The sequence below is a fragment of the Megalops cyprinoides genome, chromosome 5 (genome assembly GCF_013368585.1).
Source record: "Megalops cyprinoides isolate fMegCyp1 chromosome 5, fMegCyp1.pri, whole genome shotgun sequence".
Lineage (NCBI taxonomy): Eukaryota > Metazoa > Chordata > Actinopteri > Elopiformes > Megalopidae > Megalops > Megalops cyprinoides.
In genome coordinates, this window is record NC_050587.1 from 33,744,609 (window position 1) to 33,798,055 (window position 53,447).

General features: G+C 43.5%; 1 protein-coding gene across 2 annotated transcripts; it reads right to left on the minus strand.

Moving 5' to 3' along the window:
- Nucleotides 1-4,676: 4,676 nt before the first annotated feature.
- On the minus strand, nt 4,677-17,399 carry cdc42se2 (CDC42 small effector 2). 2 transcript variants are annotated; one of them, XM_036529857.1, is made up of 4 exons: nt 17,202-17,399; nt 5,814-5,915; nt 5,460-5,582; nt 4,677-5,008 (listed from the first exon to the last, which is right to left on the minus strand). In XM_036529857.1, exons 1-3 carry the CDS (start codon nt 17,253-17,255, stop codon nt 5,481-5,483), a joined length of 258 nt encoding a protein of 85 aa, XP_036385750.1. In that variant the 5' UTR covers nt 17,256-17,399; the 3' UTR covers nt 4,677-5,008; nt 5,460-5,480. The 2 variants fall into 2 exon arrangements, with proteins under 2 accessions (XP_036385750.1, XP_036385749.1); XM_036529856.1 differs by lacking the exon at nt 4,677-5,008 and adding an exon at nt 5,039-5,168.
- Between the last annotated feature and the right edge of the window lie 36,048 nt (nt 17,400-53,447).

Genomic DNA, 53,447 nt, shown 5'->3' on the forward strand with positions numbered 1-53,447 from the left:
TTAAGAGAAACCGTCTCTAGTAGACAAAATATGGCACAAAAAATTTCTTCATGTAAATATTTAATTCAATATGGTGCTTTTGTAGTTAACAACATCCATCTGGGGCTGGTCATTATGTAACTCTTTAGGTAAGCTTGTTCATATTGCATCATTTTGCAATTAATAATAAACAGGTGAAAGTAAATCAGTAGGGTCAATGAGCTTAGCATGTAATCTGAATATTGCTGTAACATATCCCAGGTGAGGCTGTCCTACTAAATAAAAAGGTAGAAGATTACAATGTAAAACTTCCTTTACTTTTCGTTTTTGTTTAAAGTTGCATGAGCTGACCCTGTGGTGTACCATGAAAAAACTTCAGGAATCAGTTGTGTATGAATCTGTCCAGATGAAAAAATAAAAAAACGTCAGCTATGTTAGAAGCTGAACAAAAAATAACACCAATGACAAAAATAAACGGCTAAAATGACTGTGACAAACTCATGAGAACATCTGAACTAGGGGCAGGAAGACACATGACGGCATAACTACACTGCGCTGACAGGAAGCCGTTCTTTATGATCGCATTTGAACCCTTTTCAGTATGAGGGACATTGCTTTCCATGAGCGACGCCAGCTCCTTCCACGCAAGCCTCTTCCGCTGTCTCACACATGCTAGCCAAGCCTCGCGGCGTTCTCAGCGCCTCTGGGTCGGCTTCCGTCAGCGGCGCTCAGTGGCGATGAAACACACCATTCAGGGTCCAGCTGGGGTCTAGGGTACACCTGCATGACTCAGTCTCTGGTTTTCCCCTCTCTGTCCTCTGACCAATCTTATAAACAGGCATGACTGCTTTAAAAATCCCAGGCCCTTACCCCAACCCCTGTCACACACCCACACACCCACACATACTTTTACATTTATTCCCTCTGTGATGGTGTGAGCTAACAGCAGAGCGACTTACCAGCTTCTGAAGACTTTGCTCTCTGGAAGGCAGCTTGGTTAGCTTCTACCTCAGACCCGTCCTAGAATTTCCATTTGCAAATGAACCACCTCCATAATAACCTCACTGGGCTTCCCCTCTCTCTCCAAGTGTACAAGGGCGAGAAACAGGAACAGGCCATCATCAGCCACTCAGGGCAGGCCTATCGGCAACAACACCTGCGTCACTGTCCATCCTGTTGCCTGGCAACACAAGCATTCTTTCACTGTGGAGGGCAAATGGCAGGTGTCCTTTGCAAACTGTGACGCTGTTATATAGAGACACTGCTGGCAGATCTCTCCATGGAATCTTTGGCTGGTGACATGAATGAAAGAACACCTCTCTCTGTCCAACTGTGGAGAGCAGTTTTCTATCTACAGGGATCACCCTGAGTTTGACTAAAGTGTCACTGTCCCTAGCTGTGTAATTGTTGCCCTGACTCAAGCCTGTCTCGTCACGCCTACCACGCCCATGTTTCAGTTGGGTCACTTTTCTTGTGTCTTGCGTTCATGAAAGCAGTGTTTGTTTGTGGTTAGCGTGTCTTATGCACAGTAATATCTGGGCCTTCGGTTTGCTGGGTCAGTGTGTCATCTGTCCATTACCTAACCCCTGGCTTCAAGCCTGTAATCTGCAGCTCACAGAGGGGGCCATTCAGTAGGATTACACCCTCTGGTTCCTGGACCATGTGTTGCAAAGCACTCTGGACGAATGTGGGAAACCGAGACCCAGTGAGCAGCTAATGGACGCAAGCTCATTGTGCACCATATAGCAATGCAAACGTCATTCTCTCAAAACCCCCTTTAGCCTTCAGTTAGCAGATGGACATACATGGAAAAAAGAGGAAAAAAAGTTTAAAAGGAGGTTAAGCCTCATTTATGTTTGTTCAGCTTTTGATTGTCCCTAAGGGTAAATTACTGATGGAAACATTAAATCATTATGCACGCTGTACATATGATTACTTTCACTCTGAGACCACAATGGAAAAAAATCAAGACAAGGGACTTTTTTGAGATGGTTAAGACTATATGAAGGAAATTCCTCCATTGGTTTCCTGTATGGTTTCACGTAGACTTTGATTGAAATCACATCTGTCATTTTTCTCTCTGTAGTTGACCTGTCAGACATTCACATTCATCTCCGGATTTGTCATCTTCTGTGTTTATTAACTATATAACTATAACTCAGCAGATATGAAGTCGCTGAATATATTACATTGATATACATTGACGTAGCATATAGGGCCATGAGCTGATCATGTAAAATAATGCTAGTTAATGTAAGTCTGCACAAAGTGGGGCACCCCATCTGTGTGCATGTGTGCATATGTGTCTGCCTTTGTCTGTGTTTGGACAGATAAAGACAACAGACAGCACCCTTATCTCCAGCAGGACCAAGGGAGCCCCAGTGGAAATGTTCTTTGAAGCGGTGCATTTGTCTGGGAGAGGAATCGTCACAACTGAGCTGTTAAACTTGCGACTCGACTTCCCAGTTGCAGTCGGCCACTGAAAGAAACGCAGGGTGGAACTGCTTAAAAGCCCTACGAGAGCTTACTTGCAATTACAGTTCAGTTCAATTACAAAAGACTTGTATTATTCTTATTATTCGTAAATAATACAAAATCTTGTATTATTTAAGAAAACGTAATGCTCAAAATACACTGTTTATCCAGTCACTTCTTCAATTTCCATGTCATATCCAATCAACTCGAAGCTTCCCCATGCACTAGCCTCTGTTCAGGCTGAGGCAATGTTCACAGGTCAAACACTGGACTGGACGCCAATCAGAAGCTGTAATTTTCCTTGGCTTTCCCTATCGTGTGGCGAGAGAATTCAGACCACAGTTGCAGCTATCACTGCAGTACAGATGACACAGCCAGGACCATGTAACATGGAAAAAATATTTATTTCAACAGAGGACATTTGGGAATCTACAAGCCAACACTGGATGTGAATCAATGAAGGATGAAAGTGTAAAAAACTCAGATATGCAAAAATAACAACAGTTAACTAAAATATCTTTATCGAGTCGGGTGATTTCCCTGATGTTGAAATTCATTAGTGGCGAGATATGGCTGAGAGCTCATTCATTCTTATACAGACAGTATAAATGTTACAAAGCTTTGGCCAATATCTTCTTCATATTGCAAACTCAATATCAATCATCATCTAACTTGTGCTTTTTTTCTGTATTATCACTGAACATCACCTGACGCATTTCCACTGAAGGACCCCAAATGCTTGTCTTCAGTCCAGGACATATTTAATATTGGTAAATAATAAATATTGCCACAATTATTCCTCCTGACAAACCTCAAGATATGATTTTCTTTTGTCCTTCGGGAAATCCAATCCATGCGAAACAAACAGTAATACAAAAGAGAAAGAAAATAAATTAAAATATCTCAGGTTGTGGCACACAAGGAATACAGTATTTACAAACATAAAGCACTTGAGATCGAGGACGACACGACGAAGGGTCAGTGAGGACTAACACGGATGTGTTTTAGCTGTGGCTTTGGCCAGATTCAGCTATGGTCTTCAGCTCTCCTCTCTCTCAAATATTAGTCATTGCTTTCTCACAGAACAGCTGGCAGAACAGGTACCTTAATCCCCATTGTACTACTGAAAAAACTGATCAAAAAGGGTCAAGACATGACGACAGAGCAGAGAGGCAAGGGAGCACGGGAGACCGATCTGCGATAAACAGGAAACATTTGGAGGTGATCTTGCCTTTTGTAGTCTAACCTCAATTTGTTTCAAGCATTTTATTTTTCTTAATTTGCAGCTGAAATTGTTCTTCAAATAGACTGAATGTAGTACCTTGAACGGCAAAATACATTTACAATTTCTTTACAGCTTGTTAAAATTTTTTTTTTTCTTTAAAATACTCTACCCAAACCATAAACAATCTAATCGTAGAGGTTTTATTAGTTATATAACTTTTTCTCGGTACACATTTACTATAATATTAGAAAACAGTGCAATATTACATCATGTACATATTGTATTTCATAGAAGTGGAAAATACGCCTTTTAACCTGAGCAAAATGTCCTTTAGCAAAACAGTAGGAAGTCACCCTGTTTGTTGATGGTAATCATACTGGCATTTGTTCACGCAGCTGGTGGAGTTGCCGTGGCAACCCCCGTTTGGGCCCCCCAGGATACTTCATGCACAAAAGATGACATTTGCTTTGAGAGGCTTACTGTGAAAAGTTCATAAACTTGGCCACCAGGTCAAGCTGCCTTTGCAGAGGACCTGTGAGTTTGGATTTGCACCTTGGTCATTAATATCAAAACGGAGCGTTACATAAATATTGTTTGCCACACTGAGTACCGAGCACTACCACATTACTACATTAACTGCACAGCGTACATACTATAACTCAGGCTTCATCAAATCAAGTCAACAAAAAAAACATATACAGCAGGATGTGGAGTGAAATGCCAGTCATGCCATTTCAACATCAGTTGTTATCCTAATAATTATCATGAAGAAAAATAAAATTAAGGAATGAGAACTGGAATAATGTAAACAGTAACAATCACGTTTCCTATGGAGCAGTATTCACTTTTGCCAGAGTCAAAATTATCTTCTTGACCGCAAAAAAAAAAAAGAGGAAAAAAAAGTATTTGCAGCTACAAGCATTTTGGCACCACTAGGCTGTAGCAAGCCACTTTTCACGAACTTTGCAGTCGACCTCTACACTGACCGCCTAAAAAAAAAAAAAAAAAACTTTAAAATATTTTGTAAATAAAAAAAAAAACCAAGAACATTTGTACTTGCAGGTTCCAGACCTTCAGACATCGACAATAAAAAAAAAAAAGAAAAGAAAAACAACTAACACAATTGCTCACGGCAAATCACAGAATAAGCGTTACACTTGCACTTGCAGAAATGAGGGTCATGCTAGCGTCTGACAGAGCTGGACCGAGAGGAGGTGGAAGCGGGAGCTCCTGGTCTTCAGAGCCGATGGGAGGAGTGTGTCTGGCGGGCGAGGAAGCCTCATTCCGGTGGAGTGCAAAACTGTCCGCATGTTGCGTGAGGAGTGGTCGCTGGGAGGGTGGGTGGGGGGGTGGGGGGGGGTCAGGGAGGAGGAGGAGGAGGGGCAAAGATCGTCACTTCTATCTCACGAGGGAGAATGGTAAGCAGTCACTGAAGACAGGCAGAGAGGGGGGGAGGGGCCAGGATGAGGAAACACAGACCTTAAGGAACCTAAGGAAGATGAAAACGTGGGCATTTTATTTTCAGGTGAGTGAGCCCGAAACCTTAGGAATGTCTTTAGATTTACCAACCATAACATCAACAGCAGTTACATTAGTTTGGATTTTACGGAGGTGTGATCACACTAAGGAGAGCCGTTGTGAAGGATTAAAGTAAATTTGTCCTGAAACTGTCCCAACACATTTTTCATTTAAATGGTTCTGTGCTTTGCCAAAACATGTTGTGACCACAGGAAGAGGAGCACAGAATCTGGTGGAGGTGAGAGTCAGCTCGGATACTTACCACACACAATCTCTGTACAGGTTATCCAGCTTTTGTGTCCACCAGCTGCATCTGGACATTAACGGGCATGGCTTCCCCCCCGTATCCGCCCTTCGACTGCATTTGGTTCTGAATTGAGTTCACCTGCACAGGAAACACATCCTGTATTAGCTCTATGGGAGGAGAATTTTTATGCCCCACAATAGATCTCATAGTGTTCATCTCAAAATGCCTCCTTTGCTAATGGTCCAACCAGCATTAGGTAGCTAGTTAGCACCCAAAACATGCAACATGACGGTGTCTTGTGTTTTGCTGTACACATAGATCAAAGTTCACTTCAACTCCCATAATGCAATGGTTCCCCTACAGACTCACAGAGTTCATGCCACTGAAGAGGTCTCCTGATCCTACGTGAGCTGTGTGAACGAAGTTTGTCGGCTCTCCGATCATACTTCGGTCGATACGCCTCCGTCGCTTCTGTTGGAGAGAGAGAGAGAGAGAGAGAGAGAGAGAGAAGTTTAAGAATCCTCAGAAAAAATACCTGATGAAAGACTGGGGGAACATAGTTAAATCAACCCGATCTAAATTTAAACACCTTTACCTGAACGCTCGTGCACATAAAAGTAAAACAACCAAGCCGCATTCAGAGGTACCGGGAGCCGCTCTCTAAACTATGCTCAGTAGTTGCCTTCAGCATTCTACTCTTCTACATATAAGCCTGTATCTGACACAAAAAATTCATTTTAAATTTTCTGGAAAATTTGGTAAGTAACCCCGCAGAAAGCCTTTGTTTGGACGACCCAAGCACATAGATAGCACGTAGACACAACGTAAGATTTAATAATAAAAAGCCTGGCACATCCAATCTAGTTCTTTCCCTGGATTTTCTTATTACCTAGAATCCATCCCCAGGTGCCCCTCAACAGATAGGCCACTTCCTGATGTTGAACAAGCAGCTATATATTACAGGAAAATAGCTCTGGGACAACAAAGCAAGCAGTCAAAACGGCAAAACAGCAGTGGTACAAGAGCCAGCTGGGGTTAAAGAGACATTAAATACGGGGCTATGGCTGCAAGGGGTGAAGTTTGGGACGGAATGCTGGCTCAGTCGGCCCCACAGCATGATGGATGCGGAAGGAGATGAATATGAGCATAGGCCTGGCCTTTTCATCCTTTAAGGCTGAAATACTGATGAAATTAAATGTCGAAGGAAACACGTTTGGTAGGTATTTGGTAGTGTGCTGCAAGTCTGTTACTCCTTGTGCAGACTACTGCCTGAGTCTTACTGAAGTAGTGCACTGTGGTTCCATGTGCACATGTGGTTCACTTGCCTCCAGACTTTTTTCATTAAAATACCTCAAAGCCTTTATCCTGAGATAACACCTGTGTGATGTGGACTGTTCCGTATGCAGGGTATTAAAACACAATGAGTTGAAATGTATAAGGAAATATATAGCCTACAGATCTACGTTCAATTTAAGTCACAAGATCAACATCATTTTTGAGGTGCAGGCCGCTAATACAGATAAAATGAAGGGCTTATCGCTCTTAATTTTTCACCATCCTGAACATGCCAGATAAATTAAGTTCTTGAGTTTGGGATTTGAATGGAACAAGAGCTCACGAACGGTTCTTTAATCTACACAATGGAATGCGTGCGCGCATTGTTGGGGACCCTTTGTTCTATTTAATGTAAACAAGCATTTTCCACTCACTGACAGTGTAAATAAACCCGGCTCTCAGAGACGGGCGAACGGAACTCTACACAATCAAAGGGGGACGTCAGGATGATTAAGCACACGAGCATAAATTTTATTATGTACAATAAATGTGCCAGTTTAATGGCTGAACAAGGAAACACACTCAGCCAACACACTCATGAGGGGGCGGAGCATTAAGAACAATGCCCTTTTGCTGAACATAGTGCATCTAAGGAGGAGGTCATTGTTTCCTGATTGTACATTGCATAATAACCAAATACAGTTTCCAAACTGTGGTGCTGACAAAGGGGACGGCCTAAAAGCCAAGTAATTATCCCTAGCAATATTAATGAACTGCAGCTCCAGTCAGCAATATTGCATGTACTGTACTGCATGCACATTGCAGTGGATACTACATACATTACTGTATTATTGTACTGAATCAAATCTGCTGCAACAACCGATACAGCTTATGCTGTATTACTACGTTTATAGATTTATATTTATATTTATATATTGTTACATTCTGTTTTAATAAGCACACAGTACTTGTTGGACAGGATGATCTGGTTTTAAGTCTCTTAAGTCTTCACCTACCAAGATTTACTACACTAAAAGATGATGGTTATATGAGTTAACCCTGATATTGACTAACACTGTCACTGCCATTTTGCCACAGAAGCATCTATCTGGAAGTGCTTTTAACATTTCATAACAATGGGTAATATTACTGAAATACAGAGCCAGTAGCCATTATATTACTACAGTTTTTACATCATAAACCATTTGTGCCAGGTATTCTCAGCAGTGAATATTGTATTATACAGTACTTTCCACCATTAATTGGAAGGTATGCATTTCTTGTTACTGGCGGTCGGACTGGATTGACTACAACTTAATTACAGGAATGACTGAGAGGCACTCCTTCAACCAACAGCATTAAGCATTCGTGACAGTCTTAAAACGCAGTCCATTCAGGGTAATCTACACACAGCCTGAAGATGCTGAAATGTCAAAGCTCTGGTCATACATCTACTCAGGCTCTCAAAAAACAGATCATCTTCTCGCTTATAAAAAAAGAGGATTTTAGAAATATTTGTCTAAAAACAAAATTTGCTCCTGTGGGTATTGGGACGCTTAGTGTTCTGGAACCCTGCCACAGCGCATTTTGGCGGAACCGTGCGGTCTTTTCGGGGGAAAACATGCAAATCCCGCTCAGAACCGGGAGGCCCTTCCAAAGGTCGGGAGCCAGTCAAGGGCACGGCGTCTTGGCGGGATTGGGGCGTAGGGATTCTTTTCACGCCGCAGTACAGAACATGTGTACGCAGTGAAACTTAAGCCTGTAATGATGGTTTCATTGTGGGGGGGGGGGGGGTGAGGTTGGGGGGCGTCCGATGTTCTGCCAACAAAAGCAATTTCTGGTGCTCTCTGCAAATAAACGGGACACCGAGAATCCGAAGTGGCCGTACTCAGGCGGTAGGAAGAGCTCATAACATGCTAAGCCCCCGCTGCTGTCCCGCCAGACAGCGCATGAGAACTCTGAGGCTGAGTCCGCGTGACTTCCTCATCAATGACCCTCCCCACTGCAGAGGGCTGGATTAGTGGCTTTCTATGGGGGGGACGTTAGCAACAGGTATGTAAAAGCGCTAAGCAATACAGAAAGAATGTGCAAGAACACATAAAAGCCTGTGTTTGTAGAGTGCAAAGCTGCCTGCAAAAAATTCAAAACACATCACATTTACATTGTTGTCATTTAGCAGACGGTCTTATCCAGAGTGATGTCCATAGGTTACAATTTATACATTATCCATTTATACAGCTGGATATTTACAGAGGCAAGTTCCTTGTCCGAGGGTGCAGCAGCAGTGCACCCATGGGGAATCGAACCAGCAACCTTTCAGTTACGAGTCCTGCTCCTTACCCCTAAGCTACACTGCCACCCCGGTATGTGCACTACTGCGCCCGTATGCAGTATTAAGTATCACTCAAAATCAAAATCCCCTCCTCTTTCACGTTCTGCAGAGACAACGTCGAGGAAGGAAATTACATACCAGGAGGAGAGAAAACAGCTGACATTTTAAAAGCTCTTGTCATGAATGCTCAAGGATATGTTCTCATTTAGATCAAATGACAGCGTGTGTGACAGGGTGACCACAAGCTAGAATGAGGCGCTAACGATAAAACAAACACTCTCACACTGAACCTCTGGTGAGAGCTCCGGGAATGCAACCCAACGTCCACCATGTGAAACTAAAACCCGCTCTGACATTTATGAGCCTACATCAAAGTTCTGATCCAGTTTGCTGCGCTTTCACAAAAACACACTGAGCTCAAAGACCAACTTTTCCTTTTAAGCCATAAGATTTTGTCTTTTAAGCCCTGTGTTTAGGAATTCAAAATGAACTATTTAACAGATGGGCAGACAACAGAAGAGGCACCTAATGTTTTATTCCAAAATGGTTACACAAAACATTCTCTGTAGAGAGCTCCCTTAATGTGACCAAACCTGAGCAATCATCTGGAACCAGTCTTTCCCTTCTGAGCTATTTAGATGAGGATAAAACCCCCCGCATATTCAAATGAAACTTCCCTCTTGACGGAATTCAGTTCCTTTACACAAGTGAATCAGCACATCACATTCAGAAAAGGGGGGGGGGCGCATCAGTGCGATGACATCGGTACATCCCCACAGAGATAAGGCCTGGCTCCGGTCCAGAGAGGCAGAGAGGGCTGGGAATGTCACATTGGGAATGTCCCAAACGCTGGAATGTACTCCGCGGTGTTCCTGCTTGTCATTATAAATCACGGTAACAAGATTCCAATGCCTCATTAATGCAATTTCAACTGGTCCTATACGAGTAAAGGGGAGGGGGGGGGTGCTTAGACAGTGGTCTCAAGTGCCTGTCAAATCAACAATACTGCAGAGACAGGAAAAGGTCAGGCCATTAAATGCATAATTGAAACCCAGTGTCAGACTGAGCCAGACCGCTCTCCCCCCCCCTCTCCCTCCCCCTCCCTCCCTTCCCCTCTCTCTCCCTCCCTCTTTCCCCCTCTCTCTGCATCCCTCTCTCCCTCCCTCCCACCTCTGCTCGCTCTCTCTCTCCCCGTCTGACCGATGGATGTGAACTGGTACCTAGTGGCATGGAATTAGACTACATCTGTTGTTTTCTACTACAGACGATATTTGCTTTCATAAATTGCTTGGGTATTTTAAATGTGAACAAACCCACTTTCATTCTGCGTGTGAACAGCTAAATACAAAAAAAAAATCAGTGTTATACAGCAGCTGCACACCTGCTCGGAGCAAGCGGGTAATTAATGCGAAAGGAGTGATGAACGGCGGTGCAGCTCATAGCTCATACGCGCAATTAAAATAGCTACCGGACCGTTAAGGATCACAGCAGCTTCTGTGGGAGAGCAGGATAGTAACACCCAGCTCGTTTCTCCCAGCTCTTTTCTGTGCAGTTCACAGGGCAACCCGCTGCTGCGGTGGCCTGCTTTCTCCAGCTCCAGCAGCCCCATCACTGCGAGAGATCAGAAAAGCTCGTAAGCCTTCTGTGATGCAGATTACATCACAGTCAGATGCAATAACATAGAAGCAGCATCCTCCTTCCTGCTTCTCAGAATTTTAAATGTGGCATGAAAGTGCTTCTGGTTATGGAAATTTTTACAGTAACTTACACTTTAATTGAAGCGCCATAGCTAGTCCAGTGTATTCTCCAAAACAGCTGAAGATCACAGAACACCTTGGCTGTATGAGGGAAATTAATAAGTGTTTTGCATCTGTGAATGTCAAATTTATGATCAATAATAACAGTAACAACAACAGCCACCATAATAATACTTTCTGATCTCTCCATGACAAAGCAGTTCAAACACTACATACCAGGCCACACTGCACAATTCAAACACATACACTTAATATTACAGGCTTCAAGCGTATGAAAAACAATTTTACACCCAATTATTAAAAAACAGAACAATTACTGTCGTAATGGATTCTTAATTATTTTATCGTCCCAATAAATGGTGAAATGCAGCACCATATGGTGGCTTGGGGGTCACAATTAATTAAATAATGGGGTGATCTCTCTTAATCATGCCAGCAATGACACGTCACGTCAAAGGGTGGTCCACATTCTTGCCTAATTCTTGTCTGTCCTGATTGATGATGGCACTTTGAGAAAGCTCACTGGGGTTATTTTACGTGTCAGGGCTTCTGTCAGCCATTTGACCGAAGGCTTCTGAGGAAAACGGTTCATTTTCAATTCAGAGTGTAGGCTGGTTGGAAATTCAGCAGATGTCTCCAAGCTGTGCGTCATCAAACTGTGTCGTGCTGCACTATCAAATGAGATTTAGATTTTCCCTGTATCTGTCTAAGTGTCATTAAGACAAGTGCATCGGGAGTGGATTTCAAAAGACAGAAGAAAAAAGACTTCCTTTTCGCTTTGAAGTGAAATCCTTTGTTAAGCTGAAAGCTTATATTTTACATATATAGCTAATTGCCACTGTGTGCCATTCAGTGACTTTGCTTGCAGGAGCTAAGGAACGTGTCTACTGAGCTCCACTGTTGTGTCAAAAAGGGGAGGGGGGTCTTCACCCCCACAGGGAAAAAAAAAGAAACAAAAGAATCCCCACAAAAATTATGTTTTGAAAATGTTTTTTTTTCTTTGAAAGACTTTATTTTTAATTCCTTTCAATCACAGATTGAAATTGCAATTCAGATTTATGGGCCTCTTACAAAATGAAAGCACTGTTGACTCTGACTAATTTGCTCCCATTTAGTTTCACTGTTTGATTGACCTGCTGATAAAGCTCAATGGGTCTTTATATTACGGGCAGAGGAGCTGAACAGAGGCTCAGCTCACAAGCAGCTCCAACGCTGTGTCTGTATCGAAACCCATTAGCAAACAAAACTGGACCCAAAATGTTTTTTTAATAGCAGTACAGAGGATGCGAATAGCACTGCAATTTACAGGATTAAGGCAATTAAAGGTAGGCAATTATCAGGAAAATGTATGTGAAAATAACAATCCTTATGTACTGTATAAATGAGCGTTTGCTAAATGCATGTAATGTAATGTAAATGCATGCATTCTGGGGACTGAAGTTCAGCAGTCTGCTTCTGAGAGATTAAAAATGCAGATCTTTTCCCCAATTTGCTTCTGCTTAATGTGGTGCTCATTCCACACGCAACTGAGCAATTTTAGGCTGTGGCTTTTGAATTCTTAAAAAATGCTTCTGGCATTGGGAGGGGGGAAGAGGAGGCAGTCAGATCCCTCACGTGGTCTTTCCTATCATTCATGTGGGGTCTGCACAATGCTAATTCATTTAGATGCCACACTCACTGGTAATCAGGAGTGCGGCGGCAGTCTGGGTAATTTGTGCTTATCTGGGACACCGTCACACAGACTCCTAGAACTCCAGCCTGAGGGGACTGCTGACCTAATTTCCACAGTTTCTCCTCTTCCGAAATTACACACGGAGCCCCGACCAGTGAGAAATCTAGGTGCAAGAGATGTGAGCGGACGTTTTAATTTTTAATAGTGCAAGCAAAACGGGAAGAAGCCAGGAGGAAGTCAATGTAAAAAAAAAAAAAAAAGTAGTGCATAAGATCCGTTACGGGCCAATAAAAAAAACACCCAAAGAGAACTGCAACAGAAAGGCGTGGTGTGTCTCACATGCCACAGAGGTCACATGACAAAGAAAAGGAAGCATTACAGGGGACACTTGAAAAGAACACGGAAATTCAGTGATGCTTTTTAATTGTTGTTTTCCTACAGGGAAACAGCAATTTCCTTCTAGAAAGATATAAGTTCTTTGGAGCTGCGAAGGAGCGGAGTTGCTGGTTTTAAGTTAAGAGAGGTTTAATATTTGCCAGTGTGAACAAATCACTCATAACCCTTACATATAATAACCCTTATGAGCCAATGCCTTGACAAAACCATGCTACTGTTTTATGGAGAAAAAAAAAACGCAAACAAAAAATACTCTGACGTCCAATGCTGTAACTCTCACGAAACTTTCATTCTTACCTCTCCCAGCACGTTAAACAACAGACCAACAAAGACCTCCAAGATCTAAAAGTTAGCCACTGCATCCACAAACATTTTGCACTGTAGATTAGAGAAATGCTGAGAGAGCTCTGCAAGGCTGATTAACCTCTTATTTAACCTGATGTGCTGGTGAAGACAATTAGGGCTAATGTGCTCACACATGAAAGGGGGGGAGGGAGGGAGAGGGTCGTTACATAACAAATGCACAAATCTTTCATTGTTAGCGACCATCTGGGTTTATGCACTAACCCAAGTCTTAGCAACTCAAGCCTGTGAGCTGCTTACAGTATTCGCCTTGCTAAAGCCTTTTGCCATGAAGTGTACCGGCATGTCAGCCATTCATTCCTACTCCCACAGGTGAAAGGTCGACAGAACAAGATCAAACAGAAGTTTAACAACAGAAATGATTCTCCGGGTCAGTTTCGGCTGAAAGCACTGCGGCCGTTGAAGTGCAAGATCTTTTTTTTTTTCCTGTGTTAATGCCTTAGGCAAATGATCTACAATCCTCCCCATTCTTGACCTGTCTTTTTCCATTGACTGGTTACATAAGCTGGTGAATGGATGTCACGGAACAGCCACACAGTCCTCTGGCTCTCATTCCAAATCGATGCTTCTAGATCGTTTATTTGAAAAATTTAATTCGCAGACAGCTGGGAGTTTAACTAGTGTTGAAGTGACAATGCACTGTACTGTGGTACTTCAATGTATTTTTCCTCATACGTTCTGAGCTCCTTCAGTCAGCTAGGGATGATGCTGTTTAATGTGCCATTTAGAGTAATTAATACACAGCATATCTGTTCAATCAGCTTTAGTGGCAAGTAGCAGCTCTGGTCGACCCTTTCAGACTAACACATGGTATTCTTTGAACATTGCTGTGACTTTGTGCCAATGTGACAATGGCTTCTATTCTAACCGTCGAGCTTTGTCCTCAAAAAGAATTCAAGAAAGTCAAAAAAAAGAGAAGACTTAAAAACTTTAAAAGTATTTCCTTTTTTAGCTTGTTTCACAAGATTGGATTTGGCAGCTGTGAAATTACATAAAAAGAAGGCGGCAACATTTGCTTTAATTCTCCACTCGAAAATTAAGGACAAAATACAATGAGGTCAGATCGGGGCCAACAGAGGTCGACGTTGTGAGAATGTTACAGAAACGCTGTAAAAACATACTGCCGTGATGCTTCCTTTGCTCAGGCCCAGCAGAATAGGCCTGACCCCAGAGACCTCCACACCAGCTCTGAACAAAAGGGATTTTCTCATGTTGCTCCCCTCAAGCACTGACGAGAGGCCCTTCCAGGCCCCCTGCAGAGAGGCCATTGAAGTGTAACCCATAAAGACTGCAGACTGCCTTCTGTGACTCAGTACCTTCACTCGCAAGGCCAGACTCACACGTTACTGTTGACCCACAGGTTAATGCTGTGAAAATTATTTTCCCAAGTTAACTAGTCACCAGAGGCAACGTTTTTTTTTTTTTTTTCAGCAAGACGTGGGCTTTAAAGCCAGAAAGATTTTTTTCTTGATGTTGCACTTTGACTAACAGTGCTTTTGACTGTTTCTTTACATGCTTGGCCACTTCAAAAGACTACAGAGTGTAGACAGTGCATTCCTTCTGAACTGAGACACCACCATGCTTTTAAAAGTAAACCCCCCCCCCCCCACCCGAACTGGGACACTCACCGAATACACCAGTTACACTGTAAAAATGAGGAAGTGTTTGGTGGAGTGACTGCCCCATTCTACCTCAGGGGCCTGCATTCATAAAGAAGGACAGACACTGCAGACTTCATGTGCCATCAACATTTCTGCACAAAACATTAATTTTCCTGCGATTTCTTTCCTGAAATAAATCTCAATATTTATGTGCCCTTTGTGACATAAGGCATAAAGGTGGTATAAACAGTTTTGTACATTTCTGAGAAAAACATTAATTTTAGTGTGATTTCTTTCTTGAAATAAATCTCAATATTTATGTGCCCTTTGTGAGATAAGGTATAAAGGTGGTATAAACAGTACATTGTTTTGACCTGTCAAGGATCAGATATATATCACATACTGTATGTGTCTTATTTGTCTATATTACTTTCACACAATTGGTCTGACACCTAAAATTTCCAAGCAAAATACAAGTTCTTACAAAACAGAGAAGTATGGTGTTCTGTTGCATTCTTATAATACTTCCAATTATACGACACTGAAGCGTACTGATAAAGTATAACGTAATGTCTCAGGTGGGGGATGGGCAGACAGAGGGAGAAACCTCTGAAGAGCCGTCAGAGCGCCACAACAGCCAGAGCTGACAAGTGTTCCGGATTGTTCTCATGCTTTACCCATAAAAGGCTGGGGGAGACAAACTTCACCTCTTTCAGGATGCTAAATTCAGAGCCTGCTGGAGACGGGGGGGAGGCATGCATTGGCCGGGGGGGGGGGGTTGATGGTTTAGTGAGGCGGGTGGGAGGGGTGGAGGGGAGTGAGGGCTGAGGCTGTGGCTTCTCGGGGTCGGCCATCTCTCCCCGTCACGGTGACGGGGTGGGTCAGTTCGTGACGCCGCCACCAACGCCTCTGAGAGGGGTCTGCCGCAGGCGAGACCTTCGCTGTACCCTCTCACCGTTCGGAACGCCTGCTTCAGAAAACCAATTTTTTTCTTGACTGGTATTTTTAGCCGCTTGGACCGGGCTCGGCGGTGATGCTTTTCTTCCCTCCCGCCCTCGCTCCTCCGGAAGGTGCGGAGGCTGCACCAGACAAATTGAGGACGAATGTGTGGTGACAGCAGCCGCCCAACCCCCCCCCCCCCCCTCCCCGGGGACGCGCGTTGACACCGAGGCCTACGTTCTGACAGGCCTATTTGTCCGGCGCCGAGCGTAACTGAGAGTAGAGCCTGAAACAACAGAGCCACAGGAAGCCTCCTGCACGCATTCTGCTTTGTGCTGGATTTGCACACACTGTCAATATCAGGGATGAGCAGCTCATACCCTCGCGGGCCAGTGTCCTGCAGGCATTAGAGCCACTTCTCTTAGCAGCTGCTTAGAACATTATTGGCATTTAGCAGGCGCTTACAGGTTTTTTTTTTATACAGCTGGACATTTACTGAGGCAATTGTAGTTACCTTTCCCAAGGGTACAGGAGCAGTGCCCCTGGGGGGATTTGAACCAGCAGCCTTTCGGTTATGAGGTCTGCTCCTTAACCACTAAGCTACACTGCCGCCCTGCTCAGAAGCAGGACTTTCTACCTGCAAAATGACTTCGATTAAACAGTTATGAGCTGAGGCACAACGAGAATCTAGAGACTCTCCCTTTCACTGGGGCTGGAATAACCAACCTCTGGGGGACAGCCCCTGTGTCGCAGTGACGATGCTTCTGTTGAATGTTAATACTGAAAACACACCCCTCCCACAGGATGTTTCAGTGCTCTGAATTGTACTAGCTGCAGTTCAGGCATGATCAAGCTTTGAATCACACCAGGAAGCAAACTGTATGGTGTGTTCAAAACTGTGTTAATATCCTTCCACTGGACAGTAAAGACCCCCCCCCCCCAACAGTACTTCAACCCTAACAGCAGTCATACTTCAGTACAAGCAGGGACGGTTGATGTTTGTGACTCAAAGTGCCAGGGTGCATGTATGTGTTTTTCCTGAAGCCTGAATCTAAACACTCAAAGTCAGTCTTTACCAATGATATTCTATCAAACGTTACAAAATGTTTTGCCTACAGGACAAGATCAACTGTGTGAAAAATCTTTCGCTACACAATATTTACACACCTCTTGACCATATCTGACTATTTGTAGTATAGACAGGAGTGGGTGGGATTTTGAACTACAAGTCCCATGATCCACTGCAAGCCTAGACAGAAACAATCCAAGCACTCAAAGCCAGTCATTGTCATCTTATGTACACAGGATACAGCATGCCAATGTTCAGTGCTGTTGTTGAAAAATTGCTACCAAATAAATGATGGGGAGGAAGTGCGGGGAATGTGTGGGGCGGGGGTGGGGGCAAGGGCACGGGGAACTTACCGGCTGGGGCTGTTCCGCAATGCAGCAGTTGAAACACAACCAGAACTCGCTCATGGTGGATGCTCCCACGGCGTTTCCTGTGCAGGTCGTCCACAGGGCCAGAGGTGCACCGCTAAAAACTGAGAGCCTCAGATCCCTGAGGGAGCCGCTCCGGAGCACGGAGGGGGGGGGGGCGGGGCCGGTGGCAGCAGTGCTTTGGCCGAGGTGACGGGTGGCGGGCGGTGGTCACTCTCGACCTGGGGGGGGGGGGGACGGGGTAAGGGGGGGGATCAGACGGAGGTCCAGGGAGTCTCTTGGCAGGCTTCTCCAGGCGCAGTCGGTCTGACCCTACAGCGGGAGAAGGTAAACGAGGTCATTATTAACACGCAGCTGCAGTTTTAGGTCCATCACACGCGCAGTGGGTTCTAAGAATACATGCGGACAAGCGCGTTACGGATATCTGTCATCTTAATTAGGCAGCAAAACCGGCTGCAGGGATGTCAGTTCCCCCTTGGAGACACAGAGAATGAGAAGGGGGGAGAGAGAGAGAGAGAGAGAGAGAGAGAGAGAGAGAGAGAGAGAGGGAGAGAGAGAGAGAGAGAGAGAGAGAGAGAGAGAGAGAGAGAACACCTGTGTTGATATTCTTGTCATGTCTCTTTGAGGTGTCTGGTCGGGTGACAGCGACATTATTGTTTGTGACATTATTTAGCCAAAAATGTCCCATTGTAATCACTGTCTTGGAAAGAGGGGGACAGATTCTAGTACCTTCCAAAGTACAGTGACATGGTTTCTAGACTCTAGATTTCCTGTTTTATAAACTCTTATGAAGTTTTGCTCAGGACAGATTCTTAAGCAGGCATGCAAGACAAGCTTCCATTTACTCTGTATGGCTCTCATCACGGCAAGGACAATTACAACAGAAAAACAGTAACGGTGTGAAGAATGAACCCTGGGAGCACCTACCTCCCGCAGTAAACTGCTGTTTACGGTACCACGCACAGATAAGCAGTCTGTTATAATCACCGGTATAACGCCAAATTAATTACCACTAAAGCACCCTGCAATTACAACTCCTTCCTACTCCTTCAGTGGAGACTCCAGGCAGGCAGTCTCTGAAGGAAAACAAAGAGCTGCTTTAAAATTCCCAGAATGCACTGTAGCTGGCTAAGTGACTGCACACACAGAAGCCCTTATTCTCTCGTTCCTCTGCAGTGAAGGTTTCTGTTTTTTTATCGCGTTACCTCATGAAACAGCCCCACTGTTACAGGCAGCCCATCGACCACCTCCCTCCGAATTCAATTTGCGCTGAATGCAGGGCCTGTGATGGAGTCCGCGGAGTGCAAGCCGGTGTGCCACCCCCCCGTTCCCCCCCCCCATCAGGCCGCACGGCTCAGGTAAAAACGATCCGCTCAAGGACACCGCAGAAGGGCCCCGTCCGCGGGTTTGAACCAGCAAATCGTCAAATTATGCACCTGAAACCTCGATGATGACTGCTGCACAGATGGCCAAAACGACATCCCTGATGGGTCTCACTGATGCCAACATATTATACTGATGCCACAGCAGATGTCTTCCCAGGGAAAAAAATGAATAAACTGCCACTCATTTAAGTTTTTCATTTGAATTAATTAAGCATCTACTTTTAGACCGCAGAACTGGTAGGTGAACAGATTTGGTTTTGCATGCATAATTGTGTGGAAGGTTGTTGGAAAACAATTTTATACACTCATAGTGCACAAATCAAATAGCTAACAAATTTGCCAATATGAAAGCACATAGTAATTACTGGTGGTGAAAAGCTGGTGATTATTTTACAGATTGCTGTCCCGAAAATAAACCAATAAGGGCTCGTTTCAATCTTGTGACCCCGAACAACACTTTTCATTCATTTCATTTGCTGGCAGACCCTTGTGTAGGTTATGTACAAAAAGTAGGCTAACACTTCCTCTGAATTTGTTGAGTAAACATTAAAGCAGGACAACGGAGGCTGGCCCGCAGCTAACGTCACTAATGTTTCTTTACCAAACGCAGCTAATCAGCGGTTTCGCACGCGAGAAGACAAAGGCGCACTGTCACCCGAGAAGGCGCGTTGCGACTCTTTTACGACGCGCGAAAGCAAACGCCGGCGCTCAGGGCCGTCCCGCTGCCGCTCTGCGGACGGGGCCTTTGCTAATACCCAACACCTGGGAGAGCGTGTGGCCCGAGACGGGAAGTGCCGCTCTCAGACAAAACAGCGCACCGCAGGAAGTCAGGCGTGTGAGGAATGTGCGAGTCATTAATGTATGAGGAAGTGGGGCCCTCGGATTTTAACCATCGCTCCGACTCCAATCCCCACAGACTCAGTTCCTCTGTTTTGTCACAGCGATCCTCCCACCTCCGGTTGAATTCACCTAACATCTGATGCTGAGGGGTTCACCTTCGTCAAAGTATCGCCTTACCAATCAGCAACCCTCCCCCCCCCCCAAAAAAAAAAAAACACACTCCGATGCAACCCTAAAACAGGTGCAGTGGACACCTGCTCGATGTGAGTGCTGGCGGTGGACACAGCTGCGCATTCCATCACCGGCTTCCGGTATTCTATGGCAGTTTCTGTGACAGATGAGGTGTTCTGTTTGTCTACAGACGTCCACCTCTCCTACGTTTCGGGATGGCGCAGGACCTCGGGTACTCGCCCATGGCGCTGCGCTGGAACAGCGGGGTCGTAAAACCGACCTCCACACCAGCGCAGCAACATGGGTTCCCAAGAGACAAGGAACTGCAGGCCCGGCTTTTACACCTCTGGGGGCGAAAGTCAGGCCATGTTTATGAGGTTCCTATTGAACGTTCGCCTTGTTTCAAGGCCGTGGGAAAAACTGTCCGAGCCCCAGTAACACCTTTAGAGGTTAAATATCAGGAAGGGTTTCCACAGTTCCTGTCTAACAAGTGACTTCAGCAAAAATTTGTTTAAGCCCGACACCTCTGTGTTGAGACAATGACGCCTCTGTGTTGAAAAATCAGAATGTGTCTGATGCAAAATCTTGCAGCAGTCAGGTCTTTATTCTGTGGTTCTCATGTAACCATTTCACCTTCTACAGGATATTAGAAAAATGTGCCACAAAATATCAGATTGTTTTTTCTTTTTTCAAACCATATACATGACAACATTCAAAACATAGTGGTGTAGCATACCTTAAGTTTCAGGTAAACTATTACTTGTGCGCAAAAAGCTGCCTCAAAGAAACAGACTCAAACTAATGGAAAGAGAATTTTCATTACTCAGTTTAATTATGTTATGACTACGTTTTATATAAAACCTTCAAAGGATCTGCCAGCAACAATTCACCCAACATGCTGATAGCATCAGTATAGACAAGCAATAGGAAACCATAATGAGGGACTTTGTGCTTGAAAAAAATAACAAAGTAAAGCCTTCATTTCCTGAAGGGATTTCATTTTTGAAGGAGCAAATAAATACTACCCAGTTCATTTTTTTTTTCTCTACAGCAAATATGTGATTTTTCCTTCAGCGACATTTTTGGGAAATAAAAAAACATCACTGCTGAATTTTGGCAAAGCAAACCCAATGTTGCACACTATCCTTCTAATACATAAAATGCATTAATAACACACAGACAACAGAGGCAACATACTGTAGGTAATGACATCACTATCAGAGAAATTACCGATCAGCATTTAACACATACCATACCCTGACAGTAGGCTATGCATTCATCATTCTATGACTAGTACACCTGTCATATTAACTACAGAAAACAATTCATTAAACAAAAGGCAGAAAGGCGTTTCACAGTGGGGGAAAGAGTAACCCAAATCAAACCGCCTTGATACGGCTCTTGTTCCCACGCCTCTCTAACAGAATCCGGGTTCCGTGAGCAGCGTCATGGAGGCTTACATCACAGGCTCGTTAGCAGCCACCACACCCTTGTGGGTATTTAATGCTGTGTATTTTCCACTCCCAACAGCCTGTTCTGATTAATGAGGTCATCAAAGGGCCTTGTGAGGCAGTGATCGGGGAGCAGAATGCATAACCACAAGGTGTAAAGTTAAAACCCAAGGTGACACGTTGCTGTTGCAACCTGAACTGCTTCAGTAAACATACACCTATATAATTACATATGTGTGTACATAATACATATATGGATATGGATTCAATATATATGAATACAAATGGATAATATGATAAATGTCAGTAATGTAAGTAAGTCACTGTGCAGCAAGTTGTCTACTTAGGCATATAACAACAGTATAATAATGAGTAATAGTCTAGTCAGTGGTCACTGGGCCAAATGCATCAGCAACTGGAAAGGTATAAGAGTGATAAAAAAGAAAAAAAAAATAGCATCTCCCTCACTGGGGATGTGATAGCTGCCTTGGGCCACTCTTCGCTCCTGCAATGTGATAATGTGACTACATCCAGTTGACATTCAAGGATGAAGCTTTGGCTTGTTGTCCCCGCCAAAGGAGGTGGTCCCTGGAAAGCGCAGTCCTGGGGGGGGGGCACAAGCCACTCGTGACCCTGACAGCATCGGACCGAGGGCTCTTCGCAGCATGTCACACGCTGTGCTGTCCAGGGCCACGTGTCTCTGTCACTGCCCTGTGTGCTCACGCAGCTGATGTAACCGAGGGCTTCCCTAGCCAGCTGGTGCTTACTGTGGAAAAAATGTCTGTCTAATGGTTTGAATAGAGTGAACACACCTGACATGAAAATTCTCACCGTCTGAGTTAGGGCTGGGTGGTATATCAACTTTTTAAGGTATATCGATATATTTTCAAACAAGATATAGGAAGAGACAATACCGTTCATATCGATATAGTTTGATGTTGCGTTACGTAACCCGTTTCTTCCATAAAGCCATGCCAGTGTTCGCATCTCTCCTCTCTCACACTATCCGCGCAACCCCGCCCCCACTCTCCCTCTGCGTGCAAACCCCGCCCCCACTCTCCCTCTGCGTCTGCGTGCAAACCCCGCCCCCACTCTCCCTCTGCGTCTGCGTGCAAACTCCGCCCCCACTCTCCCTCTGCGTGCAAACTCCGCCCCCACTCTCCCTCTGCGTCTGCGTGCAAACCCCGCCCCCACTCTCCCTCTGCGTCTGCGTGCAAACTCCGCCCCCACTCTCCCTCTGCGTGCAAACTCCGCCCCCACTCTCCCTCTGCGTCTGCGCGCAAACCCCGCCCCCACTATCAATATGCCTTGATTGATGTCCTCTAAAACTCGGAAACGTCAGAGTGAAACGTACAGAGCATGCCTTTACGTTCTACTTTACCAATGTAGTGTGTTTTCTCTCAACCGTCCTTTCAATCAACATTTATTGCAGATAGACTGATGACAACAGTGCTGCTCTGAATTTGTTCATTGTTGTTTAGGACAGCAAGGGTTTGCAAACAGATTTCAGTATCAAATCGTATCAGATCGCAGTGCACCTATTCGTGTTTCACTGAATAATTCCTGAGAAACCGAAACCATTCACTGTATCATATTGAAGCTCGTGTATCAATGGGCTGTGCTCGGCCACAATGAAGCAAATGGTTTGCTCACCTATCACGTCTCTCTAAATCCGCAAATTTAAAACTTGAGATGAGCATTTAAATCAAAAGTACACACAGCAGGGGTGGGGGTGAGACTCGAATTCACTGCCATACTTGCACGGTACAAAGCTGCAGTTGTGACGGCCATGCTGTGTCGTTGTGAGACACAGTTTCTCAGCTGAAAACACGTCACCACGGCCTCACCAGCCCACAATACAAACCCTTCAGATCTCAATGGGAGGACCACATAACAAACAGACTTGGGCACCTTCAAGTAAACCCTAATGACGGAGACTGTCTGCATGTTCGAGCTGAGAGTGAATCATCTCCAGATATCTAAAGGTCATCGCAAATGCAGAGATTTAAATTCCTTTCTTGGGGCTTTGGTGATTCAGAGCTGTGGAGTGGGGTTGGGGGTCTACCCTTACTTAAATGTGACTTTTGCACTGTCAGTAACTTGAATTGTACCCTTGAATTTGAATCCAAGCTCAAATATGTGAGATTATCTGGTGTATCTGGGCCTAATCGTGAGACAGTGAGGTGTGGTGACACTGCCAGAGGCTTGAGATGCCTGCATCCATATGGCATTGTCAAGCCAACTCCCAAGCTGGCCAGTGATAAAGCACCAGGAGGTCAAAGGTCAGAGGAAACAATGATACAGTCTGACATAAGGAGCAACAGCACAGACATAAAGATGTGTAAAATCAATTTCAGACACCTCATGAGAGCTGGAGGCCTAAGGGTATCTCAGGAGTGAGAACAGGTCAGGCAACAAAAGGGAATCACTGAAGCTCACAGTGTGAAAAGCACCACACAAAAACAGGGGTGCACTGGGGTGACAGACCATTTAAAGGGGCACTCACTAACATCCAAAATCTCACTTTGGTATCTGTGCTGCTCTTACCAGAAAGGAGCAAGAGGCCTGTTTTAATGGTCGGGGTGATAGTTAACATCCTAGTCATGAAAGGAAGTGAAATATGGAAGTTATAAAAAAGCATTCCATAAATTGGTTTTCCCCCATTAAAATACTGGCCCTCAAAGTTAAATGCAGAAACTGCTCAGAAACTACCAGATACACCATTAAGACTGAAAGTGTAAAAGATAACTTGAACATGAAACTTGCTCTTTACACTTTCACACTGAATAAGGCATTGTTGTTCAAACAATGGACAATATCTACCACTCAGCATAATGGAATCTAAAACGTACACATTCCTGAGCTGACTCGATCAGTAAGGTTTCTTGATAAGAATGCTGGGCAACACTTTACTCTGAAGAAGCACGTTTTCCTCATATCTTAATATGAGATAGCATAGAAAAAAATCCATAAAAATTTCAAATGGAAGGGCCAAGGCTTCGGCAAACAACAGATACCAGGTGATTACAGCACGGCCTGTGACTTCAAATTCCATCCGCAGAAATCAATACTAATCAACAGATTCAGGGGAAAAATTAGGGTAAAACCTGACTGCTTGCGAAGGAACACTGGAGAGAGGGATTTTAATCAGAAAACACGATCCTCGACGCCCGCATACGTGGAAAAAAAAGACTTGCAAACATTCAAAGAGAACAGGTCCCAGTGCTTGGCCTTGCGGCGCTAAAATTAGCGGTGTATTTCCGTCTCCCTCTGATCGCTGCATCAGACGCTGTTCCATGAAGCTTCTCCGCGCTGTCATCTGCGCTGTGCCATCAAAGTATCCGCAGCGTTCTGCCTGCTGCCGAGGTGCAGCTCTGACACACTGCAGTGCGTCAGAACCCAGCCGTTCCCTCCGGCTGAAGGGAGGCCGACCCCCCCCCCCCCCCCCCCCCCCCCAACACTCGCTGATCGGCTAGACGTGCCTTGTTCGACCCCCCTGAAGGAGACCAGATCTCTGGGTTTTACAGCGTTTCATTTTGATAAGGCATGTCTGGTCTGATAAGACTCCTTAGGGACAAATTCAGTGCAGTCTGTATTTTGGCACCCTGTGACCGATCAAAAGTGACAAACTCCAGACTATTAGGCATGCATGTTTTCTATCGCAGTACTTTGCCACCGCATACAAAATTATGCAAGTTAGTAGCAGGTAGCAGGTAGCAGGTTTGTAGTTTTAAGTTTTTCGGGTTTGTGTAAGTGCAGTAGCAGGACTGTTCATGAACACAGGAATTGTATTTGTTTTAATTTAACATCCAGCTGGGTCAAATCCTTTCAGACAGAGTCTATGGTAACTGGAATCATGTTAATTTATAGATTAGCACTATTAATTGTCATTTTAAATGACTCTGCCAAAAGCAGTAATTAAATTTTAGATTCAGAGGTATCTGTAAAGAAAAATGAATCAATCAATCGTGTAACAACGCAGTAACAAGCAACAGCTTCAGCTCTGTAATAACCACTGGAGATAATGGAACTTGGTTAACAACATGTAGCACATTTTGACAGGGCATGGTAAAAATCCAAACTGCGGTCCATTTTTTAACAGAACCAGACCGATCCCAAAGAATGCGTCCATTGTCCACGAGAGAGCGAGAGAGGAGAGAGCTCTCCTTCAGTTCATCATTCATTCCTGAGCGGCCGGCCTGCAGGGCCATTAGGGGCCTGGAAGTGCGCTCCTTTTGAGAGGCCGTGAATAAAACTCCCATTACTTCTGCTGTGTGGCCCGTGAGAGAGAGAGAGGTGAGCGCGGGCCACCGCGGGGACCACCATTAGTGATGATCCGTAACAAAAAAAAAAAAAGAGAGATGGGACACTTGAAAAGGGGGGGCTTTCTGGAGCTGCAGAGTTTCCACTCGAACGAGCCCAGGCGCATTGTGTGGGGCTCCGCTGAGGGCGCGTGGGGGAGGAGAGGCACTCGGCGGTACAGTGCTCCGGCTCAGGCTTCCGCATCTCTCCTTCTTCAGGGGGAGGGAAGCGCTGAAAAGGGGAGAGCGTGGGGGCGGGGTCTCGTCTCTCTGGCATCTGGGGAGGCCCTGAATAGAAGCTGGTACCTCCGGCGCGGTGTGCGTTGCTTACGTGGTCGGCCTAGCAACGGGGTGGAGGCGCGACTCTGTGTGAACTTGTATTCATTCACATCTGGGGTGATGCGGGGTAAGGGCGAAAACATTTAGTTGGACGAAAACAGACATGTGCTCACAAACAAAGCCCCTTACCCATAACAGCAGACAGCTTAGAGTTAAGAATCAATCAGAGCTGTTGTGAGGGGAAAAAAAACACCACATATTGGTAGTTTCCCTTAGAAATGTCAATTAACAGAGGTATACAATTGAGAGCTGGAAATTAACTTTGTGTTATCTGAAAAAAAAAGTCAAGACAATTGTGAATGAAACCCAGACCAGTCTTCGGTTGAATGTTCCAACAGAAACTGAGTAAATGGCACTTACAATGGAGAATCACAACTGCACATCCCACAAAGAGCATCCCCCTGGGTTTCACTTCCTGTGAGAACTTTTAGCGCTCGATAACAGGCAAGCGGAATCAAAGGAGACGGTGAAAAGAGATATTCACCCACCTCGCGTGGCTGGATGCGGGTGGAAGCGGGTGAAAGCGGGAGCATTCAGGAGCCAGCGGGCTGGAAGAGCCCCCCTTTTTATCCCCAGGCCGAGAGGGAGTAACAGGACAGCAGAGGAGCGCGCCCCCCCCCCCCCCCCCCCCCCCCCCCCTCTCTGAGAGCTCCTCACCCTGGGGCGTCTTTGTCCCCCACTCAGTCACAGGTCACTGGACAAGCGCTATTCACTCTATTACTCCTCCAACACCGCCAATACCGCGCCCGTGGAGAGAGGCCACGGGAGGGCCCTGTGCCCGCTGGGGTGCTCGTCCCCTCAGCCCGGTCTTCTCCCTTCGGTTCGGTCCGGTCTGGTCCCCTCGGATCTGACGCGGTCTCGTTTCGCGTGGGTTTATGCAAGCTGTGTACTTCCCTGCTGTTGTTTCCAACGCAACTCCCCTCGCGCAAGTTTCTCGGTTGAAAATGAAAAGAGGCAACCCTCACAATCCCGTCTAAATTCAATTCTGAAGAGCGATTTTAGAAGAGAAAACAAGTACTAATCCTTTCCCAAAAATCCATAAGAGCATTAAGCCTTGATATTACGTTCCCGTTGCAAACAAGTCCCAGATTTACTTATCATTCGACAGTGCCACCCCTCAACAACTCCAGCGGCAGAATTAGAGAAATGCATAATTCAAGGAATGTATCAGTCGGGCAGACTACTGTGCGAGGATAGTTCACGCTGAAATTCATTAAAAGTGCAGATACAGAGAATTACAACTATAAATCTTAAAAGAATCCAGTAGGCTCACCCCCTTGCTCTTGCCAGACTCATTTTCCAAAGCGATAAACAGGACAATCGCTTGTCTTGTTTTTGGTGGGCGGCCCTCATTCCTCTGTCCTGGACCCCGTTACCACGGCAGCATCTGCTTGCCAGGCCCCTCATCACCGCCATGGCAGAGAGGGGGGGGGGGTCGCAGGACACAGGGACTCACAAAAGACCAGCTCCCTCTTTCTCCCGCACACACACACAGACACACAGAGACGTAACAGCAGGCTTTGGACTGAAACACACGGTCAGGTCCTGGCACACAACAGACAAGACATCTCCAAACTAGTGTTAGCGGACACTGTGGCAGCGATGCACATCTCCTGCCACTAGGGGCACACACGCTCATTCAGCCAAAAAATCGCTCCAAAATGAACCGAAGCCCACCTACTACAGCAGTGAAAGGATCTACAGGAAAGTTTGTTTGATTCTAGAAGATGATAATATTTTTCATTCTTTCTGAGTCACAAGTTTAGCAGGTAAACCTCAACAGATAACGACACACCAATAAAAACAGCTAACGGATAGCTCTCAGAGCATGACGAGTGCATTCACGATGTGGTGCGTCAAGACTTTAACCCTGAACCATGTTCCAAAACAAGGGTGAAAACACAGCTTTTTTTTTGGGAGACCCAGATTTGCTTTAAATGTAATGCAGTGCGGCCTTTTATGACTCCAAAATCAAGTAATCACATCTTACGCGTTCTGTGAAAAAGGGACCACACGGATCTCATCCAGTAGCCCAAGGCACGTCCTTATCGTGGGACCTTGCTTTGACAGCAGTTAGCGGTTGCACAGATTACGAATTATTCTCTTATACATCTGGCAGCGAGGTTGGAACAACAACGACAACAACATTCCTGTGCAAAATTGAATTTGAAAAATGGGAACGCGTGCTGTTTATATGAAAAATGTAATTTTATTACCGCAAAGGAAATGCAGACAGCCCACTGCTTGTCCGAGGTAAGAGACAAGGCTTTAGATTTTCAGTGCTGGGTAACAATAGCTCAGACCTTAACTCTTGCTCCAGTCATGCAGGTATATTAGTTTTTCCCACTTCCAGCAAAACTGAATACCCATTATTTAGAATTAACAGTTCACTGATATGATTTATAAATGGGTTTAAATATACTTAATTACAACCACATACCTCAAGGTATGTTCAAACTTGAATATTGCCTGGAAGGCCGATTTGTGTCATTTTATTCCATAATGACATTGCTACTGTTTACTCAGATTGTATATATGATTGATATTATTGTCAAATTGTATATCCAACTGCACTGCACTGAATCGTATAAATACTGATTATATAGTGGTGTCGACCATGGTCTTGTAGCTCATGGACCAGTGTATTTATTGAATTGCTGTTAAGCCAATGGTTCAGACCTACTACAATTACCGCACACAGCAGGAATTAAAACCCTTCATCTTGGGCAGGAAGAATGCTAATGCAGGTGTGTCTGTGTCCGTGTCTTGTGAATTTGTATTTATTTGCATTTAACCACTGTTTCTCGATGGCCTGCACAGCACCATCCAGACTGCATTCTGTGTTAGATCACATTTGCCGATGCAGCACTTTTCACAGGTCAGATGAACAAACTTGCTGCTGAGGGCTTAAAGCAGCCATATGGTGCCTGTAATCTATGGTAATCTTTCACAAGACGGCAAAAAGTTGCAACAAATCACTCTTGCATAACTGCGGGAATTACTGTCCGCATTCTCACCAATGGAAGTACATCTGAATGGAAGTTGTTTCCGATTGGAAAAGCTCACGTTGTGTGGATACACAAAGGCCTGCATGTGGCTCAAGACGTCAGGGAAGATTCGGGGTAAAAATACCTTGGATATCGCTTATCTGTGGCATGCCAGCGTTCTTGATATAAAATAAAACCAGAAGATTACAAGGGGGGCTTTATTTCCTGCTGAGAAACAGATTCTCAAGAGAAACAGTGCAAGGCCAGCAGAACCTGAGGAAAAAAAAAAAAAAAGACAAACCCTTCCTACTTCCTATGCCTCTAGGATGGGAATACCTTGGAGGTGATCCTCCACAGTTTTGCCCTTTCCACAGTTTCGCCCGAAAAACACACTAAAAATGCGACCTAAGAGAGCAAGTTCCTTTCATGACGCCAGCTGACCCCAGACGCACTCATCTATTCATGCCTCCTTCGTTTGGGATGGCCGTGCAGCTGAGGGAGCGGGGATGAGGCAGATGGATTTGTAAGCGTTCTGAATGGGTGCAGTCATTACGTTAAGAGCGACGCAACGTAGCGGTACAGTAGGGCTTGCACGGGCGCAAACAAAAGCACTCGGGCCATCTGCACCAGCCTGAATGGCACGCTTTTTGTTCCTCTCCAGTGCTGTCCCTGCAGCTTTTGTGCCAAAATAAAATCGGAACCCCCCCACCCAACCCCGCATACACCCACACACACACACACACACACAGCCCTCTCGCTGTACTACGGGGGTGGACTCTACAGGGTTGCTGTGTGATGACTTTCCCCATGCGTGTGTGCGTGTGTGTGTGTGTGCGTGTGTATTAGGGGTGTGGGGGTGGTCAGTGAACATCTGGACCGCACGTCCTTTTTAATTCCGGGATTAATCCTAATGAATTTGTCTCCACATCCTCAACAAAGGGACCCCGGCAAGCCGTTTGTGAAAACACGGACAGATTTAATTCCATTATTGGAGGGGGCTGGGGAGGGAGTGAGGCTGGGGGGCGTAGGGGCGGGGGGGGTTGGGGGGTGGGGGGCGTAGCAGCTGAAGCATAACGGCAGACCCCCTGCTGGTTTACGCGAGGTGATGAACTGAATTGTTGAGTAAGGTCGGTAAAACCCTTCCTGGATTAACTGGAACATAATGTACCAAGGGCTACGCACGCAACACTGAGGGAATACGGAATGCCTCCGATGCTGGCGTGCAAGTGAACAAAGCATGCTGCACAGTCCCGGTTTGCCTTCAGGTTTGCTCAGGGTTCACGCCCGTCACCTGACCCTTACATAAGAGCCAAAAGGTGGAGTGGACATTGTGTACAGAAAGCCCGACACCTCCTTTGATGAACAGTTTGCCTTCTCTGTGGAAGAGTTTGCTAATCGGACGTTGAGCGATGGAGGAGATCAAACGTGGCTGTTACAAAGGGTTCGGGGTGACAGATAGGTGCTCCCTCACCACAGTGGCCTGTTCTGCCGTGGGGTTAATGATCTGCATGCTGGCTTTGGCTGCGTGTCTGCAGCTGCATACCTGGGGACTCGGGCAGAACCAAGAGCTGGGATCGTCCCTCAAAGCCTGCGCAGGAAAAAGTCGAGGTGGAGCGCCATTCGCAGTTGTTGACAGAGGAAGCAGGTTTTCCCGAGTTTTCGGGTGCCCAGGCGCTGCTGGGGAACCAGGTGAGGGGGGGGATCTGGAGTCCCCAGAGGATGGCTGAGATCATCACCACCATTGGTCAGGTGCATACGTCAATGAGTGATAAATGAGTGACCTCATTTATTTTTCCAAAACTTCTCCAGGCCTGAAAACTATTTTCAAATTCCATGATTTTTCCAGGTTTTTCATGACCGTACGAACCCTGCAAAAGGCAATTCGAAAATAGGTACATCCTCCCGCTGTAATGCAGCTTATTGTCCTGACAAGTCAGTGGCCGTCATAACTCACCCAACACCATCACAACAGAACCAGTTTGAACCGTTGCCTTAACGACAGTTTTGGGGTCACTGTTGGTCGCTGTTGGCTAATGACATAGTGCAGACTCAAACTTGGCGGTCTTGCCATGCGCTTGGAATCGGCGCCTTCACCGGTTGAGCCACCCGGGAGCCCCATCACCCTACATCTCCGAGTTTCACAAGTCTCCACCATCATAAATTCAGAGCAATCGCTGAGGATTATTAAAATGTCTGTCATAAACAAAACGGAGGACGTGAACTCAAGAGACTTCCACGAGCAGGGCAAGCCCAGGACATGCCATTTCCTGCTTCGGGTTTAAATGATTCACACAAAGAGTGCAACGTGCCTACTGAAGATGTTGGTAATCCTCCAGCTGAGAGAATACTGTACATTCCAGACAGCAAGTCATAAATCAGCCCTTAAAATGCTGCTGGGTCACTTTACTGGTGATGTCAGATCTTACCTCTTGATGCGAGACTTGAGACCACGGCGGCTGTTTCTTCCCCTCGATTAGAATGGGAAAGTACTGGCGTGCTTCTTGCATAAAGGCAAGGACTGTAGTGACCTCATATTCCTCAGCACCCTTTAAACAAAACCGGCCTTTATGAGCGGCAGGATCACAAGACAGAGCAGCAGGCCTCTCTGCTTTTGGTTTTGGTTGGAGAAGCAGACTTCTAAAAACACAACCCCTCTGTGTCATTAGTGGAAAATACCTCTGACCAGGCAGTCACTTGATCCCACAGATAACTTCCCCATTGAGTCCCATATCAATCTTTCACAAGGCTCCGCTGGTGTCAATGATGCAGAAACACCTAAAATTAGCCCAGGGAGAAATCCATGGCAAACACAGTACAGAAACCAAAATGACTTTATGGCACCGTGAAGCATTTATGTCTGTTTTTGATTAGGAATCAATTGCTGCATTGTTAAACTTGGATTAGACGACAACTATCTTGCAGATAAGAACAGATCTTGGAAACACTGGCCGTTCAGATTTACAAGGGTGGATTCATAGTCATGTGGCCCTTGCATTTGACTACTTTTTCATTGTACTTTGTGTTTAAACAGACAGGGCTATTGCTCTCACCCAGGTTCATGACCCTCCATATTCTGCATTTTACGATTGTTTGTAATATATCCAGCAGAAAAGTACAAACTCACTCTGATTCCCTGATATTCCTGAAAGAGTGCATTTCTGTGAAAGTATTATTTTAAAATGTTTTAAATGTAAAAATACAGATTATCCTAAAAACAGCAGCCATCCGCTTTCTACATTTCAATATGCTTCCCAATTAAATGATGCAAATATTAGCAATTTTTATTTTTGTTAAGAAGGCCAACGCTTTGAGATGCTCCCATGCACATGGGATAGGCAACATTTAAAACTTGCAACTTATTTTTCCATAAAATATTGGGCTTCATTTCTAGAGCTTTCTCTTTTTGAAACTTATTCAAATTGCAGGATTCACAAACATTAAAATGGTACTCAAATACAATGTTTAATTTCTTCCTCCTTGCAGGCTGCCTTGAGTGAATGCTCACACTGTGTCAGATACACACTGACATTCCTAAACACATGCCACTCAATACGCCCTTGGTGTGATCTTGCTGACCGGGACAATTAGCTTTACATTTCAGCCTCAACGTCCCACGGACATGAAAGTGGCTACATGGTGAGAGGACGGGTCCTCCTGACCCGCGAAACAGAGAGGTGACCCGCGGCACAAGCTGGCACGCAAACACATTAAAGCATCCAACTACCGCCATGCCCCTGTGTTGCCATGACCCTCACCCCATTATTGCCTCCCACCCTGTCCAGCCGTCCAGGACTGGGCACGACCCTCACAGGAGAGAATTCTGCAGCCTAGTGGGATATGCAGGGAATGCCTAAGTCAGCACTCTGGCGCATGTCTAGCCCTGTCAGAGTTCATTTCTTCTACTACACGCACACAGGCATTTGGGACGTTCCCTACAAGCATCCTTTGGCCCCTAATAACGCTAGGTTTCATTCCCAGACCACCTAATTACATGCTGAGGATGTGGTCATGAAGGAGTTAATGCACAAGAGTAAGATTCTATAAAACCACACTCTCCCTGAATTTTACGCTAAGAAGGACTTTGATTTGCTAGGCATGACGTCAAACGTGAAATGAGTAGGCCAGCAGACGCCGATAAGCAGCCTACCTCTTTTGCACTTTTAAATATCCAATTATGTTCAATCTTCATACCTAGCTGCCATTGCATGGTACTTAATGCAAGACAGCTTTGCATTTTAATTTCCTTCTACACCAAACAGCAGACTATACAGGCTTGTCAACTCCTCTGCCCTGCACAACAAGAAATTTCAGCCTGCAGTATTTGATGCTGTGTCTTAAACCTGGGCAACTCGGGCAACGGAAAAAAACAACATTAAAAACTCTTTCTCTCCCACTCTAAATCAAGACTAACATGATCAAACAGTATGCATTCCTATTGGGGTCGTGTGACAATTCCACCCAAAGCAAATCTCATCTACCCATTTCACAAATGGTGTTAGTTACATGCTGAGATTCCGTTCAGTGAAGAAAAGATATTTGCAGCATTAATCTATCATTACATGTCATGACTTCTTTATCTGTTCATAAATCTATGTAACAAACATACTTAAAACCATCACCTTTCAAGTTAAAAAGACTGGGTAACCCTAAATGTCTGGACACTCCCCCATGTTACAGGTATTTTGGATCCCCACCCCTGCAGTGAATGTAAACATGTCTCTAAAGGGCCTGAAAGAAATGTTTTGGTATGCAAAAGGCATGCTGTTCATTTAGCTTTGAGGTCCAGTCACCGCGGAGGTCCATCAAACACAAGACTCAAGGTAATGTGTCACTGTCACCATCTCTCACACAAGACACAGCAATGTTCACTAATGTTACGAAACACTTTAGCCATTCAGAATGTAGAGAATGGGAGAGATTTTACAAGGCCAGTTCTTCAAGGTGTCTCCATTGCCAACCCTTCAGTGCTGTAACTGAACGCTTGCATAACCTCCACATCAGAGGACAGGTGTGGCTTACAGGAACACATGACACTCAAGGTCATGACTGTTTGGACAAGGGCCTTCTTGCACGCTGAAAAAACCCCACTAATGTCTTGATGCAGATCATTTTTTTAAAGACTTTTCAATTGTCTTTTCATCTGTTCCTTCAATAATGCACAGTTATAAGATAAGGGAAAGGACTGTACAATTGGGAGCGCAATGGTGCACAATGATACATAAATTAGGCCGATAGTTTTCCCTGGTATTATTTGCTGCCGATTCTGCTGAACAGAAATAAGGACTTGCGTTCACAAGGCCAGAGGAAGAATGCTAACTTCAAACACTAATCTCCTGATTTCCTCCATTGCATCCAATTATGATGGTGGGTCACCTCTCCGACCAGATCAATTAGCCTTGTAGCTGCACAGCAGTATCCTGCAAGTCACTACAGTGGACTTTTCCCTGATCCTGTTTCACATGCTCGTCCAGGATTCTATAAATCCCAATCACTCAAATGGAGCCAAAGTGGATAAAGGACTTCTTTTATTTTTATTGAATCTGTTTTATTGAGACAATCTGGAGGACCAGCAAACTAAGCTCTGAACTAGCCTATTACAAATTTGTGGCCTGGTTTTGAACTCTTAAGTTAATTTCTTAAGCCTGTGTTTTATAATGAAATAAAAATATTGCTTGTAAACTAGTTCGTACGCAACACTGAGACTTACACAGTGTATTTGCCTGGCCTGAGAGTTTAAGACTCCATTTACAAGATTGAATTATCAATTCACCAGTTTGTAAAGGAATTTCCTAATGACCCTCAAAGAGCTAATGGTGACCTCACCACAGGAATTTTAACTGAAATTATAGACCAGACAGGAAAGACGCAGCCGAGTATATCTGACCTGACATTTAGTTAAATCAATTTATGTTGTTCATTTTGCATGTGTGTATGAGATCCGTATATGATGCATGTATAAGAAACATAGTTGCCAGAAAACTAAAAAGAACCACCACACTAAAACAACATGAATTTTTTTTCCCAGCAATGATTCTGTCATCAGAATTCCTTTATGATAACCCAGCACTGTTATCACAAATTAAACAACTTCTGGGCAGTTACCCAAGAAAATGTCTGATAGCACTGGCAAAATCATTTGCCAGCCAGTTCAGCATACATTGAAACCTTTTACTTTATGGCACCCAGTAACTATCCTCTTGTATTAAGTTTTGATATCAGCATGAGAAACTGTGTCATTAAAATTATCTAGGCCACCTCTATTGATAGTCTATACTTCCTGGCACAATGGCATTTTGGCAAGAGCTGTCAAGCTGTTGAATCCGGTACTCAAAACGATTTATCAGAACACTTTTGTTTTGAAAGGAAATATCTTGTTCTGACACACATTTGTAGCCACAGTAATACTCCGTAAATCCCCTTGCTACAGAGCAAAACAGGAACATTTCTTTGAATGCCATTGTGCTACCACAGCAATGCTGTTTAGAGTTGCTTTAATTCTCTGTTGGGCAGCCACTGTGCATCAGGTGATCACTTGACAAGTTGGCCACTCAAGTCCACCAGGACTGAATGGCTAGAATGTTCTGGAAGAACACATTCATTCATAGTAGATGTGGACTCTTGGATGCAGATGCAGCTTCAAGAGATGTCATTACAATTCTCTCATCCCAGCTCTCACACCAATGAAGAAAAAGCTGGACGGGAATTCTAATGCACTTCTGATGCACTTCTGACTTTATACGTAGGTGTTGTGTAAAATACAAAACCTCAGCTTGTGCCTTGGAGTCAAACATTGTAATAGCAAAAATATTAATGGCATTCATAGTTCTGCATTGGAATCCATGACTGCCTTTAATCTTCACATTAGTGTTTCCTGATAAGCAACAGCATTCTTTTGCAATTGTGTACCCAATGGGGTGTGACCTCAAAAATCTGTCCTAGACTGAACTGTGTTCAATTACATCAACATGTCAAAAAAACCAGGAACGAATAACAAATCGTGGGAAAGTATTTTTACACAAATAATCATTTATCTTGAAAAGGTCCACATTTTGGGACTCCCTTCATGACAAATCTAAGGCCTTGTTCCCAGATTCCTGACACAGACCACAGAGCAAATGCCTGACATAGTCTTCCTGGAAGCTTCGAACAGCAAACCTAACAACGAGCGACACGCCAATTATCTCTGCTGATTCTGGTTGCCATGGCTGCGCATTTTTCACTTAATGAAGGTTTGCCTTTGAAGACGGGGAGAGGCTGAATCGGCAGATAGCTGGAATAGCCCTCCCTTTTTAATGAGCGTGCCCACGAGCCGCTCGGAGTGATATTAACATGTCACATGTGCGAGGACAAATCACTGGCATTCCTGTGTCTGCTTATGACTTGTCAATGACTCCAATCATTGCCAGCAGTCCTGCCCATGCCTCGCTGAGATGAGAAATACACACAATGTAGTTCCTGTATTACAATACATATAAAGAAACCTAAACAAGTATGGTGGCAACTTAGCATATTACAGCAACTAACTGGCAAGGTATAGAAGGGTTCAAACAGCATATTAGGTGCCGAGCAGCCTTCTTTTTAAGCCATTGTGAAGAAGCCTTTGAGGCAAGAGTGTCTTTGTTCGTTTCCTATTACCTTTGTGAGTTAAATATTAATGAACATTTTGTGGTGGCATTTCATATGAGAGACAAATTAACCTTTTTCTTCGTGAAGACAAAAACTATAAGCGAAAGTAGTAAAAGCAATTCACATGCAGGTTTTATAGAAGTTGTAATTTGTGTCCTGGGATGATGCTAAGCAAGTATTTTACATTAACAAAAGTAAGCATCTGACTCACACTCTTAAAACACATCTCATTTATTTCCAGCAGCTGTTACAATAAGTCAGCTATGTTTTGCTAGGTACTGCCCCGTCGTCTGATTACACTGCGAAAGCATTTTATTACAAACACCGAATGACTCAGTGCATTCTCAAACTCTGTCATCTGTTCCTTTATGAAGTGTCTACTGTCCACAGGGTAAAGCTTCCTCTCGACTCATGCTGAATGACACAGCACTGAGTGCCATCACGATTTGTTCTGTCCTGCTACAGCGGACATCTCACTGCCAGTATAAGGATGCAATGCCAGAATCAAATGCAGATGTAGGAACTGATCATTTCTTACTTGCAGCTTCATAGGGGCACAGTTAAGTGTAAATTGCCATAACAATGGTCTACTAAGAGGTAATAACAGAGAAGACATTTTTGAGAGAGGAGTCTGGCTTCTCAGAGAATGTTTAGGGGCAAATATGAGTACCTCACATTCTGTATCAATCATTCAGTCAGGAATGGACCAAAGGCTCAGTTTAATATCTTTAATCAAAATAATTTGTTCCACAAAACAAGCCATGTCATTTTGAGATTACTCTTCCATCTGGGATTTTTTTTTTTATTGTGCTGAGGGGTTGAAGGTGTAATGATGATACGGTTTCCTCGCTTGCTGAAGCACAGCACTCTGTGACCTATGGCTATGCTGAAATCAAGCGGGCACATCAGAAAGAGAATAAACATTATAGTTTAGAAGGGACAGTATTCAGATTGTGGATTTAAGGGGTATGCTTTAATACACACTGACTGCTTCATAAAGTTAATGTCAGTTCATTCGTGCCTACATTACTTGTGAAGTACTGTACTTTCCAGAGTCCTTTCCAGAGATCAATAGATTAAATCTTCAACAACTGACCAATCACTTCTCTTGCCAGTTCTGTTTGGTATGCCTTATATAAAACTTCATGGCACACAGGGAAAAAGAGAAGGTTAAGAATACAATCTGTGCTCACAGTGCTACAGAATTAAAATAACATGGTGTATCAGTTAGATAACCAGATCAATGCAGGTTCAAATCCCGGAAGTGTCAATGCATTTGTACCTTTTCAGTCTTGTGCACACTTTATCAGCAAATATAATTTATCTGCAAATGAATGTAAGAACCATGGCTATTTAACTCTCTCTGGATATCTGGCATCTGCTAAGCAACTGGATATGTGATGTGCTAAAGTTCACATATGAGGGAATCATGGTTTCAATAACCCCCCATGTAAAAGCTATTTTGATAAACTGTATGGAGACAGAAAAGGAATATCCCCAACTTCTAACAATTTACCCACTGCCATTGTAAACCTAACCTCTAAAAGATCATCTTTAGTCTCACACAAGTCAAGATTTTTTTAAAGGCTTGCTATGACAAATGAACCACCACTACCAAAGTTTAAAGGTACCACTATACGCATTTTATGTAGGTGAGCAGCATAAATCAAGTTAGGAATGAAATTCCAAAACTCCCAAGGATGAGCGCCAACATATAATTATGTTAGGAATCCCTGACTTTGTTAGCATTTTTATAGAGGAGAGAAAGGCCTTAAACATAGGCCAATCTCTTAAAAAGAAACATATGGATGGCAGATTAGATTAAAGGGTTACAGAGTGCCCTGCAGTGTTGACTACAAACACACTGCCCAGGAGAACAGTACAATATGTTATGAGCCCTAGGTTCAAAATGTGGTGAGAAATGTCTGTACAAAGACTTCGAAGTCACTTGTGAGTTTTTCAGGTACACGGTTTTTGTTTATTCACAACCTTTCTGAACATTCATTTCAAGCATTGCTATGTTTTCTTCACAGTTGTGCATCAGCTTTCAGTATGGAGGGTAAAGCATTATCAAAAACTGCTAAGAGAGGCCTTTAGCTCAAATTAGCTGGATCTGTGCCCAGGCACCAATCCTGAAGAAATCAATTTAAAGGGCATAGAGGCAACATAATTATAATGATCGTGTTTTATCTTCCAGTTATCTTTTAACTTTCACAACTAATTGTGGTTTGAACATAATACTTTCTGGCACACAAGGTTAAGTATTTAATTTCAGTATTTAAAAATGAAATCCACTGGACAGTTTATTTCCCAGACACAAACCAAATGAATGGACCGTACAAAGGATGTGGTGGATTGTGTGGACCACAACTGAATTCTTTACAGGGGTTTTATTTAACGATCATGTAATCTTAAAGTGAGTTTTCTGCACGGCACACAGAGGGATGCAGTTGTATATGCAAGGGCAGGAATTGTACCATGATGCAGATTTAGGACGCTGAGGGAAAGAGAGGTCACTTTATGCATAGATCACAAGTTCTGCTTTCTGATCAAGCACACGTAAGTACTTAAAGGTTTACCTTCTGTATTAATTACCTAAAACCAAAACAAATAGCCAAATTCACATGTATTAAAAATTCTGCTGATTACTTATTTCATTTCAAACTCTCATTAGTAACATATTGGTATTACAAATTCATTTGGAAAACCAGGGAAAGTGGACTATTTTCTGCCCTGACATGCATTGGCTGCAGAATTTGTTTGCAAATCCACCATCAATTGCCTCCAGTTCACTCAAGTTTTCTCATTAACCCTACTGTCTATGTTCTGGGTCCAGGTGGATTCACATTTGAATGTCACGGGCACACATGAAAACCTTCTGAAGGAGAGGTTTATAACAAACCTTTTTTGCATTACATTACCTTACCTTGCCCAAGGGTACTCCAGCAGTACCCCTGTAGGGAAATGAACCGGCAACCTTTTGGTTAGCAGTCCTGCTCCTTAACCACTGCGCTACACTGCTGCCCCAACACCAGCTGTCCCAAGGGCTCCACACTTCGCTCTGAGGCCAAGGTGTGACTCCAATTCCACTGAAACTATGCAGCCATGCTGGTCATCTCGCAAAACCAGCCATACCAACTCTCTGGACTTACTCGCTTGCACTTCCCAGGGAGGGAGGTGGGGTTTAAGAAAGCAGAATCTTTCCAACCCACAATCCAATTACGGAGCTCTTTAACAGGCAGACCCTTTTGTGAGATAAGGCGAGGCGATAAGGTCAGCCTGTGATGGTCTGACAGTGTGCCCCAGAGGGTGGTTGGGGCAAGATATGTCTACTAGCCAGAGCAGTCAAATTAAGGCACAGCAGATTGGAAAGATGAAGGTCTCAGCCTGGATGTCGAGGCAAAATCATTTTCAGACAGGTGGACTTGACACTCTCTCCCGACCATGACAGACGAGATTACCTGGTGCCACTGACTAAAGCCTGCAACTGCCATGTAGTTGCATAACCACGCAATGTGCACAGAACACTGTGTACTCTGTGTGTAATTATCAGGTGCTCGCATGGAAACCGCTGGAAATGCGCATCTCAGACGATCAATGCAAAGCACAATGACATACTACTTTCTCTTCTAATGTTCCATACTTTGGTTTTGAAACAAGATAAATGGAAATGCAACTGAATATTTTAATTCCATTACATACTGCACTTAACCTGTTCCTCAAAGGTACATTAGAGCAGAAAAAATGTTCTTACTTACTTCTGCTGAACAAACCAATGTCAAGATCTCCAACACCAAAGTCAATAAATAACCTCCGACAGTGTGTTGCACAGTGAAGGCTGGAATGCAACATTCAGTCCCAAAGCACTGGCATGACAACTACAGTCAGTTGAGGAATAAAGAAGAGAGTACAGGACCAGCAAACAAAGTCACATTATGTACTACACACGCCTTGAAGCAGTCAGGCAATTGCAAGACCGACTACTTTATTACGCAACATGATGGACGTATTCAAGATAAGCCATTGTCTCCCACAGTCAATACTACAGAAAAGATCTTAACTCAAACACGACGTCAATGTAAAACAATCCATACGGACAGTACAGTTTCCATGAACTTAACAAGCACGGTAAGCTTATTTGTATGTTAAAACCACTAACAGGAAAAGCAGTGCAGCTTTTAAATGAACCAAGGCCGATCTGTGGTCAGCAAACTCCGTAGCCTTCAGGATCGAGCCAGAAGAACCAGACTAAGAACAACATACAGGTTTAACCTTTGTTTTCTTCCCTCTGGGACTTTCCATTAAGGAGTTAAACTTGAAACAATCCATAATAAGCCGCCCACTACAGAACTTCCTATTAGGTAGCCAAGTCTTATGAAACGGGAGATTCTGAAATGGGATTTGAGCCCTCAACCCTCTCACCACAGCACCAAGTCATTACCTCATCCTTCTCCCTATCATATGCTCTTCTTATTGCCAGAACTCACCTCTGCAGACTCAGTGAACACCTGCTGTCTGCATCCACTCTGTGCCCAGTATTCACCCAGCCTGCACTCTGTTCTACAGATAGGAACGATACAGATGTGCTGAACAGAGGTGGCACAGCTAACCACAGCTAATCATCACCTAAACTCCACACTGGGCTTCCATCTCCCTAATGAGTTAAGGTAAATGCTTTCACCATCTTATCAAGGGAAAAAAAACAGTTGTGGGACTTTTAATAAAAGACCGGTCGCAGATAATGCCTCTTGAAAGGCAATATTGTAAGACCTTTCTGTGGTTCACAGGTGAGTCGGTTCATACATACAGTACATGAAGAGAAAGGTTGTGTGTTTTGAATCATTTCATATTTGAATACACTACGGCTTCTGAGACTGAATATTCTAGAAATTGTAACTTGCTGCATGAAAAAAAAACTTCTTTTTGAAAATAATGACTCACTGCAAAGAAACCAGCATTCACTCACATCTCCAGGCTGGAAAATAAATATAAATTAATTAATGCATGATCCCTTGGCTTTGGCTTTTACAAATTTTAATTAAGAAGACTAATATAATGAATGTAATGTAATGAATGAAACCCAGAATTTTACTTTCTTTTCATGCTAATTGTCAACCTTCTGATTAATGATCCCAGTAAATGACTGAATGACTGCTTACTGGAGGTCATGTCGTCTGCTCAGTTCCTGCACAGCTGAGTCAACAGCAGTGCATAAAAACATATCGCTTTTAAGATAATAAATGTCTCAGTGTGTCGCTAAATGTTAGCACCCAGTCAAATATATAGACATTACTTACGGGCACCTGATAAAAAGAAAAAACACAGGGATGACATTTTGTATGTTAATGTACAGTGCAATAGAATTGTTTTTACTAATATTTTTGCCTAGTCACCAAAACAAAATCCAGTTATGTGACAGCATGAGAACCATGTACAAAACACAAAAAAAAACAAAACAAAATCAGAATATGTTAAAGTATCAGAACAATGGGACAAGAGTAATTGAGTGAAACCCTCATTCCAGGCAATTATTCTAAAACGTACAGGCTTTTTGGTATTCACGCAATAGGCCAACATCAAATTACATTTTTGGAGGCAACCATCACTGTTTCAAGCTTTTCAGTCAATGATAAGAGACAGCTGACTTTAGAGTAAAAGGAACTCAGAAGCAGTCTTCTTTCTGGGGTGTTGAACAATAGGTGTGTTGAAATACCAAAAAAAAAAAAGAAAAACAAGAATCGTATGGATGTCACTGTGAAAACTAGACTAGTGTGGCCACCTGGCTTGGGTTCAGACCTACGACAGACACCACACAGTGCTTGAGCCATAGTACAAGAGAAACTTAAAACTGTCCTCAGATCAGCTCCCTCATTAAACCTCGCTTTGCTAATACACCGCAACAATGGGAACATCTTCTTCAGAAAAGACACCTAAAGGGACAGTTTCTGAAAAGAATCTCGCAAATTGGTGTGGCGTTTCAGTCGCTTTTGGCTCTGTTCTGACAGAAAACATTTTAACCACTTTCCTAACCCAATCCTGGCTGCCTTTCTATTATGTGGTGGAAAAAAAAACCACACAAGGACTCCTGGCTCTTGCAGAACCGTGTTCCCAGCTCATCTGACAGACAGGTCTGAATGCTCTCTATTATGTTAATAAGACAAGCCATACAAAAAGTAAAGCGAGTGAGGTTAGCAGCCAAGACAAATAAAGCGTTCCTTATCAATATAACCGCATCAATAATGAAAAGCCCTTCACTTGAACAAAGGCAGATCTGGACTGAGAGTAGGGTTCCTTCCAGTTCCGCTGTGGGCTCTGTCTTAACAATGGGTCTGTCAGAGTAGCTATTAGCGAATACCAGAAGAGGCAGTGTTCCTTCTCAGTTGCCACTGAGACGAACAGCACAACATGGCGGTACAGTCTCCATGTGTAACAGTAATGAAAGTCCAATACTCCTGGGACAGAAATGCGCATGAAAGGAAATATCCTCTTTTCTTGCACTGGGAAAGGTATGACCAGCTCTCTTGCCTTGGGAAATGGCTATGGCTAATAGGCAGGATTGCGAAAGGCAAAATAATTCTCTGGATTGGGAAAGGCACAGTATGAGTAGTGCTTGCATTGTTTCGACCACAGGACCACTAATACCCAACTTTCACAACTGAAAGTAGCAGACAGAAAGGCCTGGGGCAAGATTATGAACTGCTGTTCTTTAAAGGAGAACGCCAATCAAAAATGCATTTTATCAGTTAATGCATTTTATCATATACATGCCTAAGCGAGCGCCCCAACCTGTAGTCCTGTAATCACAGATATCTCACTGACCACTTTTAGACTTGTGAGCCATCAGCTGTGCATGGTGACAGTTGAATTGTTTAAAAAATTTTGCCTTTGTGTTCTTCAACACTGACGCGCCCGTGTCAAATATCTACAAGCATTGTTGAGTTTTAGGCGTAGGATCAAACCTTTTCTTACAAAGTCGCATTGCTCTGTACAAGACACTGACTGCAAGTGTAAATGACTAAAACTGGTGTGAAACCAGAGAACAGACTCACAGATCCTTTCAGCGGAAGATGACTTTCTGAAATAACACGCAAAGCTTTTTTCACATTGGCGCTTGACTTTGCAACTATTTTACCTGTAAAATAACCAATGTTGCCAAACCACTGCATCACATAACACTCTGAGTCTGGTGAGCCTGGAAATGAGTCCTTTTCTATCAGGATGATCAAATTGTGACTAGTCGCCCAATCTGTAAAGTGATAACCATGGCAACCATGGCTGCCCTAAGGGTACTGCAATGCGATGGAGCCCAATGGCATAAAAACAACAAGAATTACCACATGATTATTGGCCATTTTAACTCAAGCCAGATAACTGAAACCAGTCTAGACATCATAGGGTCGGCGAAATGCCATTCTGCCCCTGCAAACATTTAATAGGCTATACCAAAGCAGACTCTCAACCATAGCAGAATTTACATCCCAATTTATGACTAAATGCATGCCTTGGACTCATGTATGACTCAGTGAGGTAATAAGCTTCCCGAAAATATGTCAAGCATGCTCTCCTAAGAACACTGTTTCTCTAATTTAACCCCACCCACAAGTTAAACCTTAACACACCACTCACACAACATAGTCAGACTATGCCCAGTGACCCAGTGTCCCATTATACATGGTGGATAACGCAAGACGTACAGCCTAGTGTACCATTACATTACATTATCTATTCGGTAAGCAGACACCGTCATCCATGGTTACTTACAATGCTTAAAATTCAGCCTATACATTCCATTGCCCATTCGTGTGGCTGCTTTTTTTTTTTTTTTTTTTTAACTGGAACACCTGAGGTGAAGAATTTTGCTCAAGGGAATAAAAGTAGTGCATCTGGAGTTCAAACCCACAAACCTCAGTTCCAAATCCCATGCTGCCCTAGACCTGACCTTCAGCAGAATCTCTATGGTTTATCCAACAACGGATGCACTCCAGATGAGGGACCAGCTCTATATCGGGACATCCGCACTCCTTCCTTCCGCCCAACCGGCAGGTGCATAGGGGCTCACGTCTTAACGTTTGAGTTATTAATATTCAAAAAAAAAAAAAAAAGAGGATGTCCTGCTAATTGGGCTATCCAATTAAAAATATGCAGCTGTTCAGATTTCAGATTCTGTCAGCCTGTGTTCACTTGACAGCCATTTCATATGTTTCCAGAAAAGAGGGAGCAGCGTTCCGAAGGAGGGGTAAATAGGCTGCATCATTTCCGTACGCTCACTTCCATTTGGGAAAACTTTCTCGTCCTCATCAAGGAGGGCTGAGGACCCACTGGGAATATCAGGACAACCGGGCTCCAACGGACTGAGTACATTTAGACTTCAAATCCCCCGTGCATTTGTATCTTACATCGCCAAAAAAAAATGAATGGAATTTCAACTTGATGATATAATTTGAAATTAATGACAGAAATTGTTGTTTGTATAAATCAGCCAAATCAGTCCCTTCTACTTTCTTGTCCCTCCATTGCTAAACATATATTTTTTTTTATCTCCTCCAGATCCTCAGTAGTGGAATGAACTGGCCTGGAACATTTAATCTGCTCAGTCTCCTTTTAACTTCAACTGTCTTCTTAAGAGACATTTCTTTACCACTGCATTCTTTCTGCATTTCTTATATATACTGTATGTCTGCTTGTCTTCTCCCACACTCACGCCTCATTCATGCTTTATATTTGATTTGCGCTGGTTTCTCTCTAAGCCATGGATCTCCCCAGCACGGAATCATTGCTCACATCAATTTCTGTTTCTGATCTGACTTAAATTCCTTGCATTATATTTAGCCCGTATTTGCATTCAAGCACAGGCAACGCCGCTCACGATTAATTCAACATGCAGTGTAGCCTAATGTAATTTTCTTACGAATTGTAAATAACGTTGGATGAGGACATATGCTATATGACATAACAGGGACATAAATAAATAAATGAATAAATGAATAGATGTATGGTGTCATGGATGCCCTTTGGATCAATTAGATTACACATGACATGCTACACTTATCGTTAGGCAGCGTGACTGAACTGCAACTGCACAGATTATTCGACGGATTTCATTCATTTTTACTGAAGTTGTCTGCACCACAGAAATGGAATCCACGTTACTGCACTAACATATAGTCTACATCCTGAACTAAAGAGCCCCAAAACTATTTTTGCTGTAAAAAACGTATCAACAATTAAAAAAACGCTTGTCTGAATGGTATGCATTCACAGGGGTCGAAGAGAACACCATTCGTTTAATGAAAACGGGCTCTTTGTGATCATCAATTCAATGATCCAATGTCTCACATGTATTAGCGAACAAATGGACGCTCATACAGCAGATATTTAACATACTTAATTGTCGCATTGCAATACAACCTGTCGCATTACAAAATGTTTCCACCACGACTGCATTTGTTACCTAAATAAACTAATGCGCGGTTACGAGTAGACGCTGCAGGTTGTCCAGTTATACACTTACATCACTTCCACACAAACGACCCCTGTCGACCAGGCAACCTAAATGTACTGAAATACATATAGCTAACATTAGATAAAAAGGGCAAACAATTCCTCGGAAAATATCTGAATACTAGCTAGCTAACTAAGTCCGGGAAACAGGAAGACATTATCAGTGTTGGTAGTAACTATTACCAGTTAACCAGTATTACAGAGCAGGCTAACTACTTCAAATAAGGTGAACGTAAAGAAGGGTATCGTTAGCCAAGGTGAGCTAGCGAGAATTCCCACATTATCTTGCTAGCAAGCGAGCTAAGCAACGTCAAACCACTCTCCCTGATTGCATTTCAACTGGGTGAACACTAACATCACTTGCACATTCAATGGGCAACATGACAGCTCCTAGCCCAGACCCCATTTGTGCAATCATCGGGATTTGCACAATGCAAAACACTGGTTTAGAATTATGTAAAGCCAGTTACCATGTTAGGTCGTTTGCTATCAACCGAATACAGGCGGCTAAATAAGCTTGCAACCAAATGCATAGAGAAAAAAACTACGTCCGATGGCTTCAGCTTCGTGTATCTGACAAGCCAACGTTCGCTTGCGCTATACCAGCTAGCTTGCTAGTCACATACCAGCGAGCGCAGCTATGCAGAAGAATGAATGGACTCGGTCGTATTAGCGAACCTGCGGCTTTGGCTTTTGGTTTCCTTGCGGACTACAGATATCACAATGTATTAACGCTGGCTAGCAAACTTAGCTAGTTAGCTAACGGTAAAAAAATCTCAAATCAGCCATCTATGTAAATGACGTAATGGTAATGAAAGACACACACTGACAATGACAATAAAATGCAAACGTCCCTGTCCCCACAAAAATACTGGCTAGCGAGCTAGCTACCAAGCTGTAAACGTTAGGGTAGTCCTTTGGTTAGCCTTAAATACAAGAATAATGGTTTCTTGTGTAATTAAATGCTAGCCACTGCTACCTGGCTGCGTTATTTCAGTGGGCTGGCTAACGTTAACTAGGTATGAAAACCGCAGTCTTACCGATATCAACCCGTCCTGCTGATGATATCCCGAGAGCGACAATCCTTTCAACCAAATGCGGAAAATAGTATTTCACCTGTGTAACTGGGCAGATCTTTGACGGACGTGCACTGATTTCCCGATGCAAACACTGTTAAGTCGCTTGCAAGCTACCTTGCTAAAACGGACACAGAAACGTTAATGTTATACTGCTGAAGATGGCGACTTGACTACCTGATGCCGCAGAAGACTGGGAATCAGTACAAGCCACTGCTGCCGTTTTCTAAGGATTTGAATAGGGAGAAATCTGTCGCTATCTGAAAGGAGGAGACTTGTCAGGCGAACACTCCCACAAAGACCGGCGAAATCCAACCTTCGAGAGTAGGGAAACAGCGCCTCCCACGGTTGGATAGCGACTGCCATATGCATGTAGCGTTCACTCGCCCGTTATGTGTTTTGTCCGGAAGAGCCATATGGACCAACGAAGAAGTACATTTCCCTACCACAGATTTCTTTGTCTTTCGCAATATTTTACTGCGAGAACAAATGCAAGACAAAAGACATAATGGAGATGTGGAAATGGCTGTGTGGCTGCAGGTGTTCAAAACAGCGAGAATTGTGTGAGTTGGTTATTTTGTTATAACGAATTTAGCAGGTTTTCTGATGAGGGTCTCGTTTACACGACTTAGCCCATTCATCCTAAGCAAGGCGTCATCCCCCCAGGCCCCATTATTTTAGTCCAGTTTGAGTCATCCTCTCGAGTTTTACCACTTTGTATTGCAAGATGTAGAAGCCCAGGCGAGGCCTTTTTGGCTTATGAGGAGGAAGAGTCATCCTCCTGAAAGTTTGCACAAGATTGCACTTAAACTGGACAGGCAGTGGCTGTGTGGTGGGCAACTTGTGGCCCACATGTAAAATGCAGGTGGTCTTGAGTCACAAAAAAGCATCTTTGAAATCTGATCAAAAGCTTTGTCAGCTCGGAGACATGTTGAGTAAAACCCGAACATTTCCAAATGAAATAGATGCAACAAACCTTTCACATTCATGCATTGACTCATAACAAGGATGACAGTGTGGCATAGTGGTAAGGAACAGGGCTCATAACCAAACAATTGTTAGTTCAATTCCCTGCCGAAGCACTGCTGTTGTAATATTGGGCTAAGTACTTAACCCAGAAATGCCTCAGTAAATATCCAGCCATATAAATGGATAACATACAAAAAACTGTAACCTCTGAAAGTCACTCTGGATATGAGTGTCTGCTAAATGACAATACTGTACTGTAATAACCACAGTTCTGGTATAAAGGTATAGGCTATTGTTTGTACTCAAGTGTGTGTGTGTGTGTGTGTGTGTGTGTGTGTGTGTGTGTATGAATGCGTTATATGGAGCCTGCTAACCTTTAAGGAAAATCAGGATTTCAGATGCAGCCAACTTGCCATCAGAGCTTCCCTTGCTTTGGGAGAGAGTATCTGAGAAGCATATGTTAGGATACACAGAGGAGCTGGGAACCCTGATCAGTGAATACTTTGTTTCCAGAAATATTTATAACTTAACTAAAGCCACAGTCCTGGAAGAAATGCTCATACATATGTAGGGGAATCTGTTTCCCAGATATTTTGCTGCCTATCAAGGCCATGGCAATATCATGAACTGCTTCCATTTGCCTCGATGTTATGAGGGTGTTGAATGATTCAGCCTCCTTGTCTTACCATTTCCTTCATGGTTGATGATTATATCCATTGGAAGCCTTTTGTTTCCTATGGTCCCTCCTGATTACATTATAGTCCAACGCTAGGATTGCATTACAGCAGTGACTAACCAATGGCTGGTTGCTCTTGAACACATTTCCGAGAGCATTTGATTGAACGGTTGAAGTAATATTTCCATTAGTAATAGCTTTGCAATGAGTAGATGTGAAATCAAGTAAAGTGAAACATACACTTACTTGTAAAAACGCTACCAAATACACAACAAATATATATACGCATGCATTTAGAATAATGAAAAAAAAGTTTAACAAAACAAACGTAAGAATATCCTAGGTAACAGTCCTATTATTCAGGTGCATGGCAAGCTCCTGTTTCCTTCTGAAAAAGCCCGACTGTCTGCTATTGCTGTTAAAGAGATTGCTTTAAAGTCAGGGCCAGGAATGGAGAACTCCTGAGGAATATGAATTATGAGGTCAACGTAGAGTTAATTAAACCAGGTTTTGCTCCTTTTATAGAGAGTTAAATGGTCCAAAGGAGATAAGGGCCTGAATGGCAGCAAATCAAGCATTCACTAGTTGTTCTGTGCTCTGCAGCCTATGGAATTAAGTCTTGCAAGCCAGATTCAAACCTGAAGACAGCAATGGACTATGGAGGATTAATGGATTTGAAATGTCATTAGCAATAAACCAGAATAATAAAATTATCATTGCAAATGGCTAGAATGTAATACTGCTTTGGGGCACATAGATGTGATCACATACAGTATTTATTAGTTTTGTCATTTGATTTGTAGAGTGAAATGTGAAAATCTCAGAGAGGACCTGCTATTAATGTCCCTTTTTTCAGAACCATCCGGTCATATAATTAAGGCCAGTCACCCAGAGGGGAAAACAGCCCACATAACCTGTCATTTAGTGCATTGAAAATGATTTAAAAAAATGAATCACACCATTTCCCACACATAAAAATAGTCCTCTCTATGAGAATGATACCATTAAAATTGCACAAAACAACTGCCAGCCTTGTCAATATTGGTGACAAATATCTATTAGAAATTTTAAAAACAGGTTTAATCAAGCCTATATTAATCAAACAAACAATGAATAATGGAAAAAATAGCACATCGTACGTATAGTTAATGGAATCAATTGAGGTCTGAATGCCGTCTTCAAAACAGAGAAATCATTTGACAAAAATATATTGTAAAGTGTTGAAAGCATGATAGATTACCCAGACTATCAGTGATGTTCACAGCTGACCTACTGCCACGTGGCTCACAGCGTATCTAAGGGATGACTGCAGCAGTTAACAGCATTAAAGGAACTGATGGAAGATGATCAGATGCTGCAGGTAATTAAGTGCACATGGTGCTATCCTTTGTAATATTGCTGCAGCACATGTGAAATGTTTAACGTGGTATTTATAGAAAGTGCTGGTGTGTCTGTAGATATTGCTGTTTTTTGGCATTTAATTTTGCTACGTTAAATCATCTGATCAGAGTTGATTTATACTGGAAATGGCAGTATGGAAAGACCCTCTATTACATATATATTTCCCATATATTCCCACAATCAACAGTATTCATAAATGAACCAAATGTAAGTCAAAGCAAGCACATACAGTAGAGACAAATTCACATGAAAGATGAAGAAATGAGTACATAACAGAAGCATATGATCAAAAAGATGTTTTTAGACTAAGTGGAGAGATGACCTGCTTCTAAGCAGCTCTGACGTCAGACTAGTGATCAACCCAGGAGCACAGTGCAATATATTACTAATGTAAGTAAATATAAGGACTTATAGTTCAGCAGGTCATGAGCAAGGACCATTACTTACAATCTACAAAGCATGATAACAAATTAGCATGTGTAATACTGTGACTGAAAAAGTATCAGGCCAGCTTTGATCAGATTCCAGCAGAGACCATCCATCCACCAAGACCAAAAGCATGTGCATAAGTGGGTCTAATGCAGATTTCCTGGAGGGTTGATATTTCCCTGATTGTTAAAAACCAATGTTTAAACACTTCCGTTAGCTCTGAGAATTTGACAATGTGACTGAAATAGCAACAAAATCTGCAGGAGCCCATGACTAGTATTAAGGCCACTGTCTTACCCAGAGCTGGTCAAATAAAATTTTGACCAGTAATTCACAAAAAGTAGTGTGTTCCAGTTGGTATGGATGGAGAACAACAGTTACAAGGGAAAAGGAATGTCCTCTTTACAGAAACTGAAAACTCCACCTGCATTCAGATATGGTCTATAGATGCTAAAATATATAGCAGACGTTTGGAATTGTGAATTGGGAAATCAGATAAAAAGAAGAGATGTTTAGCTTTAATGTATTTGTATCAGTGTAGCATAGTGGTTAAGGAACAGGGCTTGTACCTGAAAGGTTCCCAGTTCAATTCCCCACAGGCACACTGCTACTGTACCCTTGGGCAATGTATTTAACCCACAATTGCCTAAGTAAATATCTAGCTGTACAAATAGATAACATTGTAAAAACTTGTAATTGATGTAAGTTGCTCTGGATAAGACTGTCTGCTAAATGCCTGTAATGTAATATTTACATTTATTCATTTGGCAGACGCTTTTATCCAAAATGACTTACAAGTGAGGCAGAGCATAACACAAATAATAAGCCGTATAATATGGCTATAGTCATCAATATTAGAAGTGCTGGAATGACCAAGTTTCAATAGTTGGTCAGACAAGGTACAAGCTAGCTGATTGTGATACGGGTGCATTAAACTGTAAAAATAAAAAATTATTTGTTTTCCTTTATCAAAAAAATAAGTTTAAGAAATAAGAAACTGCTTAAGGTGGTAGTGTCTCAGGTGATCAAGTGAGCGTGGAAGAGCTGTGCTGTCAGATGTTTCTTAAAGACAGTGAGGGACTCAGCAGAACGGATGAAGCATGAAAGTTCATTCCACCATCAGGGGACAATGGCGGAGATATTTGCCAAAACCCAAAATACAATGTAGATATCAACAGCTGAAATGATCTGCAATGGGGTATTAATGGGGAAGTGGTTATTAATGGTGTATATTCAACCAGGGAGCCCAAAGCTACACTATAGGGCCAAAAGTATGTGAACACCTGACCATCACACTTATATGAACTTATTGGACATCCCATTCCAAAACCATGGGCATTAATATGGAGTTGCCGCCCCTTCTCCTTTGCAGCTATAACAGCTTCCACTCTTCTAGGAAGGCTTTCCTCAAGATTTTAGAGTGTTTCTGTGGCAATTTGTGCCCATTCAGCCAAAAGAGCATTTGTGAGGTCAGGCACTGATGTTGGACGAGAAGGCCTGGCTCGCTATCGGCATTCCAATTCATCCCAAAGGTGTTCAGTGGGGTTGAGGTCAGGGCTCTATGCAGGCCACTGGAGTTCCTCTGCACCAAACTCGTCAAACCATGTCTTTATGGACGTTGCTTTGTGCACAGGGGCACAGTCATGGTGGAACAGGAAAGGGCCTTCCCCCTGTTGCCTCAAAGTTGGAAGCATACAATTGTCTAAAATGTCTTTGTATGCTCTAGCATTAATGTTACCCTTCACTGGAACTAAGGGGCCTAGCCCAAACCCTGAAAAACAGCCCCAGACCGTTATCCGTCCTCCACCAAACTTTACAGTAGGCACTGTGCATTCCAGTAGGTATCTGCCAAACCCCGATTCGTCCATCAGACTGCCAAATGGTGAAGCGTGATTCATCACTCCAGAGAACACGTTTCCACTGGTCCAGAGTCCAGTGGCGGCGTGATTTGCACCACTCCAGCTGTCGCTTGGCATTATGCATAGTGATGCTAGGCTTGTGTGCAGCTGCTCAGCCATGGAAACCCATTTCATGAAGCTCCCGACGCACAGTTCCTGTGCTGATGTTGCAGCCAGAGACAGTTTGGAGCCCTGTAGTGAGTGTTTCAACAAAGGATAGGCGGTTTTTACATGCTATGCGCTTCAGCACTCGGCAGCTCCGCTCTGTAAGTTTGCGTGGTCTACCACTTCGTGGCTGAGCTGTTGTTGCTCCTAGACGCTTCCACTTGACAATAATAGTACTTACAGTTGACTGGGGCAGATCTAGCTGGGCAGAAATTTGGTGAACTGACTTGTGGCAAAGATGGCATCCTATGACAGTGCCATGTTTAAAGTCACTGAGCTCTCCAGTACGACCCATTCTACTTCCAAGGTTTGTCTACGGAGATTGCATGGCTATGTGCTTGATTTTATGCACCTGTTAACAATCGGTGTGGCTGAAACACCTGAACTCAATAATTAAGAGGGGTGTCCAAATACTTTTGGCCATATAGTGTATATCATTCAGATACATTTGCTTTCATTTTGCATATCTATGTTGGGCATAAAAGACAACACTGCCACCTAGTGTCAATCAGGGCACCAGCACTCTTCAAGGCACCAGTTGCAGTACAAATGTTTTTGTTACCCAAGGAGAGAAACAGTACTGCTGGCATCAAATTATCTTTTATTTATCCTTGACTGCTACGGCTGCTTTGTGGTTAGATTTGACAGACCCCTTGTTCCAGCATCCACTCACTCCAGCCTCTTACACTGTCAATTCAAATCCTCTTTACATAATGTTACTCATTCTTTTTTCACTGTCAAACATATGAAATGGAAAGATAGACAAATCCTTGAGGCACAAGATAAAACGCAATGACTGGAAAGGGTTTAGTACCTCAGAACTCAAAACCCATCACATAAATGTTCAGAATGAGAAATATTTCACACTGAACAATGATTAATTAAAATATTGTTAGTTTAATAATAAATACTCCCACAGGATTCATTCATTTTTCTCATATTGCTTTATCTTTTTTTATCAAGTACAATTCTACTCCCAGTGTTAACAGTATTAATTTCACTGTTTGCATAATCTA

Bases quoted from the DNA above. Each gene is read 5' to 3' on its own strand.
- cdc42se2 (XM_036529857.1), bottom strand. From the start codon at position 17,255: ATGAGCGAGTTCTGGTTGTGTTTCAACTGCTGCATTGCGGAACAGCCC. The intron at 5,916-17,201 runs GTAAGTTCCCCG...TCTCTCCAACAG, and splicing joins TTGCGGAACAGCCCCAGCCG to AAGCGACGGAGGCGTATCGA. The intron at 5,583-5,813 runs GTGAGTCTGTAG...TTTCCTGTGCAG, and splicing joins TCTTCAGTGGCATGAACTCT to GTGAACTCAATTCAGAACCA.